Source organism: Trachinotus anak, unplaced genomic scaffold (genome assembly GCF_046630095.1).
Source record: "Trachinotus anak isolate AG129_WGS33_773 ecotype Australia unplaced genomic scaffold, CSIRO_AGI_Tana_v1 ptg000021l, whole genome shotgun sequence".
Taxonomy (NCBI): domain Eukaryota; kingdom Metazoa; phylum Chordata; class Actinopteri; order Carangiformes; family Carangidae; genus Trachinotus; species Trachinotus anak.
Window position 1 is genome coordinate 11,039,906 of NW_027273872.1, and position 72,089 is coordinate 11,111,994.

At 41.2% G+C, this 72,089-nt stretch overlaps 3 long non-coding RNA genes across 5 annotated transcripts; all 3 read right to left on the reverse strand.

Moving 5' to 3' along the window:
• Window positions 1–16,311: 16,311 nt before the first annotated feature.
• LOC139637850 (uncharacterized) lies at window positions 16,312–19,859 on the reverse strand. Its single transcript, XR_011694698.1, has 3 exons — window positions 19,551–19,859; window positions 17,215–17,262; window positions 16,312–16,734 (listed from the first exon to the last, which is right to left on the reverse strand). It is a non-coding gene; the product is annotated as an uncharacterized lncRNA (long non-coding RNA).
• A 12,014-nt stretch (window positions 19,860–31,873) lies between these two features.
• Window positions 31,874–37,761, reverse strand: LOC139605976 (uncharacterized). 2 transcript variants are annotated; one of them, XR_011684515.1, is made up of 4 exons: window positions 36,318–37,761; window positions 34,001–34,046; window positions 33,619–33,706; window positions 31,874–33,500 (listed from the first exon to the last, which is right to left on the reverse strand). It is a non-coding gene; the product is annotated as an uncharacterized lncRNA (long non-coding RNA). The 2 variants fall into 2 exon arrangements; XR_011684514.1 differs by having other exon boundaries at window positions 35,144–37,760.
• Window positions 37,762–39,391: 1,630 nt separating this feature from the next.
• On the reverse strand, window positions 39,392–46,280 carry LOC139606356 (uncharacterized). 2 transcript variants are annotated; one of them, XR_011684610.1, is made up of 3 exons: window positions 42,609–46,280; window positions 41,764–41,854; window positions 39,392–41,665 (listed from the first exon to the last, which is right to left on the reverse strand). It is a non-coding gene; the product is annotated as an uncharacterized lncRNA (long non-coding RNA). The 2 variants fall into 2 exon arrangements; XR_011684611.1 differs by having other exon boundaries at window positions 42,597–46,280.
• Between the last annotated feature and the right edge of the window lie 25,809 nt (window positions 46,281–72,089).

The following is a 72,089-nucleotide window of genomic DNA, read 5'->3' on the forward strand; positions in this document are numbered from 1 at the left end:
CTGTATAAAGATCTGGGATTCCCTCAGGAGTAAAAAGGGAAAGCGATGAGGGGAACTGGGAACTTCAGTTTGTTCAGTGTTCATGTTGTTTCTATGATGTTCCTATGTGTGATTAAACATATATAAAAGTAGGCCAGTGGGTGAGTTCAGCATAAAGAGCAAATGCCGCCATTTCCTAGCCTGCCCTCTGTTGGATACAGGCAGAGCAGGGAGGCACCTGAACGCCTCACACTCCCAGGTAACCTGACACTGATGACTCTTCCCCTGCAAACGCTGTGTCAGTATTTGTCTCAGCTACACCTGTAGCTGCTGACAACGCCGTGTTAGCAAATAGGCCAACAGTGTGTGTGTGTGTGTGTGTGTGTGTGTGTGTCTGTGTGATGGTGCTCGGGCGGCGGCTCTCCACCTGTCAGCCTGACGATACGAAACAGGAGGGGACACCTTGTTTGAAGATAAAACAAACCTGAATGGGACCTTGCGAGGATGTCGCCAAAGTAATTATGACTCCGGCGTGCACGGTGATGGCAGCGGCGGTGGCCTGGCTTCCTGACAGCGATTGCGGGAATTATCCGCCCGTGTACTGAAGTGTTAAACATTTAGAAGGTGCTGATTGCCTGGATAATCGGCGGCAGATTTTGTTGTCGTGGAGATAAAAACGACAGGAAACAAAATCAGCGTGTTTGAGGCGGGTGAAGTGATGGCAAAGACGAAGGTTAGCTGATGTGCTCCATGAATATTCACAGGAAACATCCCTGGGGAGGACAGACCCAATTAACAAATCCCATTAATTATCAGACTATCACAACTGATTAGGATATGGCCGTCTGCTCCCGGCTCACTGCGGCCCATATTTTCTGCTTCACAGGAAAGAGTTGGAGAAAAAAATAAAATAAATAAAAGCACACCCTGCCACGTACGATCAGATGCTGCTCGAGTGGCCTCGCTAACATGAGCTTGTTAATACAGGAACAGCACAGACTGTGACGAGGGAGAGGACAGCGGGAGATTAATACCAGAGAATGCTCAGCCAGGGTGGAGAGAAAAAGGCTCCATTTATTCCCTTCGAAGATCTGACTGTCTCAGGAACTGTCTTATTTAGTTCAATGAAAAAAAAAAAAAGTTTCCCTGCTGGATCACACAGAAATCTGATATAAAGTGAAAACAAATAACATCTGGTAACTGAATCTAAATTAAGCATCAAGGTTGGCAATGGGAGCAGAAAACTGTGAGACCCCCCCCCTGCCCTTCCTTAAAAGAGGAAAAGGAAGAAGGAAATGTTGAGATTCATATTGATATTCAGTGTATGCTGGAAGTGCGGAATGAAGAGCAGTGATAGGATAGGTCAGCGGATCTTAGGGGTGGCTGGAGGTGGGATCGAGGGATAACCAGGTGCCACTGAGGAGGCTTTGCTTCTGCATTTTGGATTTTGTAAATAATACTGTAAATGGACTGCACTAATATAGAGCTTTTCTGGTTTTATTGGCCACAGTCACATTCACCCATCCATTCACAGAGTGATTCCTCCAACACATACACAATGATGGGGGCAATTTTAAGTTCAGTATCTTGCCCGAGGGCGGCATGGTTAGTACTGTTGCCTTACAGCAAGATCGTTCTGGGTTCAAAGCTGGCGGCCAGCTGGAGCCTCTCTCTGTAGAGTTTGCCTGTTTCCTCCGCGTACTCAAGCCTCCTCCCACAATCCAAACACATGCAGGTTAATTGGTGACTACGCAGGTTTGAAAGTGAGCATGAAAGGTTGTTTGTCTGGATATATCAGCCCTGTGATAGACTAGTGACCTGTCCAGGATGTACGCTGCCCTCGACCAATGTCAGCTGAGATTGGGATAGACTGTAAATAAAGAGGACGTAGCAGCTTTAAAGCTCAGAGTGAGCTGCTCCGTCATCGCCATCTTGGCAGTGCCTGACTCCGCCTAACTCCCAGCTAATCCAAAAATGGGCAAAGAGGAAGGGCATGTGTGGAGCTCAGACTGTTTTTTTGTACCAGACTGTAAACATGTTAATTTCTTCTGTAAAGTTGGACATTTTGACATGGGAGTCTATGGGGATTGACTCACTTTTGGAGCCAGACTGTTGTGGCCATTTAAGGAACTGCACTTTTTTTGGCATTTGTCAGCCTTGAAAGCTGCTGCTTGGCTCCAGTTCCCCCACGTCACCCTAAAAGGATAAACAGTATGGCTAATGAATAAATACCTTGCCCAAGGATACTTTGAAATAAAGGAAGCCATGAAGCAAACCACTGGCCTTCTGGTTAGTGGACTAGCTGCTCTCCCTCCTGAGCCACAACCACTCATTTATAGAGAAAGAATGAGGGACAACAAGTGGATTTAAAGATAAACAAGGTCAAAGTTGAAACTAACAGAACTTTAAGCATAAAGCAAGAGGAAGATGTAAAATCAGACACTTCATTTATCCCCTCCCATCACCTGGCAGTTGTTTTTCTGCACTACTGACATGTTAGAGTTGGTGCTTTGTTTTTAATGAGTTAAGCAATCTAAATTTCAAATTTTTGTCTCCTTTTTTTATTTATTTTTTTACAGCTGTTGACTTGAATCATGATAAGTTTAATAAGCGAAATATCAAAGACAACTTGACATCAACAGTGCATCGACAGAAACAGCACAGACAGTCAGGATGAAAACAGACACATCTCTAACCTTCCTTTTTCTCCTTCTCCTTCTTCTTCTTCCTCCTCTTCTCTCTGTGGGCCGCCCACCAGCTGCTGGAAGCTGATGACCATGATCCAATAGAAATCCCAGCAGCAGGTCGCAGTCGTCACATTTCAAACCCAGCAGAGACTGATGGTGTGATTTGGAGTGAGCTGTTTGTTCAGCAGGGGAGAATATTGGAGGTAGAAATGCTGTCCTTATAGAGCATAACACACATGATAATTATCACACCAGTGAGCCAATAAGAGCCAGAGTGTTTCTTTACTGAAGTTAAATCATTTTAATTATAAAGACAGTGGAAATCAATATGTTGTCTGTACATGCACTCACGCTCAGCGGGAAGTCAGATATCCAATTATGCTTATCTTATTGCTGTGATTAACAGTGAGCAGTTTGACCACACAGGAGGCTGCTGTACAGTGAGAGGCAGCTCATTCACTGCTGTAAATCCTCAGTCAGTCATCCAGATATAAACAAAGTGGTAGCGCCATTAACAAAAAAAAAAAAAGAATATTGATCTTATTTTTTTATTTTATTTTCTAATTGATTGACTCCACTGTTGATATGAAGACTGACTGTCCTGATTTCTGTCTCCTGCCATTCTCCATCCGCCCACCAGATGTCCTCACTGGCTGCGGTCGAAAAGTCTTTTTTGCTTAAGAAGTTTCCTCAAAGACTGAAATGACCCAGAAGTATCTGAGCGGCAGCCATGATAAGAGCTGATTGAATTCTCTAAATAGTAAGGAAAGGAGCGTCAGTGCTTCCTATCTTATCTCCTTTAGCATAGGAAACACTGGACCTTGCTTTACGAAAGAAAATGAGGAAATGCTGTCCCATAATTCCTTGCTGCAGCAAGTGTCGCACCATTGTAGTTTTACCACAGCGGCCCAACATAAATGTAGAAACATTAGAGCGCCGCTGTGTTTGTGACACGATCCAAAACTGATTGACTGAGTTAGATTGAACTGGATTTCATTTTAAACTCAGTTAGGAGTCATCAAGCATATTAGATTTCTAGTTAACAGTATCATCATTATAACAAAATACTACATACATGAATATTTCAGTCCCCTCCCATTGTGTAAAGCACTAAAACTTTCATGTTATTATTACTTATTTCAACATTTCAGTCTTTATGAACTCTCCTTCACATCTTTCCTTAACCTCAGGATGTTGCACATCAAGGTCAAGTAAAAGTAGTTAGGAAAGGAGATTATTTTCACTTTTCAACCACAGCCCATGTCTCAGCCCCCTGACTTCTCACACCCACCTGCCCACCTGTCTTCCATTACCTCATCACAAATATGTAGCTTGTTTCTAAAATCAGGCTTCATTCATAATGATTCCATTTTACATTTACATTTTACATTTTAGTCATTTAGCAGACGCTTTTGTCCAAAGCGACTTACAGAAAGGGGAACAATCAAGGTTAAGTGCAATAAGAAGCGTTAGCGCAGCAATAAGTGCTAGTGACGATTCTTTAAGTGTAGATTTGTCATGTAGTCAAACTATCTGTGAGCCACATTGTAGGGCCAACAGATTATAGGCATTTATCCATTAGCTGGATAAAGGATGGTGGTGTGTCTGAGGGTCAGCCCACATGTCTGTGGGTTATACCTTTGCCTTTCTGAGCAAAGCCTAGTATGAAATTGCAACAACTTGATTGTAGAGTGAAGGGTATTACAGAGCTGCCAAGCACCCTACACACACACACACACACACACACACACACACACACTTTTATTTCAGGTTAGCTGAAAGCTCATTTTCATCTGCAGTCCCCTGGTAGGTCACAATTAAAACTTCCACACTGCGACAGAGAAGCACTAAGAAAAGCAGACAAACAAAACAAAACACATTATACAAATTACACACAGTAATACACTACACACACACACACACACACACCTTGTCAGCACCATGAGTAGATAGCAAAGCAAAATGACTATAATACAGATTATAGCAAAACATAGAACATAGAGTCACCCAGTGGTCATACAGAGAGAGGGGGTGGCGGCAGCGGACCGGTGTGAATATCTTTGTACCATCTTTGATAACAGCGTGAAGTTTGAGCAAAACACAAAAGCCATGATCAAGAAAGCACACGAACATCAGTATGTTCTCAGGATACTGAATTCACTCAGTGTCCACAGACCTACAGCGCTGTCACTGAGAGTGTTCTGTGTTCTGTTAACACCCTCAGTTCTGGTTGCTCCCTCTCAGGGCTCCGCCTACACCCCTTGGCGGTCAACCAATCAGGACAGGGCATTGTTCATTCTGCAGGCTTTTTACCTGGTGAACAAGGAACTACAGGACAACTCTGTACTCTGTCTGGAGGATTTGAGAAAAGAAAAGAGAAAATATGGCTTGCACTGCTCTTTCCATTTAATGGCCCTGCCGCAGTTGTGCATGTGGTGTGAAAGCTGAAGGACTAGCATCTTGGAGACTGGGGGACCTAGTCAGCTTATTAATTAGTAGAGGGGAGGTAGCCAGCAGAGAAGCTGTAAAATTGGCCAAGAAAAATCATAACTAACTAACCAGGTAAGAGAAGAACTTGTAAACAGGGAAACAGGAGAGCGAGAGGGCTGGAAAACAAGGAGACTGTTACTTAGAAATGGAAAGGCTAGAGGGCTGTGAAGGAAAGAAAAAATAAGCAGGGAGCTGAATGGCAGGATAATGAGACAGCAGAGGGAGTTACAGTAGCTGCAGTGAGTCAAATGCAGAGGGCTGTTTCCACAAGATCAATAAAATATAACCTATCTGTGAATGTGGAGCCTCCAACACAGGCAGGATGGCCAGGTGATTCTGGCTGGTTCCCCGATACAGATACTCCTCTACAAAACTCCAGAAACTAAGTGAAAACAAGTGCAATAAAGTCCTGACTCTGCCTGAGTCTGAGCATCTGCAGGTCGTTCAGGTGGGTTCATTTTTTTCACGGTGACTCAGCTGTTCCTGCTCAGAGCCGCATTTAACTCGACAAAGTGACACCGCCTGACCTCCATTCATGAGCCCGAGGAGAGGCTCTGTTCTGCTTTCATTCTGTCTTTGATTCACTGACCGTACAGTACATTTGCATGTTTGACTAAACAACGTGAGCAGAGTACAGCGTCGGATCTGGCTGCTGGCAGGCAACAGAGTGGAGGCGGTAACGCTCCACAGTAAAATAATGCTAATTAGGCTGGCCTTGGCTGACCAGCGCTCCGGCAGCTCGGTCCGGCCTAACAGGCAGAGAGGTAATACATTTTTAATTGCAAGTGTGATTATACGGCAAGAGGAACCTGCACCGGCTGATTAAATGCATTTGGGTTAATATTAGAGGCCAATCATTCCCAGTGACAAAGCCTCTGGAGGAGGGAAGGTAATTGCGGGAGGACAATTATAATCCCTCATATTGTAATAACGGAAAATAATGTCCTCCAGGAGGTTTTTTTTTTTTTTTTTACCAAGCAACACAAAAGATAAATGATTGGATGGGTGCTCATATGAACACTGCTGGCAGAAAAAAAGGTGAGATTCATTAGAAACAATGATTGGATGCTTATGTCAGCGGTTAGGCTGCAACTGCACAATACAGAAATATTAGTGGCAATAACACAGATTGGTTGCTGTTATGTCTAACAAATGGAGGCGTGTGGTCGTTTCCTGTTTTGGTGCCGAGAGTCACTGCCAGAAAAATCCAGTCATTTAGTGTCATGTTCACCTGTTACTCTGGCAGCAGGGTTAATATTATTAATTCTTAAAAAAAAGTGAATGTCACTATCTCACCCACGAGTAACACCTTCTTCAGATACAAGACATCCTGTCCCGGCTCAAACTGTTCACACTTTACCACAGGCATAAATCCAGTGAGAGGAGAAAAGGTTCGCTTTAGAGTACAACATAGTGCTTTTTATATTTATATCAATGAAAATAATAATAATAATGATAATAATGTGTTTATAGATTGCAAATGTGTGTCTCTCCTCTGTGTGTGGACGTTTGGAAATTAAACCCATATGTGATGGTGTTACATGAATGCAAAACCATTGACATTGCTAGTTCATCCCAAAGGTGTTGGAGGGGGTTGTGCAGACCAGCCAAGTTCTTGCACATCATACTGGGAAGACCCCCTTCATTGAAAATCAAGTGTTTAACCTTGTTAACGTCCATATATTTTATTTTTAATGTAATACAAGACATATCGAGTCAAGGCCATGACTGAGTATTTCCATCTTGAACTTTAGTGAACCAATGACAGTCAGGGATTCATACATCATATAACCTAAAGAACCAATCCCGTCAACTTGTGGGGACGGGGGTTGGGGCTAAATAAACCTGAAACCTTGTCAGTACAGAGTGAGACTTTGCATTTGCACAACAACTATTACTGTGTCAGTTACTGCCAGTTACAAGCTAACGAGCAACATAAATAACTACATTAATGGTTCCGATACCTCTGGGAAGTCACATACTTAGAATTCATCCTCTTGATTCATTCTCATTAGAACCAATTTCATTATGGACCAGTTAATGATATGATAATGTAATGACACCCAAATTTAAGGTCCACTGACTTGCATTTTGAGTAGTAGGATGAGTTTTCTTTATGTGATGAGGAAGAGCATAAGATGCAACTAAACAGCCCAGTAGCTCTGGGAATTTATATTACATTTATATTGAATCTGCAACTTCCATCCAATGCCAATATTCAGTGCCAGTGCAGGAAGTACTATATCCTTTATCTAGGAGGTTGGGAATTAAGGAGGAAGAGGAACGTATAGCATATTTGACTTTAATGCAGGAGCCTGGAGCATGCCTTCCGTAATGTTTTCTTTTTTATTTTATTTTTATACTTCATTATCTTTCTCTAACATTAATCAAGTGTTTCACTTACCTCACTCTAACCACACATTTACCATTCAAAAATTCTGATACTGAATGTAAAAAAGAAAGGAAAAAAAAGTAAGAAAAAAGATATCACTAAATTATCTGGGCTTTTGCAGAAGCATCCAATATCACTGTCCCTGTGTGGGAAAAGTGTTAAATTTAAAGGTCAAGAAAATGCAAGTAAGTGGAACTTGAGTTAATACTGTAAAGAGTGTTATATTATTTTAGTGTCAGATTTTCAACTTATGAAATCCAAGAGGCCAAACCATAAACACTGTTCCCCCAACCAAAAGACTGCAAAAGGATGTGGACTGTCCACATACTTATGAGTTCAAACTGGAGGCTTGAACTTCAATTTACTAAATCCATGATCCTTTGGAAGAAGGCTGTTGAAACGTGTTGATTTGAAACACTTCACTGCGCTGAGTGATGTTTTATTTGTTCTGAAGAACTCTGCCTGGTTGAGGAGCAGCTCTTCCTCTGTGTGTTGAGTATAAACCAGGATCATATGTTTGTCTCTCACAAGAGACTGCAGCAACAACACCACTGTTGACCGCTGACTCCCTGTGCTCCCCTTCGCCAACCTTGTGGCCTGTGGCGACAGTTGCTAAGTAACTGAACACTTGGACCTGCTGCACACTGAGTCAGAGGTACAAAAGGTAGATGAGACAGGATGCTGCTTCCATCGATACCGTCCACTGCTCAGCTCATCCTCCTCATCATCAGGGAGCGCACAGTGCTGGTGTGGGCTGCTGTGCTGAAAGCCATTTGAAGCTAAATTTTTCCATCAGTGCTTTCAGCTGTTATTGTTAAATCAAAGCAGATCACAGTCGAGCCTTTTATTCCCGAAGCTGCTGGAGAGCCATGTTTGTAGGAAAAGGTTAACTCCTGCTGCCTGCTCATCAGCGCTGGAACAACTACTCACCTCTCTTGGTAAAAAGTAGCAATGCTGCTATGTAAAACAAAAAAAAATAAAACAATAAAGGTCCTGCATGTTTTTCAGAATAATTGTCTATTTAAAAGCAGGTTGTTCCAGAAGCATGTTGCAAGGAAAAGGTCCCGCTAAATGTTCCCTGTGGAGTATTTGACCTGTAGTAGTGCTTTTATTTATTAGTTTTATTATCATTGTGCCCCAATTCTGTTTGACTTATGCACGCCAACAAGGATGCACATCATGTAGGTAACATACAGACCTTCCAGTGGTTGTACAGTATTCCACAGATTGACAGATGGTAATAACAACCCCAGCAGCTTTGATAATTTGTTTGCCTGCCTCAGTAATGTTAAATGTTGACTGTGCCAAAACTTTTTAAAATTCAATAATGAGTCTGAGGTCATAATACTAGGTCCCACATATTCTACCAGCCTGCCTCACAGTAAGCTTGTTTCCTGCCAGACTTTTCAGTTATTTTTGATGCACATTTCTGTTAAGAAACACAAGTTAAAAAATGTTGCTTTCTGTTGAAATAATGTAATACTTCAACAAAAAATAAAATAAAATCGCCAAAATCATATAATTCCTGTCTCCAATTGATTTACATCAGGTCATACAAGCTTTTCTTTTCGCCTGTATGACAACTGTAGCATCAGTCAGAGCTCACTAACTGACTACAACTGGTAGAGGCTGAACTTATTAACCCCATATGTGCAAGCATTCACTTAGATCAGTGGATGGAGCTCTGCTGGTCATTCCTAGGTCTCTGCATGGTGACCAGGCCTTGGCTGTGGAACAGTCTACCAACTGAGATCAGACTGGCAGCATCATTAGTGCCTTTTAAAATTCTTCTTAAAACATTCTTTAATTGGGAAGCTTTTGTGACTGTTTTCTACGTTGTTTTGTTTTATTTTCCCACTATACGGACAATTTATATTTCCATGTAATTTATGTCTTGTGCTTTATGATGCGTTTGTTTTTCTTTTGTTATTAATTGCTTTTCCTTTTTCTTTCTGTAAAGCACTTTGTAACTTTGATAAGGAGAATGTTATATAAGGTTTATTATTTTTATTGTAATAGACATGGCAATGGGCCAACAGAGAGAGGAAAGAAGAGGAAGACTGGTAGCATTAATTACAATTAATTTAAACAATGCAGGATTTTACATCAGCCTTGCAACTGTTACATGTGGAAGGAAATGCTTTCAGTATGTTTGTTACAAAACACACAACATACACCATTTAAGACTGAAATAAGCACTACTCATTCTTTTCATTGAGACCACTAAAAAAGGCCCAACTCCCTCTGAATCCAGTGGCACATCACAACTTGTATTGATGAAGTTCCAGTATCAATAACTGACTTAGATCCAGATCTTCTGTAAACGTGTTTTGTTTGCTCCTTGTCCCTCTTGGCCCACAGAATCCATGACTCACCAGAATGTATGTATATTTCCTTGTGTATAACAGGAGTCGTTAATGCCCTCATGCTGTTGTCTCATGTCTTCACATTCAAATGAGGAGTAAAACACGAGCCAGCGGTGGCTGTGTCATCATCAAATGAGGCAGAAAAGCCCCGCCACAGCGATTCACAGCCATGAGACGATGCATCACCTGCTCCCAATCTGTAACGCTTCATAAAAAACATACATGTGCCAGCGGCCCGAGCCCGAGATGATCAGCACCTTCCAAAGCTTTACAGGACGGGTTCTGCTGTTTATGATCTCAACTGTGATGACATTTTCTAATGTGTGTTGGAGTTTAACCTGCGGTCCCTGTGGTAATATACTGTACAGTAAACATAACAGGAATAATACATTTTGTTTTCTGATGCATGAAACCTACAGGACAAATTTTGACTTACAAATCAAAGCCTGCATAGCTCTGATTTATCATGTATATATATATATATATATATATATATATATATATATATATATATATATATATATATATATATATATAATAATTTCACACCAATGTCACACCAACATCAATTTAATATTGATGCAAATTGTTTGTTCTGAGCTTTTGGAAAAAAGATCAAGTTGTTACTTAAATCTAAAGCTTAATCCTCTGTGAAGAGGCTGGCTGGGCTGTACACCTAGGCTCAGCTCCTCTATAAGCTAGTCTCAGCATGCACAAGTCATACTAGAATTTTATATATTGTCTGCAGTGTTTTTATATATTACATGTTTTATACCTTGTGTTTTTTGTCTTAGTGTGGTTTTTATCTTGGACTTTTACTTTGTAATCCTGACCTTTTGTGACTTCCTGCTGCTGGGCAACTAATTATGGATTGTCTGCACCTATAAGTGTCTTTTGAAAAACAAGGCACTGCTCAATGAGTGAGTCATGGTGAAGGAAGTGGACGGAAAGACGCCAGGAAAAATAGGGCCGCGGCTGAATAAAATGGCTTGTTGTGGAAAAACCTGACTGGTCCTGACCAGCACATTAACCCCATGGGTTTTGGAAGGACATATTCAACTATCATGTTTGTCCACATACATCTTGGCACATCGTGTAAACAGTATTGTTTTTAATGATTTCAGTGGGTGAATAGGTTCCAGTTACAGAGCCTGAATATCACATTCTGGAGTGTGACAGAAGCTGACAGCGCAGTCGCCTTCGTGGGCGTCCTTGGAGGCCAAAAACCTGTTTGGCCTGTAGAGCAGCTCTGTAAACTGACAGAGAGAGAGAGGTACATCTGACACCACCGGGCTGACCATGCGTGACGCTCACACTGTTCATATTGCCAGGGAGAGAATAATTGGACAAAGTCTTCATGTAAATTTCCCCAGGCCACAGAATTTAAGGTGGGATCTGTGCATTCATGCAGATGACAAGTTGAGCTCCCAGTTCCTCTGGACTCCCTCTGAATAATCTGAAGGAGAAAGAGGCGACACTGGAAAACTGGCCAAAGAAAGGGGATGGTGACAGGAATTAAAGAGCCACATGTTCAGCTGAAAGAAAACAACAAACAGACGGCTTTAGAGGAACTGCAGCTCCGAGACAAGCATGTCAAACCAAATCCATGTTCAGCCAATAAAAATCAGACGTGTCCCGATGTCTGCGACGGGCTGACAGGCAGAACAGAGACGAAAGTAGCTGGAGAGGAAAAGATGAAGGAGTTGTTGAATTAGATATGCAACAGAAATGAAAGAGAATAATTAGGCAATCATCAAAAAGGGCACAATTTGTTAAAATTCTCAACACTAATGAAAAAAAAGGGTGATTGAAGCTGATTGTTTTGAGAGCCATGACAGCAGCGAGACACAGGAAGATGAGAGGAAAATGGGAGATGGCAATGTTTGTGATGCTTCCGCAGAGACTGGGGTGTTTGCTGTTGATAATCCGCTCTGTCAGAACACTCCCATCCACAAAAGAGGCTGATTTTGAAAGTGAAACCGGTTCAAAGCTTTTATTCTCTTAAGCGCTCCTTGGAGACAACGGCCAGCGCAGCATTAGTAAAAAACCAAAGAGGTACAGCTGTCTGATTGTGTAACGTACACACACCTGTTAGACTAAAGGATAATTCTGGTTTATTACATCCTGGCTCTTATTTTCATCGTTTTGTCCGTCATGTCTACTCACCATGTTAATAGCTGACATCTGGCATCACACAAAAGACGAGTGAAATGATGAGTCAATACGTGAGCAACCAGATGACAACTGCGTGAATAGAATAAAATATTTTTTAGAATTTTTAATAGAAGTCATGGACAAAACTTCAAAAACAAGGAGCATCTTAAAATAAACCAGAATTATCCTTTGATGCTATAATTGTGGATATATCATCAATATCTAGAATTATTTAATTATGATGCAAAGATTAGAAACGTCTGAATATACACACACATCACATGTACAGGTGGGTGTGTGAACCACAGCTGAAATAAATCCAGTTTTTTTTGCACAACTCTTCGTCTACATGTGGTTTATTCTCCCAAATGTTTTTAGCAAAATCAGTTCTACACAACTTTCATGTTGCAACTGATTGAAATACTATGTTTGTGTGTGTATGTGTGTGTGTGTGTGTTTTATATAAACGCACACCCATTAATACTCATATAGGAATGGTCCACCAAAGAATAGATTTTAATGCAGAGCGTCACCGTTATGTTTGATAATATATATATTTCATCCATCACTATTCTACAAATTGAACTGTGTGTTTATTTTCGTAACCGTGACAACAGGGTTCCTTTAACCTTAAGGGAGTTATTTTAACCCAAACTATAATGCTTTTCTAAATCCAACCATATTGTTTCTGTGCCTAAACCAAACCAAACCATGATCGTTCAACAACCTTTAAGGGGCTGTTTGTAAGTTCTTGCGGCCACTGAATGTGGTTTCACTTGACAAGAGCTTCAGCCATTATTGCATTTAAAAGACAAGCGCTTATAATATGCCCCCTGAGCAGCGCTGCATATTCAGGGCAGATTGGAGGTTGCAGTGAGTCGCTAATGGAAAGTGACGAGACAGGCCAGGGCTAGCCAGTTAGCATGCTAACTACAGTAGAAGAAAATGCGTGTTAGTGACAAGAGTTAACATTGGGTTAACATCTGGAGACACCTCTTGGTGAGTAAAGGAATGACCTTTGATGCTGAACTCGCAACTTTTCTTCTAGACGGTAAAGTAAAGTAAGTAAACAGCTGTTAATGCTAATGTTAGCTATGTAGCAATAGCAAAGCTTACAAATAGCTCCTTTAAAAGAGGCTCTGAGCCCCTCTTCACTGTTTACTGAGTGGTCAAATAAAAATATGGCAGATTTAAGGTTAACACTCAGAGAAACGGAAACTGAAACCTGGTTGGTGGGTTGGGGTCAAGGCATGGCTGAGAGTGGTGACCGTTTTGTTGTGACATCACAAAGTTATAGAAGTCCTGACGGCTCGTTTTAAGGCTCAGTTTCTGAATACAGACTATGTGCATTTCTCTGTGGAGTGAGTGCTTTGATACTTTCACATTTATTAATATAGAACCTAGAATTGCTTTATAATCAGAAAACACATGGACATCTACCTTTATACTTTATGGGACCTTTAATAGAGAACAAAGACAGACAGGCAGACAATAACAAACTAAGGAAAACAGAGAGCAAAGGCAGACACAGGTGGAAGAAAATGGGAGAGAAATAGGAGAAACAGGAGGAGGAGAGGAGGAAAAAAAACAACTGTGAGGTACAGTTGAAGAACAGAGAAGCTGAATCAAAGATGGAAGGAAGCTGTAAACACACAATCCCTTTAAACATTCATCACATTAAACACAACGAGGAGACAGCAGCCTCTAATAACACACAGAGCGTTGATTGATTGACTGAATGACAGAGTGATTACCTGTCCATTTCAGGTCGCAGCCTCATCCATTATGGCACCTTGTTAAGACGATAGTGCATTAAGCGTTTATTCAGAAATATGCTGGCACTTGTCCTCGTCTCCCTCGTGGCATGCCATTAGCGAGATGTGCGCTTGAGATCTTCTTTTGTCTCCTGGCAGAGAGTGGGGAGGGAGAGACAAAAGGAAGGCCAGACCGTTAAAGTTAAAGGCGCACGTTGTTCATTTTCCTCCAGTTTTCCTGCATCTTTGAAGGAGATGAAGGTGCGTTTCTCAAACAAGAAATGTCAGAACATTAGAAGCTCCGAGCAGCAGAATGCGTCAACTCATTAGGGCAACAACAACAAGAAATAAGACGGAATGGACATCCAACTTCCTTTTGACTGGAAGACTTGATTTGTTTGGAGCTTCTGCAGCACAAAAGCTTCAGTTAACTCAATTGATTTTTCAGATAAGCTCTACATCTGACAGTCAATCATGGGAAATAAAAGGAGCTGGCAAACAGCCAATCACGGGCATCAGTGTTAGTTAAAGCAAGATAATGGCGACTTCATGTCATTAACATCGCCTCACTCCAACGCTGAATCACACCACCACAACAACAACAAACAAAGCTGCAGACAACACTATCTGTAACAATCAACAACAGCCAGTGGAGAGAGAAAAATGGAAAATAATGCGAGGCAGATAAAATGAAATGAGGAGGATACGAGACACAACAGAGCAGCTGCTCGACTGCAAACAAACGGCTCGGTGCGTTAGGCGGGGAGGACGGAAGTAACGAGGACAGAATCAAAAGTTAATGCACGGACGAGAGCCGTGGGACACAATGCTAATTGGGGTTATAAATAATGCGTCAACATCCGAGAATTAAAGAAGCAAAAACAAGCCCAGAGAAAGTTTGCAAGAAAGTGTCAAACCCAGCTGGAACGCACTTGTTGTTCAGTGCTTTTGAACTTTCTGAACTTTTGAAATTAAAAGAGAGTTTTTTTGGCACACAGGTGGAGAACATGCAAAGTCCGCAGACAAAGGGCCCAGCTGCACCTACTTATGTTGAGGTAACAGTGCTAACCACTGCACCAGAAAGGTGTAGTACTGAAGGCGGAGCCAGCCTGCCAGTCAGCAGCTGTTAGGTGAAATGGGGGAATGTTGGGGTTCGTCAGCAAAACTTTCACTGTCACCTCTCCATCTTTACATATTCATGGGTGGGGTAATACCACTTTGATTATGGTAAAGGGAGCCAATTTTCCACTTAGTTTTACTTTATTTAAAAAGGCCTGCCCCCACTAAGAAATTTCACCCTCTCCTTTTGAGTGCTGTGCTCTATTTTACTGCTTCATTTCTTCTTTATGCCTCCCCGCCAGCAATAGCTAGGGCTGAAGGAATATTGTTTTCCTGTTCTCCGTCAGTCCGTCAGTCCGTCTGTCCCACTCGCGAGGACATGATTTCCCAGTAAAAGCTTGACAGAGCTTCTTCACATTTCATTTGAATCTTTGTCCGAACTGAAACTTGTGGGATCATTAACTAACACCTCAATGGCTCAAGAAACAAAGACAGACTTATGCAATCCCATCAAGCTTGACCACATATTCACACACTGTAGCACTGTTCCACAGACAGATTTTGGTGGTCAAGCCTCCTTTCGTTTGTCTGTCTCACAAACTTTGATCTTTACTTTCTATGAAGCACAACAATCTAACTTCTTGTTTGGTGCAGTTCTGGATTCTACATTGCTCCACATGAAGCCAGGAGAAGATAGCAACATGATGCGTGTGCGTTCCTCCACCTGCTCTCCCTGTGTTTGTGGGTGTGTGTGTGTTACCATGGGGAGTTTTGTTTCAGCTGCTCATCCGTCAATCCCTGAAGAGTGGAGGCATTAACGCCAAAACACAACGACTGTATTTCCCTCATCTTCTTCCTGCTTCTTAAACTCTACAGCTGTGTGTTTGTGTGTGTGTGTCTGTGTGTGCGATGTGTGTGTATGTGTGTGAGAAAGACTCATTGTAGGTGTGTGTTCTTTTCTTGTCTTCTACCTTCCAAGGGGGAAATTGACATATTTCATTTCAGCCAAAATATTCTCCCCCCAAAAAAACACTTTAATGCACCTGCTGTGATCATTTTGTGTTTTCTCTCTGAGGACTTCCTGTTTCTGGAAGCCCGCCTCGACACGCTGCGTAATTCAGAGCCAGCTTCACACTAGTGTATATTTTCTTCCTTTCTTTCTTTCTTCCTTTTTTTTTTAAGATCAATCATGTTTTACGTTGTACGAGACTGGAGGAAACAGATGAGGTGTACAGATGGATAGGGACTCAAGGAAGAGAGGGAGCGGGGAGCCTGAGTCACTGAGTGGCAACCTTCATGTAAACATGGGAAAAAGAAAGCGAGGGATTACAGAGGGAAGTCAAAAAGCAGCGAGGGGATGTAGTGAATGGAGAGAAAAGAGAGAGAGAAGAAACAGGACAGACAGGAAGTAAAAGAGGTGAGAAAGATTACGTGAAGAGGAACAGAGTGACAAAGGCAGAGGTAGGAAGGGTGGGAATACACTAACAGGAAAGAGGAGGAGAAACAGAAATAGACTGAGTGTGAGAAATGGAGGGATCAAAGAGTAAAATATATGTAGGGAAATATACTCCAGAGGGAAAAGGAGGTGTAAATGAATGAATACAGACACCTTTTCAAACTTTCATCATGAAGTCAGTTTTTTTTTTTGAGTGATTTATCTTTTTTTATTTTATTGTGTTTGAAACCTGTGAACACTTTAAGTTGAATTAAATTTTACTATTCATTAGTCTTCTAGGTTCACGGGGGGCTGGAGCCAATCCCAGCTGATATAGGGCAGGGGCAGGGTACACCCTGGACAGGACGTCGGTCTATCACAGTGCTGACACCTACGGTGGCCCTGAGAGCTCAATACACTGCAAATAGAAAAACAGAAACAATTCAATCAACTTGAGAACGTGTGCTGCAAATACACAGAATACATTGGACGTGTTTCCAGGGGACACTAAAAAGTGTCGAACCCAGCTGGAACGCACTTGTTGTTCAGTGCTTTTGAACTTTCTGAACTTTTGAAATTAAAAGAGAGTTTTTTTGGCACACAGGTGGAGAACATGCAAAGTCTGCAGAAAAAGGCCCCAGCTGCACCTACTTATGTTGAGGTAACAGTGCTAACCACTGCACCACTATGCTGTGGACTAAATCAAAAGAAAACCACAGGACATAAAACATGTAATTCTACATCATAAGATACAAACTTTATGAGATTTTATGAAAACATAAGACAGGATTTTTTTTTGTCTGTGATAGTTGCTATTGGCCTCTTTATTAAATCTGAGGCTGAACTCAGCTGTTTCGACCAATTTCGTCCTTGTTCACTCACCACACTTGCTGTTTACCTGCACATCTGCATTCTGCTCCACCTCATCTCTTCTTCCTCCACACTACTGTTGATAAAAAGAGGAAGACTCTGGTGTGATTTTTGCTTATTATTATGGATCTATTAATATACAAGCACGGCTGTGAATCATAGTTGGAGCATGTCCAGCAGAGCGGAATGATATTAAAAAGAAACAAACTGCAAATGGTAAATGAAGCTTTGATCTCTGACCTGGAGGACGAGGGGAAACGGTTTGACGGTGACTGTGCTGGATGAACAAGGTTTTGAAATGTCTCCTGCTGGGTTCAAAATGTTATCAGTTGGATTCAAAATGTTACCTGTTGGGTGTAAAATGTTCCCCGTTAAGGTGCAAAATGTTAATCTATTAGGTTCAGAATTATATCTGCTTTTTCAGAGCTCTTATCTCTCGGGTGCAAAATGTTTCCTTTTTACAGTCCATTAAAACGCTTAACACATGCAAGGGATAAATGTGCATCTTCAGCTATTCAACGTGTGTTTGAGTGGGGTCAACGACCTTTAAATTACTTTTACAGATTATAATATTCACGTCCTGTATTTTGATGAGGTGGAAATTATCCTGCACGTCTGTCAAAAGATTGAAGGTGAGATCAGATCACTGGTCATCACATCCTGCAGGTTCAGCCAAGCCTAATTAAACTCTAACACAGATTTTCAAACATAAAGCAGCAGGTTGTCTGAACACACACACACACAAACACACACACACTAATGTGTGCCTGTGAATGTCTCTGTGTGTATGTGTGTGTGTGTGTGTTTGAGTAGTCACAGACAGCTGTTAATGCAGATTATTGCCACTATGAAGCACCGACAGCACTGCTGCACTGCAGGTGCCAACAGATGATACGTTTCCTGACCCGCTGAGAGCTGCTGTTCTGAGAAGCATCACAACTGCAGCAGGGTCGACTGGAGCTGGACTGGAAACTGCGGACGTGCTGGTTAATGTTGGTGTTAGTGTGTTTGTGGTCTTAATGCTGATTGACTCCTGGTTTGGAATGAATGGAGAGTGAAGGAGTAAAAGATGGATTCTCTCTCTCTCTGTGTGTGTGTGTGTGTGTGTGTGTGTGTGTAAATGAATGTTTTTAATTTTCTCTCCTGCTTAGCCAGCAGTCAAAGCTGCTGCCTGTTTGAATACATTGTGATGGATGAGGGCCCCCTACACACACACTCACACGTCTGTACTATACTTGTGAGGACATGACTCCCATGACTCTTTGTGTAACTTCAAACATCAGGACTAGAAGCTAAATCAATTTTTTCTACAACTGATTCTAATCTGAACCTTTAAAGCAAAGCTTCAAACTCCAAAAGCCTCTTGAGGAAGTAAGGAACAGACCATAGAGTGGAAATAAAGATGAACGTAGCTTCTGTGACGCCACCCATACATTTCTTTAGAGCGGTTTTGAAGCTCAGAGTGAACTGCTCTGTCGTCGCGATCTTGGGACTCCACCTAACTCCCTGCTAATCTAAAAAATGAGAATTTGGTGGGGTTTGTGTGTGGAGCCAAGACTTAGGTGCAGGTCAGTTTGTACATACGCTCACCCAACTGTCACTCAAAGTGACCACGCCTTCAATAATGCATAACTTTAAGCCTTAATAAAATGTTAACAGGTGAGTTATATAAAAATTATAACTACAGTTATCACAAAGGAGGAGATTAGCTATATGTTATTCTTTAGCTGCTAAATGCTCCACTACTGTCTCCTTACCGCTGGTTAAAAACCTGCTAACATTCGGCTTTTGCAAATGAAAACGGCCACAATTGACATTCACTTCCAGGTCAAATGACTCTGCAGTAGATGTGGGTATTCATTGGCTCCAATCAGCACTGATGTAAACACAACACTTGGGTGAACACGCAAGTTTTTGCCCATTTTCCGTCTGATAAAAGAGTGAGCTGCAGCCCCAAATTAAGTTTTAAAAACACACAGTCACCGATGGAAGCATCTCATATGGAGGCCCCCCACACTTACAATGACACTCCCATGTCTGTGTGTGTGCTCTGTAACTGCATGTGATGACCTTGCTTCTTGCCATTGTGTGTGCTTCCTCAGTCCAAACTGAAAGGCAAACTCGGCTGCCAGTGTAAAAGGCGTTAATAGCCTTTTTGTTCAGCTGGTTTACCCCTGTGAAGCTGCAGGTTTAGCTGATAATTCTGCGGAGGTTAATCACCACCACAGACACATTGCATTGTTTTCACATTTCAAACACTGGCATTATACAAATATCAATTATACCGCATCAACAACAGAAGTACCCACAGGTTCTCACAAGTATAAAGAAAAAAAACACACACACACACACACATACACACACACTTGGGTGTAGCTGTCCATGGTGCTGAACTGAGAGAGGAACGACATGTCAGTGAGGAGGAGCAGGTCAAAGCAACGCCGATGATGACAGTAATGTCGCTGATGAAAACGACTATGATGATCATAATGAAGATGATGATGATGACGACGATGATGACCAGGTGACCGTAGAGATGATGATATGGTGATGGTCATAACTGCAGTGCTGATGACAATATTAAAGATGCAGACGAAGGTCACAATGAACATTTTAGAAAGATGAGATGATGATGATGGTTGATAATGATTTATTTATAGTTTTTTATTTCTTATTCTTAGTTTTTCTTTTCTTATTTAATGTTTCCTTAATTTAATCATTCTTTTTAAGGAACATAATATATTTATATATTTTTTGTTTGTTTATTAATCTTTTCTCTATGGAAAAAAAAACAAAAAACTTAATTAATTTTCTGTCTTTGGAAATAGAAAATAAAATATTCATACTTACCTTGATGCCAATTATAATGATGATGATGGAGGTCACGGTGAAGAACGTGACTATTATGATGATGAAGATGACCATCCTGAAGATAGAGAAGATGATGTTGATGATGATGATGCTTTTTGAAGCTGGTTTAAATTATGCCTTCGCCCGACAGTCAGGCCACTGTTTGTCTTCCTTTCTCCTCTCTCACAGTTTTATGTTTCCAGCTGACCTCTGATCGATTTCAGTTTGGCTTCCTGTCGATGCTCTTCCTCCTCCACATTCATCATATTTCGGATATTAAATTCTCTGCTCTGGTTTTATATTGCTCACCATCGAATCCATTTAGAGCCAACACTTAATATCAGCGGCTTATCAATTCTTAATGCGATCAAGGGTTTCAGCTGGAGAAACTGGAGAATGATGGTCGGAAATTCATCATCATCATCATCATCATCATCATCACCACCACCACTATCAGGGTTAAGCTCCCTAACCCTAAGCATTTCTCTCTTCTTCTAACCTTCATTTTACCTCTCGCCTCCTCCTGTTCTTCATCTCCTGCTTCCTTTTTTGTTTTTCCATCCTCCTCTTCCTTCTTTTCATTCCATCTCCTCTTCCTCTTCCGTAAATCCTACCACACCGTATTTCCTTCTTGTCCTCTACTACTCAAATAAGCTTGTTTACCTCCCCTGGAGAGTAGCTGAGAGCAGGGAGCTGCAGCTGAGGGGAGCAACAGAAAGTCTCCAACAGAATCAACAGAATGTACAGGAAGTCATAAACGAATAGCAAATAGGTCACTGATGTGCTGCCAGCATGGGCAGCTTGGGTGCAATGGACCGACAAGCTAATGGGGGGAATTCCTGCAGATCCAGGATGTCGAATTGGATTTCGAGGTGGATCTCTGTATTCTGTTAAGAGCAGCGAGACCACCTGCCACTGTGTCCCCCTTTGCCAACAGCAGTCCAGCCTTCCGCAGGCTCAATACGGTAGACAAAACTGGTTGGGGCTATCTTTTTATCACCCTGGGGGGATCCAGGGATCGGCCTGACCTGGGGCTGCCTCTGAAGCTCCCATTGGGATGGACCAAGGGATGTTGGTGTCGTTTTCCGCTGGTACTGTAGCTGAACATTTGGGGGAGTGAGCTGTGTCTAACCTGTCCTGGCCATTGCAGGTGGAGCTGAGGACACTGAATTGTTTAGCCTGGGCAGTAGCAACAGCCGAGAACTCCACCATAAGTTTATTCTTCTGTTTGAGTTTACCCCTTAATTTTGAAAAGGTACCATGGCAAAACTCACACAGGGCCATCAGGTTAGTAGCGGGTTTAAAACACAATCTGCCAGATAATCAGACTCTCTGAGGGACTACACATCAGTCTGTACGGCTGTGATTTAACATGAAACCCCAAGTTCAGTATAATTCTACAGTAGACACAAGCACAAGGGCCAATTTTGCCATAAGTAGTTATGTGCTAGATACCTACTGAAACTACACCTATGCCTTTGAACATAGTATCAAATGTGAGTAATGAATCCTGATCTCTCCTGTATCAGTTTGATGCTGAAAGTTGAGGAGCAGATGAACTTCCTTTCAGCTTTTGGAGGATCTGAAATCAGCTGCAAATATTTCATATAATCTCGTGTCAGTTTTGGACATCCTGGTGTTACAAAACATCAGCTAAACCCGGGGGTTAGTGGAGCAGCTGAACACGATCAGGTCAGGTTATCTGTGCTGAATCAGTCGACCCTCAGTGACACCTGGTGATCGATCCAGCCTCACTGTAAACGGGCCTGCTGTTTTCACTCGTGACCTCATTTCCGTCATCCCTCCTCCTCCACTTCATTGTCTTCCCCCCGTCCTCTACCCTCTTCTCTTACTGCATGTCACCATGCACCCCCACCCCTTCCTTCTCCCAATCCAGCAGCTAATTGATGAGGCGTTTCTTAAGAATACCGCACACACCCTTAAATACACAATTTCCAACACAAACACAAATGTACAGACTCACACAGAAGTAACAAACTCAGGCATTTTAATGGACACACACACACACACACACACACACACACACATCCATAGACCGAGTGCCCAATTACATATTGCTGGTCCATTTGAGCGCACACAACCTGAGGAATAATGATAAGTGTTTAAAGCAGCAGTGAGGATGCCTAAATACACTTTTTAAAAAAACACTCCTCATTCTGCATTTCCTGCCGCCACTGCCTGATAAGGAGCCGTAAATAAATAAATTAAATAAACACTCAATAACTATTTTTAACATTTTAAACAGTCTGATAGATCGGGCAGTGGAGAGAGATCTCCTCAGTCTGAAGAGGAATATCAATGAGCTAATATCCTCCTGACTGACACCTCCGTTAATTCAGCCGAGGCCCCTGTGGCTTCACTGGCATTGGCATGCCACACGATGATACTGCTGACAGGGAGTCAGCTTGAGGAAACACAAACAACAATACGGTGGCTTTGTTGTATCAGAGAAATAGGCAAAAAATAAAAAGTTAATAGATATGTTATGTGTGTGTGTGTGTGTGTGAAAACACTGAACAATGAAACAGCAGCAGACAAAAGTAGAAAAACAAATCAAAAGTAATAAGCTCCAGAGGAGAGGAGGCAGAAAACAAAAGTTTAAAGAGTTCTTGTATTCACAGAGGAAGCTGGGCTCACCTGTGCGATGAAGACAACTTTTCAGTGAGGCCTGGTCATGGCAGTATCTCATACCAAATCCAGCTGGGTTAGGGTTGTACCCAGAACCACAACCTTTAAGGGAACTGAGAGCGTCGCCTTCATGGAGCAAGCTGCTCCACCTCAGAGCAGAGTTTTAACAGAAGAAGATAGTGTGACCAAGTGGCCACCCACCCTGATGTCACCCATTGGTTCGTGAACTGCCATTTTGAAGCCTCGAGTTTGCAGTTTGGCCGTTGACATCTTTGTTTTTTGAAACCAGAAGAAACCACATTTGGACAAGAAGGTGGAGCTGAGGAGGAGTGAGGGGTGGATCTGATCTGCTCTGTACTCTATCCTGATTGTCAGGCAGGTCGCAGTGTGTGGTACAGTTTGTCAATCAAATGGTAGCCTCACCCTAATGCAAACCCTGCTTTATGGTCTGTTTTCATCAAAATGGGAACTTCATTTAAAAAATGAACATCATGTTGTTTTGAAGAAGATTTGAAACTAGTGATTGAGACCATAAGCTCATTAGGAAAACGTTTACTGAGGTAATAAATCAAGTGAGAAGTTGGGACATTTTCACATAGACTTCAATACAATCAGACTTCTTTTTGCAGCCAGTGGAGTTGCCCCCTGATGGTCATTAGATAGAATGCAGGTTTAAGGCAGCTTTGGCTTCACTTTTCAGACCCAGAGTCTGCATCCATTTTTATATGCAGTCTATGGGTGTGACACAACTATAATGCTACAGCTAAGCCTGCAGGATATGAGGAAAATCTGCAATGGGCGATGATAAAATTGTTTTTACAGCCTTACATTTTTTTTAATTCATCGTGTTTCAAGTCAGTCTTTTGCGATTCGTTTTTTGCACATGTTCATATCGCAATGACAATTTAAATATGATTTACTGGCTATCACTAGACACAGCCTCCTCTGCTTTAGACTCTCTAGCTCTTTGTTAGCTTAGCACAGCTGAACTGGTGTACCTCAGCAGCCAAGAAGAAGTAACAGGTAACAGTTTCACCAGTTTCACATTTCTGTACCAACATGGTGATGAGATATTTTCAAAGATGAGATGTTTTCCCAGTTGCCTAAATGCATCATTAAACACTCTTAATGGCCTGTGGTTTTATACATGCTGTCCCTCACCTGTCCACGTGAGGTCCTCATGGTCCCACGCCACTCATACCTGTCTGCACACCTGCTCTCCACTCATTCATCAGTCAGAGCGTCTGCAGGCAGCAGGTTTCTGTAGCTGCTGCAGACTCTCCTGTTTCCTCTCCAGTTTCTGACAGTTCATCTGTCGTCTTGCGTGACATCTGTTCGCCAGCTTCGACTCTCAAAACACACACAGGACAACACGCCGTTTTATACACAACTGATGAGTCTGTTTTTTGGGGTCTGCACACCTGACACTCTAAGAAATGTCTGTTAACTCCATGATTTTTATGACTTTACAGGAAATTTGTACTAATATGTATGAAAGTAAACATTTATATGAACAGTAGCTGATTGTTCAGAAGGAACACACAAAAGAACACAACACCCCTGTTTATTCTAATTATCATCGTCTTCTGCTGTTTACTGAGTCAGTTTTATCAAACCTCTCAACAGTTTGATAAATGACTGGTTGTGTTAGATGCAGGTGCATCTCTTTCTGATGTAACAGTCAGTGATGTTGAAAGCTGCTCCACAAACTCCCACACACACACACACACACCAACCTGAGTTACATAATGTGTTTATGTAACAGTGTTGAGTGTGATTTCCACTTGGTTTGATTTGATGATCCAAAAAATACTTGCAGTCAAACAGCGAATCAGGAAGCTTCCGAGTGACAGGGCAAGGAAGAAGGAAGAGATTTTAAAGAAGAGACGGGATTAGATCATAAACTGACTGACTGATGAGAGATGTGCGTTATGCATGAATTTTGAGCCATTCATGCTCATTTTTTTGGAGCAGCCCACCCTGGGCCTCAAAACCACTCTTCAGAAACCTATGGGTGACGTCATGGAGGTTATGTCCATCTTTATGTACGGTCTGTGGTTTTACAGCAGCATCTGCAGGTTTACGGCACCCAGCATGCGTCCCAGTGTCAAGTGCTGGCCATTCAAACAACACAACTCCTGGTGCTGCTGAATGTTACATTTTTAAGCTAACTGAGCTCCTCATGTCTGAAAACAAGAGGTCAAAATGTCAGCCACATCAGAAATTAATCTAAAATGACACTTCTAGTTTAAACATCCGACCAGTCTTTTGAAATGTCTTTGAGTGAATGACGAAGAAAGAAATCTTTCAAGTCAGGGTCAGACCATGAGGAAACAGCTGCAAAGTTCACATAAATAATACAATCATACAATCACATTCATTTTTTTCTTGGATTAAATTGAAACTAACCTCTGTCAGTGACTCTACAGTAGTTTACAGTAATGTGTCAGTGATTAGGGGCTGGTGATGGACAGGTAGAAGGAGGTTATACTGAAATAGAAAAGGTCAGAGCAGCTCATTAAAAAACAAGATGTTAATTTGAATCTGTGTGAACTGAACTTTGAGCTCCAGCTCATGTGAAGTGTGAAACACTGGCAGGTTGACACCTGATGTATGGGCTGTTCCGGGGCTTGATCTTATTGTTCTTATAAATACATCTCATCTCATTTAAATATGCTTCTATTTATTTTATTTTATTTTTTCATTGTTTTCTCTTTTGTTATAGTGTACTTGGAAGAAGCTGTGGGCAGTTTTCTTGTGAAATAATTGATAATTCCTGGCATTTCAAGATCTTCCACAAGAATCAAAAGTGGCTTTGTTTTAAGAGCTTTAAGTTTTTAAGTTTTACAAAAGTTTTTAAAAAGTTGGGAGCCACTGTTGTGCAGTAAGATGCTTAGATAATCTTTTATATTAACAATAATTAGAGTTATAAATAAATAAATATATGCCAGTAAAATAAAGTTAGAGGAAGAACAACATGTGACTGATTAACAGAGGAAACACTCCGCTCGATAGTTTGTGTGTAGACGCTTTATTTTGGTGGGTCCATCAAAGTACAAACTTTTAATACATTTTAATTCTTAAGGAACGTATTCATAATATCTGTTCCACTTTGTTTTGAATGTTTCTATTTTTCTGCATCAGTCTTCATGATGTTTATTTCTCCTGTTTTGTGAAGCACATTATGTTGCATCTAACATCTTGTACATTCACTGTAAATGAAGCTTCATTATTTTTACTGTTAAACTGATTAAAGTGGCTCCTGGGGACAAAATGTCGTGAGAGTTCATGACTTCTTAAAACAGAACCTGAGGTTGGACACAAATCGTACTGGATCTGGATCTGGTTCAGTAGCCTGAGTCTGTAAAACCCTGACGGGTCACATGACTGTAAAACTACATTACGTCAGTGCGGGTCATCACAAGTGTTGTGATAGTAAACACGGGAAAGAGAGGTTGTGTATCTGTGTGTGTCTGTTTATGCATGTGAGGCAGTGAGAGTGTGGCTGATGTATCAGTATGTACGTGAAAGAATGTGTATGTGTGCAGGACAGTGTGTGTGTGTGTGTGTGTGTGTGTGTGTGTTTGTGTTTGTGTGTGTAGCAGACAGTATGCAAGGACATGCATAAATCTGTGAATATCTGCTGTTGAATTTCTATGGCAACAATAAGATGGTGAGGGTGTGTGTATGTATACATGAGTGTGTTGTATGTGTTGTGTTTGTGTGTGTTTTGTGTGGCGGAGCGTCACGGAGCTAGGCTGCATTTCAGTGATAAGTGGTGATGAGTGAGCGCAGAGAGAGCGGGGGGGGGGGGGCTGGAGTGTGACATTCTGCCAGGGGCTTACTGGTGGGGGGAGGAACCCAGGCACCCATCTCAACCCCTCCACCCACTACCTCTCCTCCCCCACACCTCCACCCACCAACTCTCCATTTCTGAGTGGAAAAATGAGAGCTGCTGCACGGTGGTTGACTCTGCCTGATGCCTCGCAGCTCGCCACCGCTGCTGTCGCTCTCCTGCTCTAACAGCACAGAGGGGGGTTACAGAATCGAATCCGTCATCAGATACGCCTCCCGGTGCCGGAATTGAACAGCTCGCATCTTGCAGATTGCGAGAGTCTAACTAGCTGCTGCACGCGTGGCTGCGCTGCCACTAGATGGATCCACCATTTGGATTAAGGTGTTAACCAGCTTCCTGCTCCAACGCCGCCACCATCACTGCCACTGCCGAGCCGAGACGACAGGCCGGAGACTGGAGCAGCCAGGCGTGTTAGAGCTCTGGACCACCACCGCCGCCGCATGGATATGGGCTCAAACGGATGGCTGGGTGTCACTGCGGCTGATGAGATGGGCAGACTCCCCTGTGATCATAGCAGAACAGTGGAATGATTAATAATAATGACGATCATATGTTGATTCTCCAGTGGAGACTGATCCTTAAAAATAGAAACTAGAAAAACTTCTTTCCCAAGCTGTCTCTCAGCTCCTCTTCCTGTCTGGGTCAGTCTCATTGTTCTCATCAAACCACCTCTGATAAAGCCACTGTCCACCACCTGCAGATGCAATCAGAGACCAGCTGGTGAACATAGAGGAGCATCTAGTAGATAAAGAACCAGATATTTACCTCAGGAGCTGGTGGAGACCAAACAGAGCTAAAAGAGAGGGAATACTTGATTGAGATTGAGCTGTGTCTGCTGAATGTCTCAATATTTGTCATTTTAAGACTTGTGTTATATCCTTAATCCAATGGAATTTCATTATTCCCTGCAATAACCAAAAACAGCTAGAACATGACATCCTATTACATTATCATAACATCACCGTCACATACCATTTCGGCTTGGTGTACTGAGAGAGAAGCTGCTCTGACCGCGGCTCATTTCTTCCATTTTTGTTTCAGATGTTGTCCTTGGTGATGGAAACAATCAAGCTTTGAAGGCAAGATTAACAATGTCACCTTAATCCATGAAAATGGTGACAGAAAATGGTGATAAGTGTAAATGACATGGACACATCTGTACAGGTTGTTGTAAATTGAACAATCAATCATTGTTCAATGATGTGAAAAAAATTAGCTTCTCTTAGCAGCCGTTGCTCCCACTTCATTGTCAACTGAAAATTATGTAGGTGAGGTGAATGTGTCAGTTACTGCTGAGTACTTATAAATGGGCCATTTCATTGTGTCTTAACAGCTTCACCAGTGAGCTGAGGAGAAATTTGAGGGATCTGGAGGATCTCAAATAAACCATTTATGTCTTCAAGTGGAATTGAAATGGAGAACCTGGGCTTTCGTATGGGTCACTGTTCAACAAAGTATCTTTAAATTTTACTGAAGTTTTAATTACTTTCTTCATATCAGGGGTCAGCAGTCAAGGTGTGGAGGCTCAGATCTGAATAAAAGCAGCTCTGCCTTCACTTCTTCTCTGAGCTCTGAGTTTAAAAAGAAACTTTAGTTTCATCAGAAATGAACCCCCTGTGTCTGATTATCTGCCCGGCAGCGTGGAACTTCATTTCTTTAACCCTGATTTCTGCTGGGAAGCTTCACCGATTCCCTGCTACCTGCTGCAGACACACACATACACACACACACAAAAAAAGTCACACACTGGGAGCTTCCCAATACAACCAGTCTGAACTTCCATTGTCTGGATCAAACATGCAACTGTGGTGCTTTTCCTTTTCAAAAGTCATTGTTCTCATGGCTTTATTTGTCTGTATTTATTGTTTCTAACTTTTGTTAATGTTTAATCTCACCTGAACAGCAGCAACTCAATGAAATTCTCCTTTTGTTTTATTCACTTTTTAACAATCTTCAAAAGGCTCTTTTGAAAACATGTATTTCACTGCTTTTTCTTTCTCTTTTCCTTTTTTTACTGTTATCAATCACACCTGTTGTACCTGGTAGCAGTTGGTGGAGGAACATGTTTAATTTATCTGTTTCACTTACTTCACAACACTTTAAAAGCAGCTTCAAGGGTAAGGGAGAGTAGGGACTGTTGCAACAAAGGGACTGTTGCAACAAGTTTCATTTCTCCAGTCAGAAACTTGATACAGAAATAACATACTGCTCATGCACAGTGAGACCCTTCTCACACCAGGGAGACAGACACATTCAACATCTGCTGCTGCATTTATTGAAAAAACTTGTTTCGGAGAAATGACAGTAACTTTTTTTCATGAGCAGTATTTTTGTCAAACTGTCCTGACCTTTTTAATGAATTAATCCAAACGTACTTAATTTGAATCATTGATAGGGTGGAAAACAACAACAACAACAACAAAAACAATAGCAAATAGGCAAAAGAAAATGGGCAATATATGCAGCTAATTTCGTCCCTTAACAGAACAGATGCAACAATAATTGGTCATTTTAATATATAAGATATTTTGGGAATTATTTTGTTAGCCTCTCATGGTCTTATGATATACAGTATTTACCTTTTTATGTTCATCATAAGGAATGAAGTACACAAATTGTGTCTATTTTGACTCAACGTAGGCCTATGGTCTATGCAAAACAAAACTCAATAACTCTTCTTTGATAAATGGTAAATAATGCTGTAATACTAATAAAGCAAGAGCATTGTTTCTATACTCGTGTTAATCAGAAGCACAGAAGGTAGAAAAACGAGCCGCCTGTGACAGTGTAAAAGAGGATGCATATTTTCAGGACATTTTGCCTTTTGAGACAAAAAAACTAGTTAATAAGTATAATTTCATGTTGCAACCATCTCTTATCTGTGTTGCAACCGTCCTCACGGATGGGTTGAGTTGCAACATCTGAAATCTCCCATTCAAATAGTTATTGTGAATGATATGTAATCATCTTTAAATACACATATGACATAAGTAAATCTTATATGTAAACATTTGGTTGGTCTAGTCAAAACTGAAAGGGAGAAATGCAAAAAGTGTGCAACCATCACCAGTCTCCTCATACCTTTTGCAATAGGTAAATTACGCAGTTACTAAAAGGTTACTGGGTCACTCACTTTGATTTTAGTGGAATAATATTTTGTAATTTGACATGTATATTGTATTTCTGTGAAATCTTAAACCTTTTCCCATTCACATTATTATTAAACAACATTTTGATTAAGTGTCATTTTAGATTTGTCATGCCTGATGATTTTCTGCTTTTCTGTTTGGTCTTTCTATATTTATGAGGAGATTCGCTGACACAATGCTAGCTGTTTACCCTAAACCTAACTTAAACCTGATTCTAACCTGGACCCTAAAACCAAGTCCGCACACACACAAACCAAACACACACACACACACACACACACACACACACACACAAACAGGGGCCTTTCACTATTTTCTTATATTTCATGAACCTAATGGTAAATCTATTAACCGAGACTGTGTTAATAATTTTATGAAACCCCATTTGAAAAATTTAACGTGTGCTCCTTTTCCTCTCTTTAGTTCTATTTTCTATGACAGTCATTTGGTTTTGGTCGTTGCAGGAATCCACCTCAGCACTTTTGTCTGTGCTCCTCTCTGCCGTCAGTGTTTTAAGGTTTTCTGTCTGCTGCCGCTAAGGCCTTGCTTTAAATCTGGAGTGTTCCTGAGAGTAGTAATCATGGAGACACTGTGAAGGCCGCAAACACTAAAGCTCTCTTCATTTTCTCTCAAACAGTGGATGAATCTTGAACTGTAGCGAGGAGGCCAAGTGCTTTTCAGTGAAGCATTTTAAAAGGATGCTTTTTTAACTTTCAGCGTGGAAATTAAAATTTTACACAGTAGTCAAAATTTTACAGTCCATGCACAATAACAGAGGACCTCAGGAGGCTTCAGGTCTGTATCAAATTGCACATAAAGAAGTGTTCAAGAATCTGAGCTTAGTGATAAGAAGAATGAAATTCTGGAGACACACTGAGTCTGTGACACTGCAGAACAGGGGCCGTTAACCTCTTAAAATCAATGCAGAAAGTCAGTCTGTGTCAGTGTCATCAGCACACACAAGACGAAGAAACAGATTTCATAAAACACACAAGATATTTTACAAGCTATCAGCATCACAGCAGGGGAAAAGAGTTGTTCCATTATCTCCACAGTCATGAAATAATTTTTATTTGTTGCTGGTCAGTTGACAGGAATTGTATAAATGTGCCAGCATCAAAATATAGATTCAAAACTTTTCATTTTTATAAAGGAGCTGCTTTTTTCTCGTAGTTTTACAGAGCAGAGCCGAACAACCAAACCATATCTAGTGACACCTCTCCTTACATCTGATCTCAGAACAACGTTCTGTCCCACAAAGGATCTGATGTTGCCTGTTTGCATTCATCTTGTAATTTACTGCCCTCTTGTGGCTGCAGTGGGTCGTACCTCTGAAAGCTAGCTGCTATTGTTTTTGTCATCTATCACGTGAGCATCTTATTTTGGATGTGTGTGCATTGAGGATGACCCTAGGATCTTTGATGCTGTGAGATCAGTTATGATATTGCGCAGATTTGTGCGGAAACTAAACTTGCACATGAGAAAATGTTAAGAGGCAGCTGTACAAGCAACAAGCAAATAACACTGTGACTTATAGTATCTGTGCAAGATCTGCAGTTTGAGAAGATTGTTAGAAGCAATACTTTTAAAGTTTGGACTGACTGACGCTTCTTAATTTGATGAGTTTCCCCTTCCTCAGCCAGCTGGGAGCTACGTGTAGCCTGAAGATGTTTGGAGCTCATGGCCTCAGAAAACAAAGTAATTGGAGTCATGGAAAATGTCGAGACCCTCATCACAAGTGGGGTCATTTTGGGACATCTAAGTCTCAGTGGCTCTCTGTTAGACTTAGCTCTCCTTCATCAGCCTGACACTAGCATGCTGGCATCACACATGCCTACAGTTAGCATGTTGGAGTTGGAGGAAACTCAGATGTTTCCCAGATGCATGTATATCCAGATATAGAAAGATCCAAATATAGAGATATAAAATCAATACACTGTACTTTATTTTGATGAAAGCGTTCACATCTCATAAACCTGGCAGGTGTATCACGTCTACCATGCTACACGAGAGGAACACATCATAATACTAATATGTAGGTATTCTAACTCAAGCTTGTTTCCATGCTGATAATCATGAGTAACAATATCTTTGAAACAAAGATCAATTTCTGAAAGCTGAACCTCTAGTTGGTTCACATTTATACAGATACTGACATCCATACCATCAGCAGCTGTTGGTATTCGGACATGAGACTACTGTGTTTTGTGTGTGTCTGTGTGTGTGTGTGTGTGTGTGTGTGTGTGTGTGAGAGAGCAAGCTGGAGGTTTCTCCTCCCTGGAGAAATAAAGGTGTAGAACAGCTGGATAGGAGTTAGTGCAGCGAGTTGATGGAGCTCTGCTGGTGTTATACATCACTCGCCCCACTGCTCCCAATTAAAGCCTCGGGGCAGATTGGTTCAGAGCTCTGCAGAGACTGACCTTTGAGTGACAAAGCTTTTGACTCTCATTAGCCAACCAAGTAGCTCGCACTAAAGACAATCCAACATTGATTTTGGATCTGACATGATCTCTCTCCCGCTCGCTTGTTACTCGGTGAGTAAGCTGCATGTAGACGCTTCCTTCTGTCCAGCCGTCCACTGCTCAAGTGTGCCTTGAGTGTTCAGATCCTCTGAGAGAACTGTCTTTTGGGTCTCGTACAGTCTGTGTCATGGTGATTTTGACACTGGTATAAACCCCTCAACAGGCCTATGGAAAGGTGTTTTGCTTTTTTGGGGGGGCTGGCATCCAGTGGTAAGTGGCATACTGAAAATCTATACTCAAATAAAAGTATAATACTCCCATAAAAAAAAAAAAAAGAAAAAAAAATACTCAATTAACTCAGGTTAATTTACATTTTAATATTTTTAAGGTGTGTGGGTCAGTTCAAAATTATGAAAAAAACAGCATGCTATGACATAAAGCAGGTTCAGTAGGCTTATCAGACAAATAATAATAATAACAAAAATTAACAATTTCCCATTATCTGCCCGTCTTCCTCACCTACCCTACTCTCTCCATTATGAAAATTTAAATAAACATAATTAAAATTAGCTAATGCAAGTACATTCACAGACAGTAATTACTAGCTCAAAAACTGATTTGTGTAAGATTGTAAGTTTGAAAAAAAGAATATGAAAAGTACTCCATTCTTCAAAAAACAGGTTCTGTATTAATACTGTGAAAGTATCAAAGTGCTCAATCCACAGAGAAATGCACACAGCTTGAATTCAGAAACTGAGCCATCAGGACTTCTGTAACTTTGTGATGTCACAACAAAGCAGTCACCACTCTTAGCCATGCCCCAAGCCCAGCCCACCTTGACTGGACCGACCATCTAACCTTGCAGGATTTAGTCTCCCTGCGTGTTTACCGGAAATCTGCTATATTTGTAGGATCACTCAGAAAACAGTCCGCCAATCAGAAGTGAGGCTCAGAGCTTCTCTTCTGATTCTGTTGTCACTAGAGCTCCAGCTCCAGTTCATTTGGTGTTCTGGTTTTACTTTGACTTTCTGTCTAGAGACTTCCAATAAATCATTAGAAATGATTTAATTGATCTCTTTTTATTCACTGATTCAACCCAAACAGAGCTCAGGACAACACCTGATTTTATTTTTGATCAGTCAGTGAAGATCCAGAAGGATCTAGACCTGGAAAAAACACACACATAAGAGCCAGCAGGGTTGAGTCTGCAAAGAGGAAGGCCTGGAGAGTAAGAGCAGCTTCATCTCCCCTTTAATCAGTGATGTAACTCACTGTTGTGCTGATCGATAAAGTTATTTCCAGGTGTTTGTGGTTCAGAACGTCTTCTCCGAAAACAGATTTTATCCTGCTGAGAAGGGGAGAGCAGCCAGAGGTTGGACCGGGCCACTCAATAACACACTCACACACCCACAAACACAGTCGACTAATAGTGCTGATTATACTTAATAATTAATGAGCAGCCCAACCTGCTGCTGCTGGAGTCCGTCCATCCGTCGATGTTTTTCTCTCTTTTTCGGTGCTTGGACACTTTATCAGCCACTCGCTGTCTTCACCCTGAGGAGTTTAAAGATACACCCCCTGATTTTCTTACATAACATCACTGATTTCCCCTTTTCCCTGGCTAAAAAACAAAAGTTACGATCGCACAGGTTTTACCAGTTGGCCACTAAAACACTGATAAAGTTTTGTATATTTTGCTGCATGCAACGTCACAGAAACAAGACCTGCTGACCCGCAGAGCCTCTCCGGATTGTCTGCCTCATTTCTGCTGAAAATGTTACTGATACTGGCAGGCACAAACATGCATATTAAAGGCAACAAATATGTTTCACGTATAACAGCTCTTACCGTCTCATCTAAAACCAGCAGCAGAGAGAGTAACATCCAGTGAACACTGTGGAAAAAAAAATCAATAGTCTCAGTACGGATGAAGGTATATTTAAAATGTATGAGTTCAGGGAGAGAGTGTGCAAGAAAAATAAAACACACAAACACAAAAATTAATGCACGCTGAGGTGCACTATAAAAATGAAACTGATTGGAAATTTCATGTAAACAATGCTGAAAGTTATAACCTTACAATAAACTTTAATTCTCTCAGCACAGCAGAGATAGCAAGTTATTTATCAGTTAGAAAACAGCTGACACTTCAAGGCCTCTCGTAGCTTGTTTTAAAGGGTCAGTTCACCCAGATTACAAAAAAAAAACCAAAAAAAACAAAGATTAAGCAAAAAGCGAAATCATAATTTGTTTTTTTGCAGTTAGGTTTGGCTTCATTTGTCCACAATTTTAAACATCAATTTCTGAAATTATTGCCTCTTCTCTGCCCTCTCACCAGTGATTTATCACCACGTCTTTACTTTGCATGCATGTTTAAAAAGGATTAAAGAGAGAGTTTAAATCAGCAGCCGAGGATACTGGGGGAACAATAAAAAAATAATAAATAAATAAATAAAAAATAGAATTACCACCACGTTGTGGTTTGCCTCCACCAACCAGACGATTGGATATAAAATGTAATCACTTCATTTCATCCTCATAGACATTTCAGTTAAATTGTCAAAATTAGTGAATTAATTTGTGAGTTATGGCCAATAAGGTGCTTTGTGAGGTCACAGTGACCTTTGACCTCTGACCGCTAAATTCTAATCAGATCACCCTTGAGTCCAAGTGAATGTTTGTGCCAGTTGTAATAAAATCCCCTCTGAGCGTCACGGAGAAATAGCGTTCACGAGAATGGGATTGACAACCTGAAAACGTAATGCGTCCGAAAAACGGAGGTACACACAAAAAATGGCAATAACCTGAAGAAAATAGAAGTCGACTGGACAGGATGGATAAAAAATGTAACAAAGAAAACATGATGGGCAGAGAGATAAGCAGAGTTAATGGAATAACTGTGTGGAACACTGTTATTCTAATGTAACTGTGCCTGCCTCATCTTTCTTCAGGGGTTTAACTGCATACAGCAGAACAAATATACACTCTTACTCAGAGCTTCCTGGCATGGAAATACTCCTGACTGATTTGAATTGACTCTTTCTTCTTCTTCTCTTTAAAACAAAACCCTGACTTAAATCTAAAGGCACACTGAGCATCAGAGGAACTTCTGACTGTGACTCCAGATAGGATCTCTCTCAGCGTGGAAGCGATTATCCGCTCACACTGCTCTGCTTTCATGTGTTAATATCATGTTAATTCACTATCAGTATTCCAAACTCTCTCAGATTTGACTTCCTCAGTCTGTTCAGATTTTAATTTAATTTCATCAATAGTTTATGTGGTTAAACTTCTGACCCTGACAGTCAGTTCATTTACACACACACACACCCTTATAATTAGATTTGAACCAGATTAAACAGAAAGTCAGTGTGTGGCTCTGTAAAGACCTTAATCTGATTGTCACAATGTCAGAGAGGTTATAATCAGATTAATACAGAGGCAGATCTCCACTCAGTCTTTTCTCCTTTTGAGATTGTTGTTACTGTAGAGGTCAAAGGTCAGAGGACTGGGGAAGCAAGGATTAGAGTGGGATGGAGGCAGTGAAGAGCTGAGTTTTTACAGTCAGCCTGAAGATGGATTCAAACAATTTCACTGCCAGTTTCAGTGTCTGTTGTTTCTGTGATTCTTCTTTTCGTGAAGCTCAAATGACTGATGCTTTTTTTTTTTTTTTTGGAAGCTCCATTGAGAGATTTGAGTACAGAATAAGAGTAGCCAGTATCTGCTGGTTGTTCCGGGGCCGCATCCTTCAGAGGCTGCATTTGAAAACCGACTGCATCACAGCGGTGTGTGACCAGGCTGTCCCATTTCAAAGGCTCCTTCAAATGTGGCTGAGATATGCATCCTTCTTTTCCTTGGCCATGAAGGCTCCAACTCCTTGGTGCTCCAGCCTATCCCAAGATTCACTGTGCATCGGTAATGAAAATAATATGGCAGCAAACAACACCGACAGCCAGCCTGAGGATTGCATTTTCACGGGGTTTCCATGCGTACTTGAAAACAGCTGACCAGTTTTCCACATGGAAAATTAAAGTATAAATATTATGATCAGTTTCACCCCAAGTAGGAAATGTAACAGAGAAATGGATGCAGGTGTTGTGTTCATCACACTGCCGCCCAACGCAAGACACTGCAGAGTCATGGGGTTGTTTAATTGGCCACTTACCTCTCCTCACAGGACGTCTTTGACCCCTCCTGGGAGGAAACCTACCTCAGAAGAAGGGTAAGGGAACAGGAAATGAACTGTGCTGTCAGTGAAATCACATGGTCATGTGATCAGTGTAATTAAAATATCCAAAGCAAATTCAGATGCCTCAGAGGAGGATTAGTTGCTGTGTCAGTTCTCCTCTCTACCTGTTCACGTACTGAGAGCTCACCTGCAGGCTGCTGCTGTCTCTGCATGTTAATGTCTTCTAACAGCTCTGTCCTTGTCCTGTGTGTGTGTGTGTGTGTGTGTGTGTGTGTGTGTGTGTGTTGTCAATCATTCCCTGGCGTACCTGCTTCATTTCACCCAGGTTAGGTGAGCTCTCTGTGTTTTTTCTCTGTTTCCTCATCACTTTCTTTCTATAAATAAAAACACTTCACCATCAGCCCTGCGGTCATCTACAGATGGGTAATTTCTTCCCTCAGGTCACTGTCTCATGAGGGACGGCCGCATCATGTAAATTGAGTGGTGACTCTCAATGTAACGGCGAGCCCTGGTGAAGCTTGATTTAATTTTTTTTTTTTTTTTTTTTGCTGAATCTGTGAAAGAGCCTGGGTGAAAAGAAAAATGCATATGTTTGATAACGTTTTGCAGGAGCTAAACCCTAAATTGACTCTTATAACAATGTTTTTTGGCTCCTTTAACTTCACCATCTATCAGCTATGTGTCACCAATACCTGTAAAATAAACAACCAATACACTGGAGACAGGACTGGGGTGGGGTGACTGCAGTGTTTAACATTTGTCCAGGGACTGCTGATGAAAAATAGCCTCTTAGCTAATTCAGCAGTGTTTATTCATGTGCAGTGCTCTGGCCAAAACTGTTTGTGTCGGTGGTTTCATTTTAATTCTGATCTTTCAGGCACCTAAAAGACAGAGTGGGCCTCTCAGCTCTTTACTGACTTCCACAGCAGCACTGAACTGTTTGCTCTGAGGGGCCTCAGTGGTCTCGGCCCCTCTTACATCTCAGACCTTTTAAACCCTCAAATATCGTCTGGGTCTCTGAGGTCTCCTGACCTGATAATGTTGGGGCAGAAACACAAGAGGAATCCAGTATTTGCTTTTGGGGCCTTTTAGATTGAGGAAGAACCTCCCTCTCTTTATACTGGATCTGCCCCCATAACGGAAGCCATTAGAGGAGTGAGAGAGAGAGACAAATCCGATTTAGTTCAGAATTTTGCTGTAATTTAAACATCACAACTAAGAATTTTTACCAGATGAAGGTCTGAAAACTGGAACATTGTTAATTAAGTGAACCGGAATGATTGACAGCGGCAGGATTTCTTTGGCTCTTTAACTGTAACTTAACTCATGACGCATCTGACGTAATGAATCCAAACTAGGAGAGTTTGTTAAATTTAGGATGATTAATAACCAACCAGTCCTCCAACCTGAACAACCACATTTTTTTCAACCCTCTGATATGGCCCATAGGAGTGTCTCCTGAAATAGAACCCCTACAGAGCAGGCGTACCAAACCTTGGTTGTCATGGTTACAATAATAAACACATAGACTGTACCAAGATCAGTGTACCTACCGTTGTTGCCATTGTTACTATAATAATGGTCAAGGCTTGGTTAGGTTTAGGAAAAAATTGATTTTGGTTAAAATAATTACCACTCAACATTAGATGATCTTTGTTGTCATGGTTACAATAATAACAACGAATGGTCATGGATAATAGAAACAACATAACATATCAGAGGGTTGAAAAAAATGTGGTAAACAACATAAAATTCCTGTGTTTTGTTGACCCATCCATCCAACCCAACCTCCTCCTGACGTAGACTTTGTCATTCTATATACTACGTCACCGCACTTTCCCCTTTGCTCCTGTCATAATTAGTACAGCCACTAGATGTCGCCTAGCAACAAAACCTAACCTCATAACCAAGCAGCAACCTCCAAGGCTGAAAAGTGAAGCCAATACAGAAGTGCAAAAACTGCAGTTCCTCAAATGACCACTAGAGTCTGGCTACAACGGTGAGTCAATCCCCATAGACTCCCTTGCTAAAATGTCCAACTTTAGAGCAGAAATAAACATGTTTACAGCCTGGTACAAAAATGGTTTTGGTAGCTAACTTTACAACCTGTATAGTTGTTCAGGTTGCAGGTCTGGTTGGATTTAGGTGGATAAATTGTACGTATTGTATTGGTTCATTGTATGGACACTAGGGCACATTAGCACAGTCTGATTATTTGTTTCAATCAACTGGATTTGTTCATGTGTTTCGGTTCCATTCACCTTCCTGCAGGATATTGACTGCAAGTAAAACTTTATCTCCCTGTGCAGTTGAAGAAAAAAAGAAAACAACTGAATGACGTTACTTTGCTCTGCAACAATTTGAATAGATAAAGAGGAAATTAAATCTTGTTTAAGGGACAGCGCTGATGGCGGCTGCAAAGTGCCAAGGCGAGCCAGCACCCAGGGCCGGGTCGTCACCAGCAGATTGTTCCAGAAGTGTCGACATGATTGACTAAGTGAAAACATATGGCGAGGGATGCAGGGACGGCCCCGGGGACCTTCGACTTGCCCGCTGCCGAAGACCCCCACCCACCCCTTTCCCACCAAACCTTCTCCTCCTCGTCCTTTTACCTTCTCTCTGCTTCCCCTCCCTCCTTTTCCAGCTGAGTGGCTCCTAATTGAAGAGGGCGTAGGCTGCGTGTCAACAGCCGCCAATGAGGTCATAAATCGTATGTGAGCGACCACCATGCTTCCTTTTTCATTTTTTCTCTCCTCCCTTCTGCACACGGTCTCATCACTGCAGCTCTGCTGTTCTCTCGTGATTCAGTTTTACTGAATAACTCTACTCTGTACCACTTAAATACCAGTGTTGGAGAGTAGTGAACAACATGTTATTAAACTAGTGGTTTAACTACATTTTGCAGTAACTTCCTGGTTATTTAACTACATTCATATGTGCATAGTGATTCAAGTTGTTAATTTACCAAAAAAATTGTATTTTTTTATTTTTTTGTTTTACTTCACCATTACTTCCTAACCACTCTGAAGGCAGCCCAGGAAATGCCCTCATCAGTCAGGCACCTCCACACACTTGACCTTTGTGCAGTGCACGTGCAAAAACCAAGGGCAGGTGTTCCTTAGTGCTCACACTGTCACAACATTATCATGGACACACCTCCCCAGTTTCAGCCTGAGGGAGAATCACCATTGCCATTCACCATAGTAGTAACGAAACTAAAAAGCTGACTTTGGCAGCTTTAGTAACTACATTTCTCCTTTGTGCAGCTTTTCTGTATAGTTTATCTCCAGTGTAAAATAATTGTTAACTTGCACGGCTATGCTATTGCTAACACCTCTTCACCTTTATCAGTTTTTATATAGAACCTGAATGTCCTGAATCTCAGTCCTCTTCACTATGTTGTATTCAATTTACCACATTTGGCCAAAAATATGTGACACCTGCTTTGACTTCCCATTGCTGCAGGTAGCAAGGATATGAATTTGTATTTAAAGCAAACAAACTGTGCAAAGGTCGTGACATCATTATAAAATAATAGGTTGATGGGTTACTAAACTTAGGTTTTTCAAATCAAGGTTGAGTAGGCTTCAAAAAAAAAAAAAAGTATTTTGCCGCTGTCTGAAGAAGGGAAAGAAGGGAAAAGGAACGTTGGGTGTCAGCAATGAGCTGCTTGTTAGGAGCTTCATGAGATTGTTTTCCTGATCTCACGTGAAACACGAAGCATCAACTTGAGTGATTCAAAACAAAGCAAAGTTGGACTCTGGAGCAGTGGAAAGATGTAGTCTAGACTAATGAATCACTAATGAAGCCTGGCAGCCTAATAGATAAATGCAGTTTTAGAAAGTGCCTGGAGAACAACACCTGCTAAATGAGTGGCGCTCTGAAGTTGGTCTGGGTCTGCTTCTGCTGGTTTGGACATCTTAGTCCTAATGAAGAGAAATCTTCTTCCAACTTTTTGTCAGCAGTTTGTGTTTGTCTCTTTCCTGTTAGAACATTACAATGAATCTGTGCACAACACCAGCTCCATAAAGAAACGGTTTCCCCCAGTTTGGGAGGACCCGGAACAAACCCATCATTCGCGTTGGACTCATTTTCTTACAGGTGGATGGACACACACCCTTTGCTCAGGTGTCCACATACTTTTGACCATGTAGTGTATTTAGCAGAAAAGCTCAGTCCCCTCTGTTTCTAACTGTTGCACATTGTCGTGGAAACAGACAACAAATCTAGGCTTTAACTCAACCCGGGGTTTGTTTAAAATCAATCGTCCTCTCTCAGCGAGCTGTGGGCGTCATTACCTGTTTGTCTTCTCTCTCTCTCTTACTCTCTCTCTCTCCCTCTTTCTAGTTGCCAATCAGCCGTCAATCTGCCACTCGCTGACATTTTCCATTTCTGTCCCGCAGTTTTTTGTTTGGTTTTTTATTTTTTTTCGAGCTCCTTATTCTCCTGTTATATAAACACAAGTTTTTTTGTTTTTTTTTTAAATCAGATCTAATCAACTCAGCAGGATAGAACACTGAGCTGTTATCCTGTCTTACAGAAGACACATTGTCACTCATTACAAACACACACACACACACACACACACACACACTCCAGCAGAGTGATTCGTTTGTTGCATTTGTGCAGAAACAAACTTGCTTCTGATTCTATAAACTTCCTTGACAACCTCCTTCAGTGATGATCAGACTAACACAACCTGATTGCCCACGAAGCTTCACTTTATTTTGAAACTTAGAGCAGGAAACTTTGACTTACTCCCGTGAATAGAGGAGGTTTGTTTTCTGATGTAACGGTGGCTGTGATCAGCAGGGAGGAAGGTTTTAAATCCCTATTAAAGGATAATCGTCAGCCACTTTCATTTTAATGGCACAAAGACAGATACACTTAGCACCTGTTTATGTGGTTGATACAATTATCGCTAACACTGTGTAGCATTTACAAACAGTATATGAACATTTAAAAACAAGCCCTCCTGTGGTCACACATCAATGGAGGCTGCTGTATAAGATAATAAAACACGGCTGGAATATTATAAAATATGTCTTCAAAGGAGAAGTTGTAATTGTCTACAATGACTGTACATTATTAAATAGTTAAATGTCCTTATATTTGTTTATAACTGCATTTTTTGGGAAGGTACATCTACTGGGGATGGGGGAGAGGGGGAAAAAAGGAGGAGAAGTCAGGGGAGAAAGAAAAAAAAACAAACAAAAAAACCCACCCCAGATAGGATTAGCTCCCTCCTTGAGGGTCTGGGAGGAAACCATGTTGGCAGACAGGTCCCTTCCACCTGATGGTCAGCCTCCTCCCAAGGGGCAGCCCTGTATATCCGTACAACAACAACAACTTCATCAAACTGAACCAATCCCATCTGCCAACCTATATCACCGGTCGATAACAAATAAACTAACAAACTCACAAACCATACAGCTTCTGCCTCCCCAGCACTGCATGCTTCTCCCACTGATGGATGGTTTCCCCCACTCTCTCATCTATCCCCAAGTACCTGCCTGGGAAGAAAGAAAGGGATAAAAATAAATAAATACATAAACAAACAAACAAATAAATACACCTAACTTATTTGTCTTATTTGTCTATCTCAGTAAATCAAATCAAATTATATATATATATATATATATATATACACATATATATAGCAATAAAAAGAAGCTGTCAGGTGTTCTCTGTAGTACTGTATGCCATCATGTTACGTTATCTTATGCTATTCTGTCTTCTTATGTTAGGTCTCATTCTATTATGCCCTGATGTTGTCTCTGTCTTTGTCTTCGTCTTACTTCACCAAATAATAATTAAAAAAAGATTTGACAACAAGGCGCTTATATGATATCATAGATTTATCCTTTCCATGTGTGAGAAACAAAAACCTTTATTTTGATACATAAGGGTGTCGTAGTTGAAGCAGCAGAAGAGTCGTCCTGCTCCCGTCACCTCTGCAGTTAGCAAATAGCTAAATGAGCGACAATGGTGCTTGACTGAGATGCTGATTCTACAGACGCCGCCACAAAAGCTTCCACAAAGTCACTTTCTGTTTGCAGCAGCTTTATGTGCCGCCGGAAAGAGGAAACCAGCAACTGCTGCCGCCGCAGCTGTCAGCGATGCTTCAGTTTTGGCAGGAGGTCGGTGGGTTACAGCTCGCGGCGTACAGAGCGCGGAAAGACAGGAGCAGATAGGATGAGGAGGATGTGTGTGTAAACAGATGGCTGTAAACAAAGTAATGATAAGTAACTAAACTCAACACTCAACCGCCAGCTGAACGCCGCTCCTCTCAGGGGTCTCTGAGGAAATCTCTGAAAATGAGGTGCTCCTCGCATCTTGTGTGTGTCTAAGACTCCTCTTCCAAACTCTCCCGGGTTCTCCTCCCCCTCCGGCACGTTAGGGAGGTGACACTGCCCCGCCGCTGCTGAGCTAAGAAATAAACTAAGGTTGCTGCAGCCGCCGCTGCTGTTACTGCTTCTTGGGTAGAATTGATCCCCAGCGAGATGTGGACTTTCTTCCATCTGCTCATCGCTAATTAACAGACAAGAGCTTCCCAGAAGAGAAACTAGTGCTGCCTCTCCTCCTCCTCCTCAGCTGCAGATCTGCGGGGAAACAAACACACCGGCCCCGACAGACGCTTAAGCCTGCGAGGTGAAACAGCCAATCAACGAACACGATCACTTTTATCAGCAACTATGGCAAAGATGCAGCAGCAGGTTTGTACGGGTGATGGTGATGTGGAGAGCAGCAGAGTCAAACTGAGATCCAACATCTGAGAACTGAAATGAAAAAAACGATATACATATGTCTATTTTGTCATCTGTCCCAGGGGAACTGTTCTCCTGTCTGTCCTCATACTCCAAAATGAGTTTTGCATACTTCCATATTACAAGGAGCAGCCTCTGCAGGTGTACGGAGCTAGACAAACAGTGCAATCAGAAGGATTTAAAGATTCCCATATGGCTATATCCACGCTACTATGTTTTCGTTTAAAATGAAAACAATTTCCATCCAGACCACCGTTTCAGCTCAATATCAGAAACCAGATCTGCGTCCATACTAACACACCTGAAAACACATACATGTGTGACCATTCATGGACACTGGGCATGCATGAGCTGGTGTAAACAGGAAGCAGATTGTCTACTTTCAGGTGTACTCAGCTGATTTGTTGCAGAAAATACTACGAAAGCAAAGGCAGTTGTAGCGTTAACATGCGGGATTTGAATGAACAACAGCTGCTAGCAAAGAAAACAAGGTCAGTAACACTTGCAATTCATTTCTCATGTTGCTTTCACCACTGGTAGTCCAGGCTGATAAGGCAATCAGGGAGTGACCTGGTGTGTCTATGTCTTTGTTTCAGAAGGTCTCTGTTTTTGCACGTCCACACTGCAGTGCAACCCCAGAGTTTTCAGTTAGAGCAGGGCCAGCAGCATTTCCAAAATGCTCCATTTTCGGGCGTCGAAAATCCCGGAGTGGTATGGACGGGAGGCAAAAACGTAGCTAAAGAGATGAGTTTTAAAATGAAAACCTAGTGGTGCTAGGCTTAGCTCTGACATTGGGAAACTTCAGACGTAATAATCTCTAATAAAAGTCTTTAGTAAAAGTCACATCTTTTATCCTAAGATCCACAATAGAGTCAAAAAAGTTTGCTGTGTAAAATTTTGGGGATTATTTGGAGAGTTTTAATTAAAAAGCAACAACATACTTTGTAGTTTAAATTGTTGGTTCAGACTTTATCTATACTCTCTTCCAGTACCGGAAAGAGTTGGTGTTGTGTGTGATCATTCCTCCTGTCCATACTGACTGTGAGGAGTGGAGAGTAAAACTTTTTTTTAACTATATTGTCTTTTTGTTCAAGTAAAGGAGCATCTTACAGTGTGCAGCACACATGAATCCCGCCCACATACACACGCCCAAACATTCATAAAGGGTATGCATTTCTGAATTGATCCATTGTTTCAGACGAAGAGAATAACAAATAACACAATATTTTCCCGCTGTGTGTAGCAAACCTCATCTGTAACTGACAATATTTGAACTTAATTAGTATCAATTATAATTTACATATCCCTCCATAACAATGGAAAAGCAAAGGAAAAAAAATAACAATGAATGGGTCTCAAGAAACCATCTCAACTCTTGTCAGATAATTTGATGTAATTACAATGATTTATAAAAAGGTTTTTTTTCCTTCTTCTATAAAGAGATGGATAGTTCAAATTTAGTATGGCTGAAATAGCTGATAGACATCAGTCAACAGAAAATACAACAAATTAACGCAACAGTACACACAAGTGGACAGGTTAACACCAACATCACCGTTGTCACCAAATTATCAAAAAATCAGTAGAAAAACTAGAATTATCGCCACGAATAATGACCAGAAATCTTTTACAGAACATTATGATGTCACAGTGAAGTTGACCTTTGACCTTTGGGATATAAAATGTCATCACCTCAGTTTATCCTATTAGACATTTGATTTAAATTGTGTCATGCTTAGTGTATGAATTCATGAGTTTTGACCGAAAATGTTTTTTGTGAGGTCACATTAACCTTTAAACCTATGGCTACCAAAATCAAATTAGTTCATCTTTGAATCCAAAAGAATGTTTCTGCCAAATTTGAATAAGGCGTTATGAGATGTTGCGTTCACAAGAATGGGACACAGAGAAATGATAAAATAAATAGATAAATAAGACAAGAGAAGGAAATAGGGGCAGCGTATCACATCCTCAGGTTGTCACTGGCCAAATCCGATTTGGAAATGCCAATAGCTGATGGAAGCAAATAAACTGTAGAGCACACATTGATAATTTGTCCCAACAAGTCACAGATGAACAAACCAACAGATCACAGCAAATGTTTAAACTGACTCAATCAAAGAGGAGCAGAGCATTTTAAACAAAACTTACAACTTCTGAGCTATCTCAAGAAAGTGAAAAATCAGTTTGGGTAAGTTTATCATCCAGAGTGGTTCCTAAGTGTTTGTTCTGCATGATGCAGTTGCAGGCTCTATTTTAACAATGCCTGTTGGAAGAGAAGTGGGACTCAGCCGTGAGGGGACACCACTGGAGGATAAGTACAGTAGACAGAGAACCATTTAGACGGACTCTCTGTCCTCTGTTTGTCAAGAAATCAGTTAACCAGCAAACAATGTTAAAATCCAAGTTAAGGTTTTGTGCAGGGCTGTGAGGTGGTACACAATTAAAAGCTAAGGAGAAATCAATCTCCTCCATGGTCCTGTTTCCTTCTAGATGCCTCAAAGATGTAACAGGGTTTCAGCAGCAGCTTCAACCCCTCTTCTGGCCCTCTGATCAATGGAGGGGGTCCAGTCTGTCCTGTGTCACATTTCTAAATAGGAAAAGTAGATTCCTAGGAACCTTGTGCTGCTCCAAAGAGGACTGAAAGGTTGAGTAAAAATTACAAATAGCACAGAGTTTCAGGATTTTACCCCCAGTGTGGTCAGGACCAGGACATTCCTTTTCATTGATAAGAGACAGAACTCAGTGAGTTCATGATAAAAATTGTGTGCAAACCTTAAATAAAACTTATTTCACTCCTCCACCAGTCCAGTGTCAGACGTGTCAAAAGACTCCACGTCTCTTTTTACTCTGCTTTCCTGCCATAGATTTGATGCCTTTCCAGCCTTGCACATCAGTTGCCATTTCTCAGTTCACTCTGCGCTTTACACTTGAGTTTAGCGGGTTTTATGTAGTTTTATCTCCCTCTCAACACACCTCTGGACCTGTATTTTTGAGTGCTGTCCCCCTGATAAAAGGTTAGCTTCCTCTGATTCAGCAGTTGTTTAAAGGATTCGCTAATCCAGTGTTTGAGTGGAAGATTTTTCCCCCTTTAGGGTCAGAGGGCTGTGCAATGGCATTTGTAGGCACTTCTGATGGTCCCATAGCATAGGTCCAGCACCTTTGTAGGACAGGTAGCATATGTAAGGTGTGTCCAGGATTATGATTTGCAAATGCTGCATCATTCTCATGATGGCTCATGTTGCATTTTCTTCTATTTTAGGCTGGAAACAGGTGATAAATCTCTACATCATGTGATGCAGCAGTGAGGTTTTAGACACGCGTGTCACGCAAGCAGTGTTTCCACTTTCAACCTTTAACATGGGTGAAAACCAAAATGCTCTGCAACCGCCACAGCAAGCAGGCAGCGTGTTCCTGGCCTTAAAGACTCTGTCTGTGGCTTGTTCCACCTTTCCCTCCCCACTTCCTCACCTGAGCAGTCCTGGTCCTGTAGGGTTACATTAAATGGTCTTCCTTCAGGATTACTGGCTGTATAACAGTGCCTGGTTCTCGCCTTTACTTGAGTCTGTAGGTTTGTTTCCAGCAACCTGCTTAATGTGCAATTTGAAATTGCAAACTAAAAAACAAGTATCATCACTAATTCACAATTATGTTTTACTTTTCTATAAAATTGATGCAAAGCTGCAATAGAAACCTGGGTTATGAGAACAGTCATACTCCTCCAGGCCACACACATCTGTAAAAAGAAAAACTATGTTGAAAGAAAAAGCTTGTAATCTCCATTACAGTTAAGTGATAATGTGTCAGGCACCAGGACAAACAAGTCGCCCTCCTCCACGCATGAAGTTGAAAAAAACACAGAAAAAGAAACAAAGTGACGGGTGCAGCGCCCCCGGTGTGATGTCAGCATCTTCACAGTGTAAGAGATGAAAAGTTAAGCTGAAGACAAAATGAGGCTTCAACAGTCTGAGTGAGTACAACACACTCTACACACAGACATGTGTGTGTGCATTAAAACTCATCCTCAGCTCAACAACAGAAGCCTGTGATGCAGCAGTCAGCCTGGGCTCCACCTGCAACAGCTAAAACATTAAGGCACCGCTCTTAGGTTGACACATTTAAACATTCAACACACCGAAATAACATTCTGGTGGTAATGTCTCTGTGATCACAGTGATCGCTCTTAATCTTTGGAGAATCAGTCACCAGGAGTTACTTCAGGACGTTTGTGAATCTGCTTCATAAACATTCAGATTGGAGGAGGAAGGACAGGGACTCAACCACATGTTTGAGCCTCAGTCAGACTCAGCTAAGGAGTCTGTTGAGACCAGAATCAGAGACTAGTGGACAAATCAGAACTGTTATGTGTTTATATTGTTTGTTAGCTTGTAACTGGCAGTGGCTGACACAGTGTTAGTGGTTGTGCCAATGCAAACTCTTGTTGTCTGCATTGACAAGGTTTTGTAGTTACTTAGCCCTCCCAACAAGTTTACAAGATTAGTTCCTTGGGTTATATGACATATAATCCATGGCTGTCTGAATCTGTTTTTATGAAACTGTCATTGGTTCTCTGCAGTTCAAGGTGGAACTACTCAGTCATGGTAATTCACTCATCTTTTATTATATAAAAAACATCATATGGACATTAACAAGGTTAAAAGATTTTTATTGGAGGAGGTCTTTCACATTAAAACATGAAAACTATGTGTAGGCAGTGCTCAAGGAAAGCTCAAGAAAAAAAGAAAAACAACAAAAAAAAGACAGTACTAAAAAAAACAAAAAAACTACTCCACATTGTTGAGTTGAGAGCAGGGGCACAGTGAGAGAGGATAAAACCTCAAACATCCCACAGAAACAGGGTTTCAACTATCTACTGATGCTTCTGTTCTGGAGGATAATGTGGGAGTTAAGTGTAGTTTGTGGGGGGTCAACAACCCTCACCGTCACCATGGAAACACAGCAGCTAGTTCACATAACAGCTACGGCACAAGTTCCCCCAAGTGTGTATTTATGTGCAGCTGTCTTTGCTCGCAGCAGACGAACACTAAGTCAGTCCTAACTGTGCAGAGTGCTCTGTCAGAGAACATGCAGCGTCTGGAAATCAGCTCTCACCAAAGAGCTGCTGATTCAGGCCAGAGCCAACGTGATTTGCAGCCGAGCTTCATTTGCAAAAATCATGACTGGGGCAATATACCCAACAGGCTGTGTGTATGTATGTGTGTGTGTGTGTGTGTGTGTGTGTGTGTGTGTGTGTGTGTGTGTGTGTGTGGATGGTGTTGACAGACAGGGACAAGAAAAATGCGGCAGAATTACTGCCTCTGTGAAACAGAAACACTCAGATATAATGAAGAAAGTGCAAAATGAAGGCAACACCAAGCAAAGCACTCAAATTGGTTCAGACATAATTAAAATGAGGCTTGAATTTCTGCTGAACTAAATGCAACTTTTACTCTTGTTGCACCAGAGAAAATGAATTAAACCAGGGCTGGGTCTAAATTTGGGTTAGTTCATCTTGGTTTAAGAAATGGTTTTCTTACCTTTAAGTATCCTTCTTCACTGTTGGACCCTTCACTCAGCTGTGTTGGTGTGGGTACAAAAAAAGAAAAAAAAAAACATTATGTCTTTCCATACTTTTGTCTGTAAGAACAGACAAAAGCATGGAGACAGAAAAAAAGAGAAAATGTTCACTAACACTACACTAAAAATAAAGAAAATGTTCACTCACACTTAACTAAAAAATAAATCTGTACAAGCGAATGTTAATATATGTTAATTTCCAATAGCAGCTGATATTAACTGACACCACACTTGACAACGCAGGAATTAATGTGACATTCATAAATTAAATATAAGAGTGTGGAGTTCAGGGATGATGACAGTTATGTTTCCTTTGTGTGATCTTTGTATCAGTAGTGCAGTGGTGAGGATGAAGCTGTGAGTGTCAAGGTTCTGTACCACAAGGTGTGTTTGAAAAAACACACTGGTGATAATTCCTATGTATTTCTACTACTTTTCCTTCTTCCTATCTATTTCTATGTATTTTTCCATTTGATTTGGCCAGTCGGGTATTTAGTGCAGCAGAGGCTTTGGAGCTGAAAAAAGAAAAAAATGCCCATGAGTACTGCTTAATAAAGATAAAGATAAATAAATAAAAATAAAGATAATAAATAAAGAAAAAGATAAATTAAGATAAAGACATAAACCTCAAATCATCTCCAGAACAATCCAAAATAATCTGTGCAACTTTCTTTGCAGTTTTGGGGAAAACACTTCAATAATGTTGTTACAAAAGAAAAAAAAACCTGAAAAGCACTGCACTTAACATTAAAAGAGCAGAGGGTAGTCTATCTTCAGGATGGTCCAGCAATCAACAGCGATCAGTGAAAACTTTCTCCAGTTATTTTTTCATGGCATCACAGTGGGGCAGGCTGGTTCAAATAAAATATATATATTTTTTTAAACTTTGTGAATGAGCTTATGAAGTCAGGGTTTCTTCACACTGAGTTGTGATAGCAGGTCGTCAGCTGCTGTTCAGCGTTTTGTATCTGCTGTTTGTCGGCGTAGGGGTCACTGCAGGCCATCGTCCTCACTGTCGTTTTGGAGCCTTTGTTGAAGTTTTATCGTGGCTGCGGGAAGATCGGGAGGCGTCCGAGTCCTCGACCTTTGAAGTTCCCTCTCAGCCAACGCTATCGGCCGACTTGTCAGCTCCCAACTCGTCGTCTCTGTGGGCTGAACAAAAGGCAGGATTAACCCGGCTCAGCTTCTCTGTGTTAAATATCCATCAAAGGCACTCTTACATGACGCTGCGCTCTCTCTGAACTCTTTGAGGCCTCACCGTTCTGCAAACTAACACTTTTACCTCTCCTGTACTTTTCTGCCTCACATCTCTTCCTTAAATCCTTCAATGTCATCGAGTCTGAGATGTATGAGATCTGCAGAGATGCGGGGGGGGTCTCATTAAAGCAAGGAGAAAAAGACATGTTTCTGGTTTTAGACAGTCAGGAGACACTTGGTGGAGATAAACACTGTCCTTTGAATTAAACACAGTTAAGAGTTTTCAGAGTTTCTGAAGTTGAGTTGCAGTTGACTGTTGCTGCCAGGAGACATTTTAGTCCAATGAGCGTGGAAACAGGAGAGGAACAAAAAGAACAAGGATGGGAAGAGAACCATGAAACATGAACGACAACACACATAGTATCAGCTCAACTCAGCTGCACGTGAATCTGCTGGACTGTTCAGCTGCTTATGTTCACCACCTTTAGTCTATATTCTTCTTCTCTGCTATTCTGGGAACAATTTTGACAGTCAACCTCTTCTCTTTTAACATAAAGATTCTACCTTATTTTATTTGCCTGTGCACACATCATATACCATGTCTTATGTCACCATGTGTAAAATACTGTAAATATCTAGTTATCAGGGATGTCACAAGAACCAATATTTCTGTTCCAAGTTTATGCCAAAATTCTGAAAATGTGACGGTACTTGAATTCTGCAATACAGTATGTACTTAAGGTACTGCAGATGTTGTACGGACTGGAGATGTGATTCTTCCAGGACTGACAAGGGCAGTATAATGACCCGACAAGTGTCTTAGTCTGACATCAAACTGGAAGGAAAGAAGGAGGCAGGCACAGTTCACAGCAAGAACACGCAAGTTTGGGTGCAGAAACAGGTCCGCCATGATTTGTGGGAAAAATCATGCCGAAACTGGTGCATGGAGTTATTTTGCATTGAACGCAGATCATCAGGGACAAGTTACAGATGATCAGAAGCCAGTATGTAAACAAGGCCACGGAGAGGAACAGCTCAGACTGATCTAAGCAGCTCAAAGACAAACATCAGATCTGTACCCAGAGTTCAGGCTGAGTTAGTTTCAGTTGCTCACTTTATATTGACAACTTGTCGTCAGTCTGTCCTCCTTTAAAAAAATGAGCCCATAGGTCATCTGTGCAGCAGCAGGTTATTATGACCATAGTTACATTGTTAGGTGACAGCTAGTGGCTGTAGTAATTATGACTGGAGCAAGGGGAAAAGTGCGGTGACGTAGAATAAAGAGCGACAAAGTCCATGTTGGGGAGGTTGGGGTGGATGGATGGGTCAACAGCACGGGAGAGAGGTGTTCAATTCCCATGTGAAAGTTTATGTTATGTTTATGCTATGTTGTGTTATCCATGACCGTTCGACAAAACTAGCCATGTTATTATTGTAACCGTGACAACAAAGATCACCTAATGTTGAGGAAGTACTTATTTTAACCCAAATCATGATCTTTTCCTAAACCTAACCAAACCGTGACCGTTATTATAGTAACCATGACAACCAAGGTCTGGTACGCCTGTCCCTGTCATCAACATGTTCATGTTCTGAAATGTTACTCTACAGTCATTGTTTGTGAATTGCGACAGCTGACTTCTGTTGTAGCAACGCTCCACACACAACATTCACAGGCTAACATTAGCTTGTTTAGGCTAAGAGCTAAAGCTGGGTGCTTACAACGGTAGCAGGCTACAGTCATCACTGTTCAGTCTGTCTGGATATATCACTGAATTTTTAAATGAATACTTCTACACCATGGATCTTTCACCATGTTAGTCAATTGAAACAGCTGCTTGCACACTGACTATATGGTGGTGTGTGTTAGCACACTGTGTGTGTAGCAGCCTCTATTTTCTCATGAATAGTGGAATATTTTAGTTTGGTTTGTTACGACCTATGTAAGTAGGCACTTTTTCAAAAACTGGTATGTGACTTTTTTGTATTTTATTTTGTTATAATTTAATCACATGTAAATTGTCCTCTTTTTTTTGTTAGCATTTTGTTAAAAAGTGAACTGTTTTTTCTAAGTAGCTTTGGTTAACAAAACTAGATTCTCCATCATGCAGCTTTGTTGTAGTTCAACTTCTTCCAATGTGAAGTAATTGGCAGTTAACATCCCCCATCACTGCCTGCTAGTTAAGTTACACTTTCAAGCAGCTGTTGTCTGAATAGTCTTTTTTCTCCGTCTTTGAATAAAATAGAATAAAATACAAAACAAAACAATAAAATGAGCTAAACCAAGAGAAGGAAGTGCACCCCAACTCTGAATTAAAAAACTAACGTTCACAAGAAAAAGAAAAAAAAAAACTGTTATTGAAGCTGCTGACTGGTGAGGAACATCAGCAGCGTTTGCTAATTACCGGAGCTACCTGCTAAAACTGTAATTTTCAGAGGTGATCAAAACTCTTTTAATCAGCTGTGCATACATAATGCTGCAGCAATAGAGTTGTGCTGCAGCGAGACTGTAATAATAACAATAATAAAACATATCTGAACACAATGGCTGCTGAAAGTTTCTGCCGGAATGAATCATTTGTTAATTTTCATGAATAAATTATCTCTTCATGCATTAAAAACACTCTTAATGAGGAAATCAGTCTTTGTTCTTTCATTTGGGATGGAGTGTGTGTGTGTGTGTGTGTGTGTGTGTGTGTGTGTGTGTGTGTGTGTGTGTGTGTGAAGGAAGCTGAGGTTCAGTGAATGATTTTCTGAGCCAATTTCATACACCTTAACTCTCACACACTTACACATATCCACACAGGACCCCAATCAGCCTCAGTGAGCAGGTCAGTTTTCAGCAGGCTTTACTTTTACTTTGGTGCACTCTCCTATGTTTTGCCACTTGCTGCTGATGCTCCAGTTCAGCTCAGTTGATGTCCTGCACATTGACAACGAGAAGCCTTCTTTTCAACTCTCAGCAGTGACAGTGCAGCCTGAAAGTTTCTGTTACAGGGACAAATCCCTTCCTCGTGCAGTAGAAACTGTTTCCAATGCCCATGTGTTGCAGGGAGGCCAGGGAATCGTGGGATGCATTGACGTTTTGCAGAATTCAGAGAAATCCTGGTAAATGCAACAGGACAGAAAACATAACCTCGTAATGGGGCAAAAGTTAAAAATGTTCCCTTTTGACCTTTGGGGATTTGATGTCTTTTTGTTGCTTTTAATGTAAACTTGGTACATTTTTTAAAAAAAGATCAGTGAAGAAGAATTAAAGTTTGAATGATGCTGTTTACCTTCTTTGCGAATACCATGCCATCTATCTGAGGGATCAATTGTTCTCACATCGCTGACCCATGGGAGGCTCTGTCCTGAGGAGCATAGCCCCACCGCAGGTCGGTTTCCCCGCTTCCTCTCTGATTTCTGAAATATGAATGCCCATTTTATATTTATTTTCTTCTTTTGTGGTGGCAGTGGGCTGTTGCAGGAAGAAGCTGAACTGGGAGGTCCAGGGGAATAAACTTTAATTATACATGCCAGTGTCAGGGATACAGAGCAGTGACCGGATGGAGTGATTGATTCGCCGTCAACAGGGGTGGGAGGTGGTGGGGGAGGAGGGTAGGGGGATCGGCGGTGATGGAGGTATCCGTGGCGACGAGCAGCAGGCCCTTCATCACCTGAGAGGCAGCTGGCATTAAGGCAGCTGTCAGGGACGTTGATTTGGAGTGGGAATTACAACACACACACACGCGCACACATGCTTGCATAACACACAGTCTCACACAATACCCCAGCTCGCATAATGTACATGTTACACTCACACACACTTTCCGCACACACTTACTGTCCCCGCGGGCGGATGCCGCAGCAGCTCCTTGACGTGACACCACATGAATAATTTGTGAGCGTCAGTTCAAGCTGGAGGTGAAACAGAAACACAAGGCTGAAAAATCCCACGCTTCCCAAACACACCTCATGTAATGCTGATGGCGCTGTAGAAAGCGAGCGGCCCCCGACACCTCACCTGCAGGCTGGAAACCTGAAACACATCAAAACAAAGAGGAAACGGCTCACATGCTCACTGAACCTGGGGCTGAGGAAAAGATAAAAGACCAAAGCACCTGAAAGCTGAGCGAGCAACCTGTCAGTGACTGGTTCTGACTGGATTCACCTGCTGCAGGAAAATACAATGTTAAAATATAGTCCCTGCTTGGTCGTATAGAGCCCAGCAGTATCCATAGATCCCATAATGGTGAAGTGGAGGGTTTCAAAATATGAACAATGAGCTTGGAGGACACTTTTGAATGGATTTTAGTAAATCTGACACACCAAGCCAACCTCAGGTAGAACTACACACCTTGTGTCAGCTGTAGGGTTGCTGTGTAGTCTCCTCTTTAGCTGTTCATACATGTGTAGCACCTGCAGCTGCAGTTTAAGATCAGACATGCCCCCTGTGGGCAACTGAAAAAGCTGTATGTGTCACCAGGGACAGAGCTGAGTCTCCCATTCTGTCCCATATCTGACAGCCTTTCTTTTTATTCTGATACTCACAGTGAGAGAGAGACAGGAGAGCCAGGGAGAGAGAGGATGACATACAGCAAAAGGCCACGGCCCGCAACCCAGGTGAGTGCTGTTAGGAATAAACATTTATTGTATGCGCTCTGCCAGGTGAGCCAAGAACTGCATTCTTTACCTGGCAACCACTGATGCTAATGTCATGTGACTTGTGTTTTCTCACAGATCACAGAGCTTGTCAGTCCACTGTTCATTGATAAACTGAAGATGATGAAGATGATGTAAATAATATGAAGACTCTGGTTCAACAATTTGTTAATAGTCAATTTTTCCAGTGAGAAAAAAAAAAATAAAAACATAAGCAGAAGGTTAAAGGAGTATGGATGAGGAAATGGGATGAATGGGGAGTTTTGAGCCCAGCCCAGAGTTCAGATGCTAGAGAGCGTGAAAGCAGAGATATGGATGCTGCAGAGTGGCGCACTGCAGGTGAAATGCATAAGCACCTTTTTTGTTGAGGCCATGATGGACAATGAATGACAATCCTCATCCCAGAGGTTTAGTTTTTGTCTGCATCTGAATTTGAGTGGGATTAACCAACCTGTGAGTGGTCTCTTTCAATGTTTAGACATACTTCACTTCCTGTAGACATTTTGCAATAAAATGGTTCAAGGGAAGTTAGGAACATTGCAAGGATTTTAAAGAGAAACTCATTAAAGTGTGTTGAGGTTTGAATGAACAGTAAAGAGCAAAAAAAGACAAATTAACACATACAGTGGCAGCACAGAGATGGATGTTTATAATACAGTAAATCAATATCAGATCACATAACCTGCTGTTGTTTGAGACCCAGCTCATAGTACAGTCTGGTAACTCCTCATACATACATACATACTGCCGTCAGGCTGGATAACACCTCAGCCAAATCCGGTGCCTCATGACCTGAATTATACAGCATGTATGTGATAGCTGCTGGACAACAGAATTTCCCTAAGGGGAAGAATAAAGTTTCTATCTATCTATACTATTTACTAACTATCACAAAAATGGAACATGAACTGCGTCCTCGAGAAGGCACGGCACCCCCTCTGCTTTCTGAGGCATCTCAAGAGTTTTGGCATGAGCACCAAAGCTCTTGTGAACATTTATCGCTGCACCATAGAGTGCACTGACAGGCTGTATCACAGTGTGGTTTGGCAACCTGACTGCTCAGGACAGCAGGCTGCTGCAGCAGCACAAATCACTGGCACACAACTACCACAACTTCATAACATCTACACCTCTCGCTGCAAAAAGGACAAGCCCTGAACAACAGTTAGGACATGATCTATCTATCTATATAACATCCTGTTCTCGCTCCTTCCCTCAAATCACTCTCCACCCCTCTCAGTAACGGTCAGGTTGCTGAGCAACACAACCATATGCACTGCACATTATTGTTTCATGATCTATCTATCTATCTATCTATCTATCTATCTATCTACCTATCTATCTATCTATCACAGCAGTCCACAAGTACATTAGTAAAATATCATGTTTTGAATGTTTCTCAAACTGTCTGTCAGTGACCACAAAGCCTACTACTGAGTATTGTATATGTGTTGTTTTCAACATGTAAATTCAAACATTATGATTTGAATTGGCTGTTTTGCAGTGTTGTTGGACCGACCGTATTGCGACACTGTCTACTCTCGAAGCTACACCACTTTACACTTTATGTTTTACGATTTATGTCAAAAATTATCACTGTGACATTTAAATGAAGCTAACAGTTAGCCTGCCCTGGGATTATGCTAAATTTCACCGGTTAACTATCAAATATGGACAACGAATAAGATCATGGTCTGGTTTTTTACTAGTGATATAGTCACCACGTCCGAGAATCATGGTGCGTTTGATGACATCTGGCTAGTGTTCATATGTGTGATTATTTTGATGCAACATAAATTGCACCACCTGTTGCCATGCAGTGCGTGAGCCACAGGATTTGCTGATAATTAAAACTCCATGCTAGGTGATTGTGACCTGATAGCAGAGTGGTTAGAGCGCATGCTACATGGGTGCCAATTCCCTGAGTAGTCACTTCCTGGTTTGACTCCCAACCGGCTAGACTTTTTGCTGCATGCCATTCCCCTACTCTCTATCCCAGCATCCTTAGTCTGGAAAAAGTTTGAGAAACACTGCAGTAGAGTGTGGACGTGGGACCGATGTGGGGCTGCTGCACTTTAATAGAATCATCTTTCCTTTAGTTTAACTCAAGTGTTGGTTCGTGTTGGTACTTTTTCATTTTGGAAGTGCAGCTCCTCCAACCGAAATGAGCTGAAATTACCGTCCTCTCCCCTCCACCCTCCTCCTCCCACTCCTCCTCCAGCATATTGAATGATGCTATCAGAGCAGAAGTGACAGCTCGGCTCTGCTTTATTTACTTTATTTGCTGTGGTCAGAATGTGAAGCTCCTCATATTCAGTCTGATGAGAGGCTGTGGATCAGTGTGTCATCAATCAGCCAGGCTGAGCAAACATTAGCACAGAGAGAGAGAGTCAGGCAGGGAGAGTCGCCTCATTTGCAAAGTGAATGCACTCGTGTATTTATCCTGACATGGTTTATGATTACCAGCCCCACTAATACACCCCCTCCTCCTCCCACCAACACACCCACCCCCTCCTTCGAAGACTGATGAATGAATAATGAAACTCAGGAGGAGCGGTTAGACTGAAGAATCAAGTTTGGAGAAATTATACAACCTTTCAGCAGGAGGAAAGTTTTTCCTTCCCCCTAAGTATTTATATACACCCCTCTCCACACAGCTGACTTTAATAGAGTACCTTTGATATGATGTGTCCCAAATCCACACTACGTATTGACTGTATACAAGAAAAAGAAAATGTATTAACAACACTTCTCATAATCTATTAAATTATTTTTTTATGCAAAAATGTCCAAGAATAGAATAGTTGGTTTTCAGCCTCTCAAATCTATTTTTTTCTTTCTTACTTTTCTATGCTAGTTGATTGAATATTTTGACTTTCAAGTTCTCGTCATAAATTATGATGGTCAGGTTTTCGTTATTTGCTGACATTTATAGACCAAACTTTGAAACCATTAATAAAGAAGATAATCTGTTGATTGGCCTAACGTTAATATGACATAGTATTTGTCATGTGTAACAGAGTCAGTCATGCAACAGTAATATGTAGCATGATAATTACACATAATCTCTGTGAACTCCTCTTTTTGCCGTTGTACTCCATGGGAGAGGTAAGTGACATCATCGTGATCAGAGAAATGTCCAGGTTGCAGGCGTTCTGTTAAATAACGTTCAAGAGTTTAGTTGCTAGCCTAAATTTATTTTGTAGTACTTTAACATACTGTGTCATTTAATTTGTATAGGCGCTAAGTTACATGATCACAGTTGACCTCCTCATCATAACACAACACACACAACGCACACAACACTTGACACTAACCAGTTACACATGCTATACTGATTTAGAAGTTGTTTGACTTGTGTAACTATGGGGCGGTCCACGTTTATATAAGATGGAATGTTTGTTCAAGGAAATACTCCTCAAGTTGTCATTTATGACACTGTTGTTCACATTTTAAGAATGGGAAACATGCTTTACCACAGTTTTTTAGTCCAGTGGAACGATTGGGAAAGGACGCTGGATGTTTTCTCAAACATCGATCCTTTATTCAGATGGTAGAAGATCTGCAAACACTACTACTAAATATGGACTCAACCAACTGCTGTACAAAAACTCCCAGGATAACAAGTTCTCGGGTGGATAAGTGTGGTGTGAAGGTGGGGACACATTCTCACCACAACTGATGGAGTTTCTTTCTGCCCTTGTTTCCTCTGTCACTTCCTCACATCTGACCAAACAATCTGTCTGCATTTCTTCAGCCAACTGGTTCTTGGATGTTGTTGTTGCTGTCTAAATATCTTTTTGACTGTTACCACATCTCCTGTATCTGCCACCATCTCCCCATCACCACCATCACCGCCATGATATTGCCAGAAATGGAACTGACAGGGTCAAATCCAAAGAGCAAGACGAGAAGAGAGAGAGAAGAGAGAGAGACCAGGAGGACCAGTATATACTGTTGATTGTTACAGGAATACCCATAGACAATGGTGTTATCAATAATAATAATAATAATGATGAGGAGTGTTGTTGAAGCAGATCTGGATCCTGCAGCTCCAGAATCAGAGATACCTGCAGGATGAGGGCAGAGAGAGAGGAGAAGCACAAACTACAGGAGAGAGAAATACAAGGTTTATGACATGAAGTAGTACGAGAGAGGGCTTATTGCATCATGGGAGTTTCCCAGCAGTCTAGGCCTATAGCAGGATAACTAAGGGATGGTTCAGGGCTCACCTGTGCCAGCTCTAACCAAAAGTTTAATCAAAGAGGACAGTTTGAAGCCTGATCTTAAATGTAGAGAGGGTGTCCGGAACTGCTATGTAGTATGGGATTGAAATATATCACCCCAGTGTTCCTGACCAGGCTGCACAAAGCCCTGACCTCAACCCCACCTGACACCACTGACTGTGAGTCAGACCTTGTCATTAAATAATTAAATCCCCAAAGTCAAACCAGTGGAGGCTGTTACAGCAGCAGACTGATGCCCATGGTGTTGCAGTTACGTTACACTGCCACATTTGGGGGTGGCGATCAGTTGGTCATGTGTCCACATACTTTTGGCCATGTTTTTTTTCTCCAGCACCTTCTTTGAGATCACCAGGTGTCTAATGTCCAGTTTCTAACCTGTCACAGGTCTGGAAGCAGATAAATGACCCATGGTGAACTTGATGAAGCCGCTGGTGAAACCTGTCGCTGCTCATTTGCAGACACAGAACTCTCCCGCCGTGCAAAGCTCCCTAATTGTTGACCTCATCTGCAGCAAAACTAACACTGTGATCTGGTCTGCCGGTTTCTTTCATGAATCAAACATGCAGCATCTTCTGTCAATATCAGTCTCAAAATGAAAATGAAAAAAAAAAAAAAAAAAATCATATGTATGCTGTTTTACATGAAATTATCTCCAACATGGTGTTTGAGCAGCTTTTCTCTCGTCCTCTCAGGACGCCACCGCTGCCGCATCTGAGACTCCGAGCTCGCTGCTGCCGGCAGCACTGGAGACATTGAATATTGATGCTGTTATTATTCAAGGACATGTGGACACACAAGCCTCCGTTTGTAAAATTGGTCTCGCTTTTGATGTGAATTGATAGACTGTGAACCTGGAATTGGCATTGCAGCCCGGGAGACATTCTGAATTGCGTCTACTGCATATAATGGCCTTTTTTTTTATCTATATACATACAGCACATACATAGTGCTTATATATTGAAGTCAGGCATTTTTGCATAGAAAAGAGAACAGCCTTATAAATTGCAAGGGAGGAAGTTATTCCCTCCTGTGATTTCCTGCAGCATTTTGTTTTTCATTTTTTTATGCATCATCTTCTCCTGAAAAATCAAACATCATATATAAAAAATCGAGGGATGAATCTCCCTGTTTTGAAAGATTGAGAGAAAGATTAGAAACATAAGAAAACATCCCCGAAAATGTTGGGTAGGAAAATACTTGATTCTGAAAAGAACCTTCCTGTTTAGTTAACCAGGCGTGTGCGTGTGTTGTTTAGTCGCTTAGTCGTTGTTTAGTCGTAAGAAAAGCCTCACAGGGAAGACATGGAGTAGCTATGAATGACAGGACGATGAGGAGGACTGCAGATGGGAGCTGCGGCTGAGGCGAACAGGGGCAGGTTTGTTTTAGAAAACTTCCTACTGTGTTTTATATTGTGTCATCCTTAGTGGTGCCAGAGTTTGAGTGGTTTCAAGTCAAATGTGCTTATAAGGCGCAGAGATGGGACTTTAATATTCACGACATCATGTTCCAGTAGTTGATTATATTATATATATCTATATATATATAAATAGATATATATATATATTTTTTTTTATTTTATTTTTTTTATTTGGTGAAATAAGATAAAGACAAAGAAAGTGATAACATCAGACATAACATAACAAGATGTAACATATAAAGACATAACAATATAACATAACATAACCTAAGATCACATAACATGATGGCATACACTACTACAGAGAGCACCTGGTATAGATATAGATATATGAGAAAGAAAATCTATAGACTTTCTGACTCATTTTTATAGAAGTTTTAGTTCTGCAGCGTTGCTTGGGGTGGTAATCCAACTCTGGTCATCAAAAAAAAAAAAAAAAAAAAAAATCAGTGGCCTCATCAAAGTGGCTATAAGCTTGCAGGAAGGGGTCGAGGCCAGACCTTTATAACATATAAAATGGCAAACAGTATTTCACTGTTGTCTGGAGGTCGCACAGGTTTGCACAGACTTTTGCACTTTGACGTTGATGAATTAACTCTCATATATCACTCTGGCACATCCTGCCATACTGCCTGTTGATGTCCGTAAGTGTTGGTGCGATGTGTCTCTTTATGTGTGTTTTTCTATAACCTGGCTAAGGGACAATAAAGATACTTTGAAATTTTGAACAGGTGGACAAATAAGAAAAAGTAAAACCAAATAAACAGATAAATAAAAAATAACAGGAACAGATTAAGAGGAGAAAAAAGGTAAGAGGAAGAAGAGGGGGGAGAAGAAAGAGGGAAATCTGGCAGCAGAAGAGGAGGATGAGAAACAGGAGAATGGTGTGTTTGGTCCAGACTGAAATAGCTCAACAACTATTGGATGGATAGCCATGAGGATAACTTTAATGACTTTAATCCCTCGACATTTGATCTTCTGACTCCTCCCCTAGTGCCACCAGCAGGTTGATACCTTTGTTCTCTGGTGTTTTCAGTCCCGGTCCATGAGCCTTTTGCATTTAAGATTATTGATTAGTAATGAATGTGTGTTTACACTGTTAATATGATTCGGTTTCACTCACCAGTCATTAGCACTGCTCCCGGGAACAGGGGCAGTGGGTCATGGACTGGAGAACTGCTATCAGGTAAGTGTCCTGAGTCCTGAGGTGGAGATTCACAGTACATCAGACTGACTGTCAGTCATCTTGGACCTCAGTCTGCTCCTGTCGAGTGTCATCGGCTAAAATGCTTGCTCACATACAGAGTGTGTGTTGAGCCAAATAAACTGAGCATCCTCTTGGCACGGAGCCACATCTGGGGGGGAAACTTTGTCCAAACCCCTGCAATGACGGCAGAGAGTGTCATGTCAATACGCTCCGACTGCATGTTCACATCGGTGAACAAAATCCAAAAAAAGGGCCAGGTCTGCCTACCACACAGGGCTGCTAAGTTCTACAAGGCTCCAGCTCTGCCCCCTGACTAAACCAGGGCCCGTGAGTGGTGGACTTTGGTTCAGGCCCAATACCTCAATCAAATACTGATCAGATGTCTGTTTACTGCACTTTGAAAGAAGTTAACTGATTGAAGTGATTGATTAAAAACTATCCATGATGTATTCATATGGAATATGTAGCCTGTTGTTACAGCTTTTATCATATTTATTTTATGCCTTGTACCTGCATTTTATCTTTTACTGTGTGTTGTAAGGTGCCCTTGAAAGATGCCTTTAAATAACATTTATTATTGTTATTATTATTATTATTATTATTATTATTATAGGTGGAGTTTTGTGTTGGCATAATATCACTGAAATGATGAAAATTAAATATATAATGGAAAAATAAATGATGAAAAACATTACACGTGTGTGACTAACATGGCCATTATGATGTTAATTCAGAGGATCTCAGATGCTGGGGTTGTGGGTTATTTACAAAAGCCTGCGAGAACATAATTTTCCATTTGTTTATTGCTTTTAGAATTTAATGAATAACACAAAGCTTGATTTAATTGATGAAACAACTTTTATTTAATTCACTTTACTACAAACAGATCAGCTAAAGTGGCTCAGCTGCCAGTCACAGTAATACCTACACACAGTATGGATGGATCCCAGTGAGAAGGAGGAGGTAGGGATGGAGATGAGAAAATCGGAAAATTAGGAAGGAAGTGGTGAGAGATAAATGTAAACGAGGAGGTAGAAAAGGAAAGAAGCAAGGATAGGAAGCAAGTAAACAAGAGAAGGAAAGACAGAGTGGGGAAGATGTTGAGGAAGTAGGATGGACCTGTAGATGTAAGAAGGTAGGGAAGGACATAAAAAAGGGTATGAAAGCATGGGAGAACAGAAACATAAGGTAGGAAGTAAACAGGGAGGTAGAGAAGGAAAAAGGGGGGTAGGAAAGGAGAATAGGAATAGGAAAGGAAGGAAGGTAGTAAGTAATTGCAATGAGGAGGCAGTGATGGAAAGAAGAAAGAAGTGAAAAAAAGGGAGGAAGGAGGTTAAAAGGGAGGTGAGGAAGCAAAGAAAGCGGTGGGAGGAAGATAAAACCTGAGGAGATGGAAAGGTAGAAAAGGAGTTAGTGCGGGAAAGATGGAGATAGGAAAGGAAAGGATGAAGCAGGAAAATATGAAGAGGTGGCAAACGATAGGAGGTGGAGAGGTTGGAAAGTAAAATAAAAGTTAAAAAAAAAGAAAAAAAAAGGAAATTCAAGACATGGAGGGAAAGAAGGAAGAAGTAGGAGGAAGAAAAGAGGTTAATAAGGAAGTAAAAGGAGAGAAAAAAAGGAGAGAAGAGAGGAAAGTGGTAACATTAAAGGGAAGTGTCGGAGGCCTGAGAGCTAGATTTGCTCTTTAGGCTCTCTGAAATCTCATTCTGGCACAATCTGCAGCTCTAACCAGAGACGAGTGGATCTGGGGCAGATTTCAGGGCGGCTCCGCGATGTGACGAGACATGTAATTATCTGCAGCTACTGCATGTACAAACAAATTTTCACTTTTATAATCTTATTAGGAGATTAGGATGGCTCAGCAATGGGTTTAGGCACGGTTGTCTGCTGGGGGTGGGGTGGGGTGGGAGCCAGAAAAAAAATAACTTATTTACTTCTTAATGGATTTTATTTTCACTTTCTCTCTCTGAAAAATCAGTTTGGAGACGTCCTTAAGCAACCTGTTTGGCTGGCGAGTGCACAGTGTCCCCACACATAAACACTCACGTACTGACACGCACACACACATATGCTTTAGCCTAAAGTCTATCAACAGAAACAACAAAAGAGACAAGGTTGGATGAAGTTTGCAGCCTCAATGAATTCAAATGACAATCCAATCACAAAGCGAGGAGGGAAAAAAGAAAAAAAAAAAAGGCGTCAGAAAACAGAAAGTGTTTTGTGTCTTTTTGAAAATAATCCCATTAAAACAGCAATTTGTTTCACTTCCAACAGCATGTTTGTTATTGTGCTGTGATAATGTACCACAGGAAGAGAAAAGGCAACAACAGAGGAAAAAGAGGCGTGAAAAGACATGACGGTGGCTTTTTAGACTAAATCCCTGGCAGAGAAGTTGAAGAAGAGGCTGAGGATGGAGACGGAGAGGAAAGGAGGAACGGGAGGAAGAAACTGCACAAGAGGAGAAGATGATGAAAGTGTGGATTCATACAAATTCCCTTGTTGCTCCTCTTGTGCCCCCTTGAAATGAGTCAGGGCGGCCAATAGTAAAGAATTATTCTGGTTCATTACAACATAGGTCTTGTTGCTGTAATTTTTCACTACGTTCACATGCACTAAATATTGTTGCTTTTCCTCTTATTCTGAAAAAGACAATATTCCTACAACAACCCTGTTTCCAAAAAAGTTCGGACACCATGTAATATGTAAATAAAAACAGAATGCAGTGATTTGTAAATCATGTAAACATGTAATTGAACAACATATCAAATGTGGAAATGCTGAAATTTTATTGTTTTAATGAAAAAAATATATATGCTCAATTTGAATTTGATGCCAACACCCCGTTTCAAAAAAAAGGACAGACTGGAAAAGTTGTGTATTGCTAAAAAAAAAAAAAAAACACCTGGTTGACTCTCACAACTAATCAGGTTAATTGGCAACAGGTCAGTAAGATGAATGGGTAGAAAAGTAGGCTCCCAGAGAGGCAGAGTCTCTGTGCAGTGAAGATGGGCAGAGAGGGCTCCATTAATGCTGAACATATACAGGTTTTGGAGCAACATATGCTGCCATCCAGACAACATCTTTTTCAGAGGAGGCCCTGCATATTTCAGCAAGACAATGCCAAACCGCATTCTGAGCGTATTACAACAGCATGGCTCCGCAACAGAAAGAGTCCAGACGCTAAACTGGCCTGTTTGCAGTCCAGACCCGTCACCCACTGAAAACATTTGATGTATCATAAGACCAAAAATACGACACAAAGGAGACCCCCAACTGTTGAGCAGTTTAAATCCTATATCAGGCAAGAATGGGACAAGGATTCACTTTCAAAACTCCAGCAACTGATTTCCTCAGTGCCCAAACGTTTGACGAGTATTGTGAAAATAAGAGATGATGCAACGCAGTGATAAACATGCCCCTGTCCCAACTTTTTTGAGATGTGTTGCTGGCATTAAATTTAAATCAAGCATTTGTTTTTCATAAAACAGTAACATTTCAGTATTTGATATGTTGTCTTTGTTCTATTTTCAAGTTAAGATGGGCTAACATGATTTACAAATCATCACATTCTGTGTTTATTTACATTTTACACAGTGTCTCAACTTTTTTGGAAACAGGGTTGTAGATGTTCACATGGCTAATGAAAATGAATATTCCTCTATTCCAGCCACGCAGATTAAATTAAAAAGCTTGGCATTGTGATTTGCATATATAAAAAAACCTGTTGATATCCCAGTGCGGGCTTTTCTTTTGTGCACGCATCTCTATCCCCAGCCCTGCAAACTGTTGTGTAGTTGGTTTGTGTACAACGCATAAAGCTACGCTTAAACGTGCAAGGGGCTGTGTGTCGCAAACTGTGTACATGCCTAAAGAGTGCTTGTAAAACCTGATCACCACCACCCGGTGATTTTGGCTTGACAAGAGCTTCAGCCATTGTTTCACTTACAAGCGCAACGTCTTCAGGGCGGATTGGAGGCTACAGGGAGTCACTATCAGAAAGTGTAGTTGTGTAGTTTGATGCCGAACTGACGTTTTTTTCTAGATTCATAAGTGAGCAGTTGTTGATGCTATGTTAGCCAATTAATTCAATTCAATTCAATTCAATTCAATTTTATTTGTATAGCGCCAAATCATAATATACATTATCTCAAGGCACTTTACAGGGTAAGGTCAAGACCTTACTTTGTTACAGAGAAAAACCCAACAGTTCCCACAACGAGCAAGCGCTTGGCGACAGGGGGGAGGAAAAACTCCCTTTTAACAGGAAGAAACCTCCAACAGAACCGGGCTCAGGGTGGGCGGCCGTCTGCCTCGACCGGTTGGGTTTAGGAGAAGATAGAAAGAGGGGGAGGGGGAGGAGAGGGGAGAGAAGAGAGAGAGAGAGAGAGAGAGAGAGAGACCAGGAACAGCTGTGTAGGTAATGGTGTTATCAATAATAATGATGACAGGTAACAGTGGTTAATAGTAAAGATGAGTAGTGGTGGATCTGGATCCTGCTGCTCCCGAGGCAGAGATACCTGCAGAATGAGGACAGAGAGAGGGAGAGAGAGGAGAAGCACAAACTACGGGAGAGAAAAGGAAACAAAGTTAATGGCATGAGGTCATCGAGAGAGAGAGGGGGAGAGAGACAGAAATAGGGAGAGAGCGCCCAGTGAATCATGGGAATCCCCCAGCAGTCTAGCTCTATAGCAGCATAACTAAGGGATGGGTCAGGACATACCCGAGCCAGCCCTAACTATAAGCTTTACTAAACAAGACAGTTTTAAGCCTGATCTTAAAGGTAGAGAGGGTGTCTGCCTCCCGAACCCACACTGGGAGCTGGTTCCACAGGAGAGGAGCCTGATAGCTGAAGGCTCTGCCCCCCATTCTACTCTTACAAACTCTGTTAATGTTAATGTTAACTATGTAGTGATAGCAAAACGTACAAATAGCTCCTTTAAATGGAAAATGCAAAATCTGAGATGTCGAAACAGAATAAGCTATTCATGACACATGTCAAAACAGACTTTTTTTTTTTTTGTTTTTTTTTTTTTTTTTTTGAAACGAGCCTGTAGCTCATCTCTGCAGCAGGTTATTATGACCCTTAGTTAGGTTTTGTTGCTAGGCGACATCTAAGGGAAAAGTGTGGTGATGTAATATATAGACAAACAACAAAGTCCACATCAGCAGGAGGTTGGGGTGGATGGATGGACACAGGATATAACACAGGAATATGACACGGGCGAGTGGTGTTCGATTCCCATGTGAATGGAGCAGTTATTGTTTCTATAGCCAGGACTGTTTAGTTAACCCCGTTGTTATTATTGTTACCACGACAACAAAGATTGTCTATAGGAAATACTTACCCAAATCATCATCTTTTCCTATACTTAACAAAGCCATGACCATTTATTATCATAACCATGATGATGAAGTTTCGGTATGCCACTGTTGTTACCGTCTGAGTGTTTATTATCATAACATGACAACCACGGTCTGGTGCGCCTGCTGCCATAGGGCCACTGTTTCAGGAGACACTCCTATGGGTTGTATCACGGGGTTAAAGAAAACGACCTGTGTGGTTGTTCTGGTTAGAGGAGATCAGAACTGACGTACTGAACTGATTTAGAAACTTGCTGTTCCACAGCTTCAGCAGACACCTGGCACACAGGTAGTCACCAACTTTATTTTCACTACATGTACCTGTCGCCTCACAGTTTTAGGGAGTTTAAGTTCTTTTCTTTTTTTTTTTTTTCTTCTGTTTTTTTTTTTCCAAAATATTTCTAAAATAATTTAGAAGTAAGGAGGTGTGTGTGTGTGTGTGTGTGTGTGTGTGTGTGTGTGTGTGGGTGTAAATTGGTGTAATTGAAGGTCTGTATGTACAGTATGTATCTGCTGCTCAGACACTGCGTGTGAACAGATGGTCCAGTCTATTTTTTATGCTGTTTAACCTTTACTCAAAATAAATTAAAACAGATGGAGCCATCTGTTGGCAGCTTAAACAACACCGACTTACCAGCTCTGTCACTAAAAAAAAAAAAAAAAAAAAAAAACACCCCAAAAATCCACAACACTTCATTGTCAAAGGTTCAGACTTCAGCTGCAAGGGAAGGGAAGCTGCAACCAGAACCAGAACTTAGCTCATTTCTGTGTTTTTGGAGTAAAAATAACTCTTAGTTCTAAGTAATGAAACAGTATTTTCAACAGTTTCTAAAGGTACTACTCAAGTAAAGTATCTGTATCCAGAAATAAAAGCAGCTCATGTGTCCAGATGTCATGTTCGTTTCAGACAAGGAACTAAACTTGTCGTAAAACAAGATAATATTTTTCTTTGGATTTTAGTCTTTGAAACTGTGGTAAAAACCACAGTTTCTTGAAGGACTTACTGAGTTTTAGATATTCATAAACTTTTTTTTTTTTTTTTTTTTTTTTTTTTAACAAGAACAGCACCTTATTTCTTTAACTGTGATTTAGTCCTTGAAGCAAGGTCTCAAAAGGCAAATTAACAATTTTCTAATAAAATTTATTCGTGGAGCAGCAGGAACCACAAATGAGGGAAGAAAAAGGGGACCGGCATATACCACATATAATGTAGTACACCCACAAAAAATTGTGCGACCACTATTGTTTTTGTTTTATGAGCATAATAGTAATTTTCTTTTTGATTTTCAGATCCTGATGTTATGCCCAGTAATATAAATAATGACACACTATATTATTTTTTTATACATGTGATGAAGAGAAATGGTAAAAGTGAGCAGCACTTTTGCGTAACTTTTGACACGGAAGAGTTGCACCCCAGGTTGTTTCAGGGGGAACGCCCCTCACCTCACATGCAACCCGGATGACGAAAGATAAACATTGTCTTCGCTGCTGCTCAGTTTTCTCTGTATTTTGCAGGTCAGTGGTTGATGATAATTGTAAGATTCCGCTATTGTTTTGACAGCAGGCACGGACACTTTCTATGCAACTGAACCACAGTATGGATTGTTATTGTATGGAAGCTATGGACTGGAACATTAACAGACACTCAGGGAAATTAAGTTTGATTAGTTCTCGTGAATAAAAGACGCAAACTGGATGATGAAAGATAAACACTGTGTCTTCGTTGCTGCTCAGTTTTCTCTGTATTTTACAGATTTATATTTTGTTACTTCGGCACCAACTTTGGGACCCCGAACAATAGTTGTAGTTCGGCTTCATTTTTAACAAACTGGTGTTTGCTCACCATTGTGCATTATAAAGTGATGGTGGTGTTTCCGGCCTAGCCTTTGATTGATAATCAGTTCTACCGCTATTTAACTTGTGTCTACAGATTCGTCTTCCAGCTTTTATGCAGCCTTTAACAGACACCAGTGGTAGCTAATGCAAGGTTGGGCAACCCGTCTGTGGCCTGACAAGCAAAACCCAGGGCAATATAAAAAAAAAAAAAAAAAAAAAAAGTTTTCAAATCGGACACAACATCTCTTGGTGCTGGTTTCTCTGAGGATCTTCACAACCACTGAAGGCGTCTCAGATTTTTCCATTCTAAGTTTCAGCCACAAAGACAAAGCAATTCTTTAAATGAGATTAATTGTTCAGACGTGGTTAAAAAAAAACAAAAAAACAAAAAAAAAACACCAAAATTACAGTCAGCGCCACTGAACCTCTGAGCTTCTCATCACCCTGAACGCTTCATCCATCAACATAATGAGTCAGATCCAGAGGAGAGGTTTACTTTAACTGTCTGAGAGGATTTTCTCTCCTCATCAGCTCGGTTGATGTGTGACAACATAACAATGCCAATTACAGCCAAGAAAACACGCTGCTTCCTCTCTGATTGCCTTTTTTTTTTTTTTTTTTTTTTTTTTCAAACTCATTAATCGCAGTTCTTTTCCACCTGAGACACATTTTCCAGATCAAAATGTCATCTGCTACAGGTTCTTAGCTGCTGACGGAATTAAAAAAGTTTGTGCTGCAGCTTAAATTGAGGTTGTGAGCTTTTTAAAAGACATCTGCTGGAGGGAAGGTTAATTATCGATTCATCCTTAACTCTTCTTACTCTTCAGTGCTGGTCTCTTCACAGGAAGTTAGAATCAGGAGGTACACTGAGGACAGACAGTGGGAGGAAGGAAAGGAGAGTTGGAGGGAGGGAAAGAGAGGACAAAAGGAAATGACAAACTACTGAACAACAAGGGGAGGTAGAGAAATAAAGTGATAGGTAGAGTACAAAGGAGGAATGAAAGGAAAGAAAAAGTATGAGAGGTGGTGAAGGAAAGAGGGAGAGTAGGGCCTAAAAGAAGGGCAAGAAGAAAAGGAAGTCGGGAAGGGGCAGAAAACAAAGAGGAATGATAAGGAGGAAGGTAAGGAAGTGGTGAACAAGGTGGAGAGGGAAGGATGGAGTAATTAAAGAAGAGTGTGAAAAAGAAACTAAGTGACTGTGAATGGAAAGAAAAGGCAATAAGGGAGAAAAGAAGGAGATGGGAAAGAAAAGAAAGAGATAATGAAACAATGGAGGGGGGAGAAAAGGAAGAGGGAAGGAAAGAAGGAACAGATGAGGTAGGAAAGAAAATAAGATAAGAGGAAAGGATAAGGAGGGGAAGGAGGAGGGAAGATAAGCAAATTGGTGGGGGGGGGTAAAGAAGTAAGTGAAAAGGTAGGAGAGAAAGTAATGAAGGTGTGGAAAGAAGGCTGCGTGGAGAGGGATGCTCCTGTCGGGGGGGGGGGGGAAATGAGGAAGAAGAGCAGATGCAGAGATGAAAGGGAAGAAAAGAGCTCAAGGGCGAAAAAAGAAGAAAACAAGGCAGAATTCAGTCAGTTGGTTTCTACTCGTATTAACAGACTTGTCAATCAGTTAAAGACTCGCAGAAAGATCCAATCACATTTTTTGAATTAGAGTAGTGGGTGGGGCTTGGTCCCAGAATACATCTCTGTCATAAAAATTTTACTAACAAGGCAAAAATAGGTTTTATAACTTGACATAAAAAATAATAATGCTCCTAGAGATGTGTTTGCTTCAGTGGATATGTAATTTTGCGTGTGTGTTGGTGGGAAGGGGGTTTCTGGGGGACCTCCAGCCCCCCGTCGATGCCGATTATCAGCCCTCCTTCAGATCAGCCGAGAGTAATTTGATTATTATGACATCCCCGGGGCTTTTCCAGCGATCACTGATTTACTTAAAGGAAAGAAAAAGAGAGAGACGAAGGAAAAAAAAAAAGAAAAAGATTTCAATTTATTTCTCCCTGAAGGAGGCGTTCAGTCTAATTTGATAACGAGCAGGACGAACCACCGCCTGATGATCACAGGAGCTGCTGGACTAAATGCAGAGATGAGACGAGCCCTGACAGTACCGTGACATGACTTGCACATGATATGTAAAGTCACATTAACTGCCAGCTATCGCACAAGACCACTGGTTTGTACTGTTTCAGGCGCTGCACTCTCCGTGGTACAGATGTGTATCACATTGATCAGTTTTAGATTGATTTCCCTCCTTCCAGGAAGCTGCTGCTTCACTTCATTCCTGAAACTTGCTGCAGATGGGTGATCCATCACAGTCAACATTTAGTTCCCTTTATTTTAAACTCTGTGCAGAGACACCCCAACATCTGGGAATTGAGAGAACCTGATGGGATACAAAATCACATGACTGTAAATAAGATAATATGAAAATGCTGGGCAGAACAAACAGCTTAATTTTTATAAAAGCCTCAACATCAGTGACGCTAAAGAAGGTCAGAGAGAAAAGGTCATAGTCATTTCATACAAAATGGTTCTGGTTTGGGTAACATGAGTCGCTCTTCTACTCTCAAGACCAATCACTTTATATAAAGATCGATGGCGCGTCTCCATGTTCTACCACTGCACAAAAATGAAGTCAAAATATCCCGGTGCCATCGTGCGCTGGTGACGTCATTTGGAGCCAGAGTTTCGACCCAATCATGAGTCAATCACAGCTGTCAATCATGACGTTACACGCCCATTGTGCTGCATCAAATAATTAATTAAAACCAAACTTATGAGGCAAATGAACACTTACACAGACATCAGTGTGATAAGAAGTACCTAAAATGGCAGAAAGCATCTTTGGGGAAAATTTATTTGGCAGGTTTATGAGCTATACTGCAGCCAGGCACCCGGATGTGATTAAGATGTTTTGGCTTCGCGTTTGGTTATGAATTTAAGTCTATGGCTGAATCCACAAAACTACTTCTTAGTTTTAAAATGCATTGCTTCTGCTACGTTTTCACCTTCCATCCACATGACTCTGGAGTTTCCAAGCGACTAAAACTGAGACTTTTGGAAATACCACTGGATCTGTTTAAGTTTCCAGGGTTGATTTGTAGTCTGGACAGGCAAAAATTTATACCTTTGGAAAACAATGACATAGACACCCACTCCCTCTCTGATTGTGTCTTATCAACCTCAACTACCAGTGATGAAACAACATGGATAATGAGTTACAAGTGTTAGTGACCTTGTTGTCATTGTTAGCAGCTGTTATTCAGTTAAATTCTTTATTTAATGCTATGTCTTTGTTGTTCCTCGTTCATAGTATTTTGTGCAACTAATCAACTGCAGGGTAGGCAATCTGCTTCCCGTTTACACCGGCTTGCACATACCCAATGTAGGTAAATGGTCATGTGATATGTGTTTTCAGGTGTGTTAGTACCATAGACTGTAAAATGGACATAGACTCCGGGTCTTAAAAGTGAAGCCAATGCAGATGTGACT